This window comes from Triticum urartu, chromosome 7A, assembly GCF_056163025.1.
Source record: "Triticum urartu cultivar PI428250 chromosome 7A, HENAU_Tu73, whole genome shotgun sequence".
Classification (NCBI taxonomy): domain Eukaryota; kingdom Viridiplantae; phylum Streptophyta; class Magnoliopsida; order Poales; family Poaceae; genus Triticum; species Triticum urartu.
The window spans coordinates 133,044,896-133,116,984 of record NC_141879.1 but is presented as its reverse complement, the minus strand read 5'-3'; the positions used below and the strand labels follow the sequence as shown (position 1 = coordinate 133,116,984).

The following is a 72,089-nucleotide window of genomic DNA, read 5'->3' as shown; positions in this document are numbered from 1 at the left end:
AAGGAGGTCGTCGGAAAAACAGGGTTGTTCTACGGAGAAGGACAAATGTCGCGGGAAGACGTCCAAACATGGATAGCCTCTCAGCGTCTTGACCTGAAGCCTTTCACTAGGCTCGGGGACTATCTCCCTGACTTGGATGGATGGAACGACATGTTGGAGTGATTGTCGATATATGACAATGTGTCCGTTTAGTCCATACTTTCTGTATGACAAAACTTTGAGTTATGCGCGGTGAAACTTTATTTGTGATGTAATTAAACCGTCCTCCTCCTCGGCTAACGAAAATTACTCTAGTTAGGGCATTTTGGGGTACGATGAACTTTGTTATTTATGCTTATGATATGTTGTTTTTATTTTTGCCAAGTCTGTCTCTTTCTGTTGCTCAACTATATATGTTGCATATCATCGACTCATGTGATGATGCAGGTGCATAGATCATAGATGGCGAAGAAGTGCTATGCTAGGAGTATATATACGACAAGTGGCCGGAGTGTCAGGCCCTTCCGGTTTCTGAGCGACAGGCAGTAGTTAGTTTAGAGGTTCACGCTAATGCGAAAGAGGGATACGAACTCATGTTCTCAAAGTGATAGCTCTTCTCGCGTATATCATTGTTTAGATGGATAATGATGTATTTGCATATCATTCGAGACTTGTATCGCTATTTTCGAGATGATGACGAGAGACCACTTTGTGTTGGATGATGACATGATTTGATGAGACTAATTGTATGTATATGCTATGATTACATTTGTATGTGTATGATATGCTAAAGATTATTGTATAAAGCCTATTCAAATACAAAACAAATATGCAGGAAAAAACTAATAAATAAACTAGTAGTAGCGAGGGGGGAAATTTAGCAGTAGCACCGCATTGTCAGTAGCGCGTTCCAGTAAACAGCGCTGCAGATAATATCAGTAGCGCCCTTTCCCAAAGAGCGCTACAGCTATTCATGTATAGCAGTAGCGTGGGACAAACGGCGCTACTGCTATACGTTAGCTGTAGCGCCTTATTAGTAGTGCTGGTGCCCGCGCTACTGAGAGGCCCAAAACCCTCACTGCTGGTAGGCTTTTCCCTAGTAGTGCTGGCTTACATGATCGTACAAGATGTCATCGACCTTCCTACTTGTAACCACATAGTGGGCCCATAACCCAGAGTTCCACAGGATCGAAACCTGACTCTCCTGTACATCCCTGTTTCGAAGTTATCCCTTGCGCTTCGTTTCGTATGTAATTCGCCAGCCACCTTCCTAGTGATCAATTCTGGTATCAGACACAATACTTATTGTTGTTGCTCTGAACCCCTTTCACACTTTGTTTCAGGCAATAAACGATTGCCTATCCACTCAAAACTTCTTATTGCACCATCTTACTTGTTCTCGATGTTTTCTTAAGTCTCAATTCGAGAGTTACTTTCCGCCACCTTCCCTGGTGTTATCTACCGGCTGAGCAACCATGTAGAGGCCCGTTCTGACGAAGTTACCCCTTAGCATTATCGTAAGTACGGTGGGGTTCCTGAAGAAAGGACGACAACCTCATCATGATGCATTGATGCATAGGACTGAAGACATCAGCCCTATGGATCGACCTCTTCGAGAAGAGCAACCAAGACCGAGAAGATCCGTTAGAATTTCGTAACCAAAACTTTCCTCCTTACTCCAGCTCTTAAATCTCGGGATGAGATTTCTTGTAGTGGAGGAGATTTGTAACGCCCCAGTAGTTAAGCTACAGTAATCTCCCACTAATGATGCCACGTCACCAAGTTTACTATTGTTAGAGTCTCGTTGATTTGCAAACAATTCAAATTCAAAACTTAAAATAAAGTCAAAAATAAAACTTTTCAAATGTCAAACTAACATGTGTAAACTATGGCAAATAAATCATAAGTTTTGTTGGTGAAGAAACCAAGTTTTTATAAAAGGTTTAAGTATTCCAAAATGATTAAAACAGTAGTTAAAGCAATTAAATAAATGTCTATTAAACTTTCAAAAATACTAGACCATTTTTATTTTGGGGTAAAACTTTTATGGCAGTGGGTTATGTTGAAACATTGTTTTAGGAGCTAATGTCATATTTTAATAAACTAAAAATAATGTGTAAACTAAAATAGAACAGAAAAGAATAAGTAAAAGAAAAGAGAAAATAAACAAAAAAAGTCGAATACCCCCATCCCCCTGGGCTTCGGCCCAGCAGGCCACAGGTCGGCCCAGCTGCGGCCCACCCCGCACCCTTATCCTTTCCCCATTACCCGCTCACCGACACACCCCCACTTCCCGCACCCCCCGAAATATCTTCCCCCTCTCTCCCGATTGGATCTAGAGGAGGAGGCCGCTCAGCGCCGTCGAACGACGCCGTCGCCCCCGTAGCTACGTTGCCGCCCGAAACCCCCCGCCAGAGCCGCCCCGCTACCCGCCGTCGTCAGCGCCGTCTCCCCGACTCCGTCGCTCGTCCTCCTCCCCCTCCTCGTCGCACGCCGTCGACACACGGCGCCCCTACCCCGTCGCGGATCGCCGTCATCCTGTCCGTCGCCGGTGCCGCCTCACCGGACCTCCCAGACTCCTCCTCGAGCCCGCTTTGCTCAACTACAGGGCTCGGTGAGCCCCGTCCTCCCCTCCTCTTGCCCCCATAGGTCACCGCGCCCATCGTCCTTCCGGTAGCCGTGCTCGCCGCGCCCCGTGCCCGCGCACTCACGCGTGCACCCGTGTATGCCCTTACCGCGGCTTCGCCTGGCCTCTGCTCCCTCCGCCTCTGGCCGCTCCTGCCGCCCGCGTTGTGCCTGCTGCTGCTACGGCATCTGCGGCTGCCGTCGTCCGCCTACGTCGTTGCCGGCCATGCCCGCGGCTTCTCGGCCTCGCTCGCCTACTGCGCCGTGGCCCGCCGCTGCCGCAGTCGCCCACTGCCCCGCTGTGCGCGCCCGCCGCCTCCCGCTTCGCCCGGCGCATTCCCACCTGGCCCGCTCACGCGTGGCCGCGCGCGCCCGAGTCGCCGTTAGCTCCCCGGCGTGCTCGCCGTCGCTCGCTCCCCCTGCGACCCCTGATGCACGCTGCTGCTACCGCGCCTCGCTGCTGCATCCGCCGCGCCACCCGCTGCCGCACGCTCCGGCTCCGCCGCTGCTGCCACGCCGCCCCACTTGCTGCCTTCCTCCGCCACTCGCCTACGCCCCGACGGCCTCCGCGCTCGTCTCGCGTCGCCGTACCCGCAGCCACCAGCCGGGTTCGCCCGCCCCGCGCGCCCCTTTTGGGCTGGGCGTTAGCGCCCGCTAACCGTTCCCGTTAAGGCCCCCCAGGGGCCTATGACAAAGGGGCCTCACCCACAGAACATTTTAAAAAAAGTTATTAATAAACAAAAAAAAGTAATTAAATTAATAAAAATGAATTAATTAAATAAATAATAATTAACTTAATTAATTAACTTAATTAACACTGTTTAGTTAACTAATTAACTCTAATTAAACCTGCTAATTAAATGTTAACAAATAATTAGTCTTTAGTCTATGACATGTGGGACCCACACGTCAGTTTGACCCAGCCAACTGCTGCGTCATGCTGACATCATGGTGACGTCAGCAAGCACCGTTCTGGATAATGTTGAATTAAATTAATTAAATAAATGCTAAAATTAATTTAAATCTTTTAAAATTAATATAAAATAAACCGTAGCTCGGTTGGAAAAACTTTGTATATGAGAGTTGCTCAGAACGACGAGACGAATCCGAATATGCAACCCATTCTTCCATCACACATCCCTAGCATAGCCTGTTTATTAGTCCGTTCTTCCATCACACATCCCTAGCATAGCGAACGTGCAACAATCCCCCTCCGGTTCGTCTGTCCGAAAACATCAAACATCGGGAATACTTTCCCGGATGTCCCCCCCCCCTTAGCGAACGTGCACCTACTACTACGTTAGGTCACACCCGACCCATCATATTTCCATGTTATGCTTTGTGATGCTTTGATTGCTCTGTTATTTATTGTGTTCCCCCTCCGTTACTTCTTTCCGGTAGACCCTGAGACTGCCGGCGACCCCCAGTTCGTCTATGGTGTTGACGACCCCTCTCTCTAGCCGGAGCAACCAGGCAAGCCCCCCCCTGATCACCAGATATCGCCTACTCTTCTCTATATTTCTTGCATTAGAGTAGTGTAGCATGTTACTGCTTTTTGTTAATCCTATTCTGATGCATAGCCTGTCATTGTTGCTACTGCTGTTGATACCTTACCTGCAATCCTAAATGCTTAGTATAGGATGCTAGTTTATCATCAGTGGCCCTACATTCTTGTCTGTCTGCCATGCTATACTATCAGGCCGTGATCACGTCGGGTGTTGATCACGGGTATATACTATACTTCATACTTTACATGTTGTGACTAAAGTCGGGTCGGCTCGTTGAGTACCCGCAAGTGATTCTGATGTGGGGGCTGAAGGGGCAGGTGGCTCCATCCAAGTAGTGGTGGGCCTGAGTTCCCAACGGCCCCCGACTGTTACTTTGAGGCGGAGCGACAGGGCAGGTTGAGACCACCTAGGAGAGAGGTGGGCCTGACTCTGGTCGGTGTTCGTAGTTACTTCAAGATAACACGCTTAACGAGATCTTGGTATTTGATCTGAGTCTGGCTACTGTCCTATATGCACTAACCAACTACGCGGGAACAGTTATGGGCACTCGACGTCGTGGTATCAGCCGAAGCCTTCGTGACGTCAGCGACTGAGCGGCGCGCGCCGGGTTGGACCGCGTAACGCAACTTCCACTACTAGGGAAAAGGCTAGCAGCAGCGCGGGTTTTAGGTGTATCAGTAGCGCGCGGATCGGCGCTACAGCTAACACGTAGCAGTAGCGCGTGCTCACCAGCGCTACTGCTACACAATTGTAGCAGCAGCGCGCTTAATGGAAGCTCGCAACTGTTAATAGCTATAGCGCGCTTCTCCTGTGCGCGCTACTGCTACTACCGCGCTGCTGCTAACTTTTCTCCACTCGCTACTGCTAGGTTTAGTAGTTTTTTGTTTTTTCGGCATATTTGTTTTGTATTTGAACAGGCTTTATAGAAGAATCTTTAGCACATACAAATGTCATCATGATACACATACAAATGCCTGTGAGACCACAAATATAATCATAGCATATACAGACAAATAGTCTTATCATAATCATCATCCAACACAAAGTGGTATCTTGTCATCATCTCGAAAATAGCAATACATGCAAGTCTCGAATACTTCCAACTAAAACGTCATCCATCTAAACAAAGTTATACGCCAGAAGAGCTATCACTATGAGTGAGAGCGGAACTATGCAGTACATGAGGTGGCGGTTACAAGTCCTCTCTCGCGCTAGCGTGAACCTCAAGTAACTAGCTTCTCCTTCTTGTCTGCTTTTGAAGCCTTTATGGCTGGTGCCCGAGAACCCATTCACTTGCACCTGACACTCATGCCACTCCTTGTACATCCCCGGAACCTTCCCTTTAGACACGACATAGCACTTCCATCTCGCCATCAAGAAACTAGGTACCTGTTAGAGATGCATGTTCATGAAGAGGATGTACAATCATATATATGCAACAAAATATACTAGAGCAACACTGAAAAAGAAAGGGTTAGCAACTAGATGCAACATACAGTACGCAAATTAATAAACTAGAGGTACGCAGGTCATCGTACGCAAACTAACAAAGTAGCATTACGCAAGTTCGGCAGGGACCGTGGACATCACAAAGTTTCATCGCTACAAAAAGTATACAAGTTCAACCGACACATATCATCATCATCGGCATAAAAAATCACTATAAGTTCCATCCTTCCATATCATCGAGGATGGACCCTAGCTTCTTGAATGGCGTGAGCTCTAGAAGTTGCATGCCTATGCGAGTTCGGACGTCAGCTCGCGATATAGGGCAGTGGTGGAATATCCCCTTCTCATCGAAGACTTCTTTCATGATGATCGTCGCAATGTCGCTTTGGATGCGAAAGAAGTCATCACTAAGTGTATAATCCGCTTCTCCATGAGATTCTAGCCACTTGTGGATATGATCATCATTTCTGCTTCTCATGCGAAGCTTTTGGTGATCCGTGTTGAACTGAATCATGAGATGGACGATGTAGAATCCATCCTTCTTGATTGGTTTTAGGACATGGATGCAGGAGAACATAGTTTTATGCACGAAACCCATCTTCTTGTTCCTTTGTTTCCTGATCTGCATGTGGCCACCTCTAATGCTGAAGCCTTGGAGAGCATCATCTAGAATATTCATTATGTGGGTGTAGTCTTTTTTCTCGTAGTCTCTAGAAGGGTCAAAATACATGGCGTGGGAGACTTGCGGGTAAAGAACGATAAGGACGGCGCACCCGTTGCTGCAGGGAAAATACACCTCAAATTATTCCCCATATGAGAGAGAAGGAATGATTGAAATGTATGAAAGGGTTGTCCGGAACTGACTTACTTTGGATAATAAGGCACGAGGACAATTTCCCAGTCCTTATTCTGTACCATGAAGTTTTGGAGGTACTCCCTAGCAGTTTCATGCTCAAAGTCGTCGAGACTCAAGAAAGACTCGTGCATGTAGTACGGATCCGCCACACAAATTTGCGAGACTTCTTCACTCTTCATGATGGAGCTCATATGTAGCGCAAAAAGGCGGACGATTGTAAAATCGAGCCGCCTTGTCAGAAACATCTCAAAGATATGGTCAAACCGCAGGAAGAACACCTCCGCGGGCTGTGTCTCGACGTAGCACTTCCTCTCAGGAACATGAGCCGCATATGTCGGATATCCTGGATCCTTTGAGGCTAGTAGGCTTTTCTTAGTCGACAGCACATGGTCGTGTTGTCTTCTGAGATCCCCTGATAGTGCCTCCAGCGGTTTCAGCAGTAGCATCAGCTCGCCGTGAGATGGAGCATGGCCGCACCTTTCACGGGTACACGCTCTTCAGAATGCATCGTCTGGCTGCTTTGTGCTCTGGCTTGTTTGGAGGCAGTTATCTTCCCTGATCTCTTCCTCTCCTTTTTCTTGGGCACACCTTCAAGACCGTTCCTTAACCCCTGCCCCAGGGTTCCCGGGCTAAGCATTGTACAACCCCCGGCTAGTTGAGCCTGTGTTGAGGCGACATCTTCAGGCGTGTCCTATGAGGAATTCATGAAGAGAGACTTTCTGCAATCCTTCCAACGACCTTCCTGCCCGGGCATATCATCCATATCCTCATTAGCATGCTCATAGCCCGATTCGTCATATGGTTGACTCATCATATCTATGTCACAGTCATTCTCTTTTCTACAGGACCGATTACATCAGCCAGTACTATTGCACCCCCTTCATCATGTCATCCGCCGCTGTCACTCGGCACTACAGGAGCTGGTAATTGCGTAGGCGGGGTGGTGGTCTCCGCACATGCTTGTTGATGTGAGATTATTGGTGTGCTCTCGGCTGGCTCCAAAGGAATAAGATTCTTCGGCCATAGCAGCACCCAACCCTTGCACCTTCTAGTCCGCGGCGGGGTCTCATCGTCCTCTCCCACATGCTGTACTGGAGGAGGCAACGCCTCATGCCCCGATTTCACACTGGACAAGCTAACCCTGAAGTGCCCAGCGGGGATCGGCTGGTTGTGGAACGTGGGTTTCAAGGGGTTCAATATCATCCCCTTTCCCACGTCGACCTTCTGGCCTTTTATCAAGTAGAGTATGGTGCACGGGGTTTCTTCGCCCTGCAAACACATATGTATGTGGCGTAGAACATCCGAAAGGCAACTAAAATGGAATATTCTATATATATATATATGTGTGTGTGTGTGTTGGTGCGACATGTAATTACCGTGACGGCGTCGAGCTCAGCCAAAGACGAAGGCCCACCTAGCGCGCCAGAGACTGAGGACGGGCTGCTATGAGCGGGAGCAACCGCGAGAGGAGGCTCGGTTGCGTGAGCAAGTGATGGTGCAGTGTTGTTGTTGTTCATGGAGTTGCTCCTGACGAAACTGGGCATCGGGAAATCATGTACCGTCTTGTCTGGATTTTCCTTCATCCAGTTGATGATAGCTGGAACCAAGTTAGTAGCGAAATCATTTCTGCAGGCAGTTACAGCTGCATTGACTGCCTGCTGTAGCAACTCATTTTTCTCCTCAGCTGTTTTTTCCGCGTCCTCAGCTGCTTTTTTCTCGACGGCAAGCTTCACCTTCGCGTCGATGTCCGCCTGACTAAACTTCTTTTTGTGCTTCTTGGCCTCTGGGCCCTCGTTGTAAAACACCATCCACGTGGCGCCATCTCTAGCGCCGTGTACACGACCATATTGCGGCCGCTGGCCCAAAGGGAGTCCCTTAAGTTCGTTCAAGGCCCGGTTGAGAGGGGTGTCCCACTTGGGCCTCATCGGAGAAGTAGGGCTTTCGGCTGCAAGCTGGTGATGCTTCTCCAGCAGACTAATCAATTTCCTCGTGATTTGGTCCATGTAAAAAACCTTTTTCTCCTTGTCCCACTTGTAGCGGGCCCTGATGAAGTCACGCTCCAAGGGGTTGGTGAACTTCGCGAAGGGGTCTGGGAGACCCATGGCTTCACGTTCCGCGTCCTCCTTATCCCATATGGGCCTTTTACCGAGGTAGCCATGGCTTCCGAGGCGATGCTTCCCCGTGTTCCTTTGCTGAAGGCTCTTGAATTTCGCAGCCTTAGCCTTGGCTGCCTCGGTAGTGCAAGTGTCCTTGAACTTTTCAAACTCCTCTTCCGTAAGTGTCGGATTTTCCTCCGGAATCTTGGACAGGGGTTCCTTAGCCTCAATAGCTTGTTTCACCCTCCCTTTCCAGGACGCTAAATCATTGCTAAACATGCCCATGGTGTGATTGTTAATCTTTTTCATCTTCGGATCATCCCATGGTTGTTCTATGTTATCATCCCGGTCGGGGAACTTGAATCTCTTGTGCAACTTAGTTAGGAGCAACTGCGTCAAATGTTCTTTACTCCTTAAGTCATCGTCATCGATGCTCGCGCATTCCCGTAGGATGCATCCTGCTTGGTTCCCATAGCACTTGCGAGGTTCTTTCGGCTCTAATGGCTCAAACTTGCCAGGTGCCATCTTTGTGATCACAAGTCGTCCAATCCCTAGTTTGTTAGGTTTTCGTATCCTCTGCTTCTTATGATTCCTCTTTTCGGTAGTGGCATCAGCGCCGGTACCTTCCCCGCCGGTATCTTCCTCGCCGGTACCTTCCCCACCGGTCTCGGCGCCGCCATCGATGCCGGCACCGTCAGTGTCGATGTCGGCGTCAGTACCATCATCGAGGCCGACCTGCAAACCTTGCTTAGCAGTCAAATAGTCGAGGTGCTCTTGTTCACCCTCATAATCCATCTCGTCTGCATCTTGGTCAGAAGGCCCAGTTTCTTCGTTGTTCGACATGTTTCCTATGATTAAGTGTCCTTGTTTATTTCTAAAAGTATGAATAAATGAGAAATGACATAAAAAAGAAATCTATGTGCCAGCACTCGATATGCCAACTATGTAGCACAAATCATGCCTTTATTCATGGCAAATTTCGGCATGACCTTTGCTAAAAAAATGGACATATCGAGCACCTGAAATTCACCGGAACAGAAATGAATCAACATTCCGGCGTAACATAGGCCACTCGGATCATTTACCAGAATTGAACCAAAACATCACATGTCCAAATGACATGTTCAAAGTCCAAACATGACATGTCCAAAACATGACATATCCAAATATCACATGTCCACTTCAAATTTGCATATAAATTTAGCCTACCTAAATTTGCTTTAACAAGGGATGTTGATTTGGACAATTGCTTAAATGCTGCCTTTTCTTTTAACTACAATTGCTTAACCCTAAATTTCTTTCCTATTTTAAAACCTAGCTAAATTCATAACTAAATAGATAACCTAATTAACCTACTGCCCTAACTAAAACCTAAGTAAATTAACCGAAGAACCCTAGCTAGCAGAGAGAGGGGGGGTTTACAGAGGGTGCAGGGGCGAGCAGGCAGGCCCGACGACGGCCGAGGTTGGGAGGGGAGGAAGCAGAGGAGGGAGGCGAGGGCCGACGGGTCGGGGGCGAGCGCGCCGCGGTCGGGGGCGAGCGCCGGGGTCGGGGAGAGGGCCGGGTCGGGGGCGAGCGCTGGGGCCGGTTCGGGGGCGAGCGTCGGCCGGGGTCTGGGGCGAGCGCTGGGGCGCGGTGGTGCGATGGGGGAAGAGAGAGTGGGGATTTGGGGGGAAAAGAGGCGGGATGAAGCAGGGAGAGCGAGAATTTTGGGTTAAGTGGATGTAGCAGTAGCGCGTTTAGACAAAACGCGCTGCTACTACCTTCACTAGTTGTAGCGGTTTAGATAAAGCGCGCTGCTACTACCTTCACTAGTTGTAGCGGTTTATATAAAACGCGCTTCTACTACCTTCACTAGCTGTAGCGGTTTTATAAGGAAATCGCTGCTGCTAGCTTGACTGTAGCTGTTTTATAAGGAAAACGCTACTGCCAGTTTTCCTTTTTCTTTTCCTTTATTTTCTCCCACTTTTATTTCCCGAGAGCAGTGAACGAAGGGAAGGCGATATATATTGCATCATTTGACGGTTAAATATGTATACAAAATAGGAACATATATATTACATCATTGGACCCCATGCATAATAATGGCTAACTTTGTATACAAAATAGGAACATATATATATATATATATATATATTACATCATTTGACCGATAACATACGGTTCCTCAGCGCTGACGTTTTCGTTTTTGAGTCAGCTTCTTTCCCTTCTTGTTCGTCGAAGAATAATTGAGCCCTTCATTGTGACTTTGCCTTTTCCATGGAGTACGATTTTTCTTAGGTAATATAGTATTGATTCTTCTTTTGACGTATACTTCATCATCATCGTCATCTTCCCTCATTGGGTTGCCATACTAATCATAGTCTTCCTCGTTGGCGACTCCATCCATTCCAATGATGTTCCTTTTGCCTCTCCTCACGACAACACGACTGGGATTGCATGGGTCGGTTATGAAGAAGCATTGTGTCACGTGCTTAGCGTGTACCCATGGCTCGTTTTTGGCAATAGCGTTCATGGTAGCGCTCTTGGCGTTGGGTATAGTCATGGTAGTGAAAATCCGGTTTTCTCTTTCGACATTCTTAGCCCACCTGACACGGAACATCGCCGTGTTGTGCTATCTAGAGTAGTCAAGCTCCCAGATCTCCTCGACCCTTCCATAAAATCGTTCAGTTGCACCGTTGTCGCTGCCAGTCATGCATTCCATCGTCACCCCTGAGTTCTGATCATCACTGTCCATATCTTTGGCCTCCGTGTAGAACGTGTATCCATTGATATCATATGCCTGATAGGTTATGAGGTTGGGCGAGGGGCCATGTGCTACGGCGTATATGAGCAATCCGTCCTTAGATCCCTCCTCCGGGGGATTAGCAATAATATGCTCTTTGAACCAATGCAGAAAAGTGTTGTTGTTCTCTCTAGTAACTTCGGCGTCCGTCCTGCATACCCCCCGGTCACGATACTTCTTTGCGATAATTTCTTTGTGCAGTGCCATGAAAGGATCTACCTCGTCTAGGTGTTGTAGCACTACCAAGTTTGCTCTGTCAAAGTCGTTGCGTCGATCTGAGTATGCCACGTGCAGTTCCCTGCGACCATTGCAGTGACCTTCTCCTTCGAGCCTCCCATTGTGCTTGTTAACGGGCAAACCAACACTAACACCAGGCGGCTGGTCTGCGCCATATAGAAAATTCTCACAGAAAGAGATGCACTCTTGTGTCACATAGCCCTGGACGATGCTTCCATCCGGACGGGACATGTTACGAACGAATCCTTTGATGATCCCATTCATCCTCTCAAACGGCATCATGTTGTGCAGGAATGATGGCCCCAGGTCTACTATGTCATCCACAATATGGACACACAGATGCACCATCATGTCAAAGAACGTGGGCGGGAAGTACATCTCAAGCTCATTCAGTATCACAACGACCTCTTCCTGTAGCCTTCGGAGCTGCTTCACACTGATCGACTTTCGAGAGATGACGTCAAAAAAGTTGCAGAGACCAATAAGCGTGTAACGGACGTGCTTGTCCATTATCCCTCTAAGGGCAACTGGTAGTATCTGCATCATCATCACATGACAGTCATGAGACTTCATCCCGCTGAACCTTTTCTTGTCCGTGTCTAGATATCTGTTTATCTTGCCACAGTAACCGAAACTAACTTTGGCTCCGGTAAGGCACTTAAAGAATTGATTGATCTCAGCCTAACTTAAGGTGAAGCAAGAAGGGGGGCAATAATCCTCTTCCTTTATTTTCTTGCCCTTCTTCTCCCGTGCCTCTGTCTCCGTCTCTGTCTCATCTGACATTTTACGGGGCAGCATGTGCAGATCTTCCCTGAGTTTCAAATCTTGCAAGTCTTTTCTTGCCTTCAGCCCATCCTTGGTCTTATCCGGCATGTTCAGTGTTGCAAGCAAGCTCTCAAGGACATTCTTACAGATATGCATTTGATCAAGGCAATGAGGTGTATCGAGTTTGTGCCAGTACTCCAAGTCCCAGAACACAGACCTCGTCTTCCATACCTTCAGCAGCGGCTCCAGCGCCTTTCCCATCGTCTTTCCCGGCGTGGGGCACTCCTTCCAGTTTTTCAACAGCTCATCAATTTCGGCACCGCTTCGCTTATGTGGAGGTCCTTGATGCTTAGCGTGACCATTGAATAGATCTCCACGGTTTCTCCACGGGTCGTCCTGTTTGAGCCATCTTTGATGCCCCATGTACACGATTTTCCCAGACCCGCCATCTTTCCTTGACGTTAGCTGCTGAGACATCGTATCATCCATGCACCGTGTGCATTCGCAATATCCATGGCACACCTGGCATGCCACACATCCGTAACCGAGATAGTCCTGCACTGTCGTGATCAGCACGGCTCTCATGTTGAAATACTCACCTTTGCTGGCGTCCCATGTCTTGGCCGGTGTTTTCCATAATGTGTCTAACTCCTCTTGAAGTAGCCCCAGATACAAATTAATATTATTTCCTGGTTGTTTCGCCCCTTGAATAAGCATGCTCATGTGAATGTACTTCGATTTCATGCACAACCAGGGGGGAGGTTGTACATCCATACAAACACGGGCCATGTGCTATGGTTGGTGTTCTGGTTGCCAAACGGATTCGTGCCATCGGTACACGCACCAAGCACGATGTTCCTTGCATCACATTCAAAATACCGATAGGAGTTGTTCAATGCTCTCCACTGGCTTCCATCCTTGACGTGTCTCAGCTTCGGATCATCTCCATCGTCGGGCTTCTTCCTCTCCGCGTGCCAGCGCATTAGCTTTGTTTCCTTGGGATCTACAAAATACCTCTGGAGACGGGGAGTTATTGGTAAGTACCATACCACTTTCTGGGGACATTTATTCCCGACCTTCTTGTATCGAGAAGCATTGCACACCGGACAGCTTGTTTTTTCCGCGTGCTCCTTCCGATAAATTATGCAATCGTTGATGCATGCATGGTATCTAACGTGTGGCAGATCAAGAGGGCACACGATCTTCTTGGCCTCAGCAACACTACTAGGACATAGATTACCCGCGGTAAGAATATCCTTTAGGTACTTGAGATGCTCATCGAGGCTAGTGTCGGTCCATTTGTTTTTAGCCTTCGTCTTCAGGAGTTGGAGCATGAAACTCAAGCGGGTCACCTCAGGATTGCAACCATCATTCAATGGAGTGTTTGAGTCTACCACCAGTTGCTCCAGCTTAGCCTCCTCTCTAGAAGCAGCTCTCTCAGTACTCGTCTCCTTGCGAACCAATGCTTGAACATGAGGGTCCCGCACGACTGAACTTAGTACCGACGAACTCTGCTGCGTGGAGTCCATGTCGTTCTCTCTGCCGCCATGTTCGGCCCCTTCTCTGCCGCCATGTCCGGCCCCTTCTCCGCTGCCATGTCCGGCCTCTTCCCCGCCGCCATTATCGATCATCTCTTCGTCTTGCCCCGTGTCATCATTGCATGCCCCGTCGGCATCCTCAACATCGTCATCCTCATCTTCAATTATCCATCGAGTATAGCCATCCATGAAACCAGTCATGAGCAGGTGCGCTTCGACACGACCATCGTCATGGGGGTCGAGCCAAACTATTCCTTTGCATTTTCGACATGGACGTAAAACCTATGTCCGGTTATTTTCTTTCATGTCCTGCACCGCCGACTGCAACCACCTGTCCACCATCGTTCCACTGACCATCGTCAACTCTGCATGGTAATAATAAACAAATTGATTAGAAAAATGTGTGCATGCATCAAAGTCATACAAAAATTCGGCATGACCTTCCTTTAAAATAGGACATATATAGATCTAGAGTTTCCCCAAAATTCACCGAAACAGAAATAAATCGACATTTCGGCAAAACATACGCAACTCAAAAGCACAATTTGGCATCAACTCATGCCACACACACAATTTCCATAAACATATCACACACATAAACATATTTCCATTTTGCAAAAGCATGAAATTTTAATCACCTATATCGAGATCGAGCACACGGTGGAGATGATGATGTAGGGAGATCAAAAGTGCACAAAGCTCTTCTTGACAAAGATAGATCTAGTTAGGGGGCAAATAGGTCACTTAACTAAATGCTACATCTACCTAGCTACCTAACTTGGGAGGAGACAACTTCAACTAGTGGAGGGGGAAGGAAAAAGAGAAAGGAGATGCATTAATGGAGGTGGTGTAGTTAGGTAGGAGTAATGAAGAGAGAGAGAGAAAGGTAGGTAGAAGAGGGAGAGTAATGGGGGAGAAGTATTGAGGAAGAAGAAGAGTGAGAGTGGGAGAGGTAGGGGAAAGGGAGAGGAGGGGGTTGGGGAGGACGGGTGGGGAAAAGGTGGTGGGTGCGGATTAGCAGTAGCGCAGTACGTAAAACGCGCTGCTGCTAAGAAAGTAGCAGCAGCGCGCTTTCGGTACAAGCGCTACGGCTAACCGGGACAAAAAGTGTGTCCGATTTGAAAATTAGCAGCAGCGACCTCAGAAAAAATACGCTACTTCTACAGCTATAGCAGTAGCGTGGCTCGCGGCACCGCGCTGCTGCTAAATGCAGTTGGGTGGGCACTGTCGGTCGATATTTGTAGCAGCGCGGGTTATGCCGAGCGCGCTACTGCTAAGCACTTGTCAGTAGCGGGTTTTCCACGCCCGCGCTACTGCTAATTAGCAGCAACGCTCCTTTTTGAGCCGCGTTGCTGCTAAGATTCTGTGTATAGGGTTTTCCCTAGTAGTGTTCCTTTGTAATGGAGGTTGCTAGGTCTGCTCACTAGTCATGAACGCAACGTGCAGGTGTGCAATGGGCGATGGGCCCAGACCCTGCGCCATAGGATTTAGACCGGCATGCTGACATCTCTGTTGTGCCTTGGTAGGGCTGCGACATGTTGATCTTCCTAGGCCGGGCATGACCCAGAAAAGTGTGTCCGGACAAAGGGGATCGAGCGTGTTGGAAATGTGGTGCACCCCTGCAGGGAAGTTAATCTATTCGAATAGCCGTGATCTTTGGTAACAGGACGACTTGGAGTTGTACCTTGACCTTATGACAACTAGAACCGGATACTTAATAAAATACACCCTTCCAAGTGCCAGATACAACCAGTGATCGCTCTCTCACAGGGCGACGAGGGGAGGATCATCGGTTAGGATTATGCTATGCGATGTTACTTGGTGAACTTACCATCTAATCTCTCCTTCTGCTGCAAGATGGAGGATACCAGAAGCGTAGTCTTCGAAAGGACTAGCTATCCCCCTCTTATTCCGGCATTCTGCAATTCAGTCCACATATGATACCCCCCCTTTTCCATTTGATACCAATGCATACATATGTAGTGTAGCTCCTTGCTTGCGAGTACTTTGGATGAGTACTCACGGTTGCTTTGCTCCCCCCTTTTCCCCTTTCCTATACCCGATTGCTGCGACCAAACGTTGGAGTCCAGGAGCCAGACGCCACTGTCGATGACGACTACTACTACACTGGAGGTGCCTACTACTACATGCAGCCCGCTGACGACGACCGGGAGTAGTTTAGGAGGATCCCAGGCAGGAGGCATGCGCCTCTTTCGATCTGTATCCCAGTTTGTGCTAGCCTTCTTAAGTCAAACTTGTTTAACTTATGTCTGTACTCGGATATTGTTGCTTCCGCTGACTCGTCTATAATCGAGCTCTTATATTCGAGCCCTCGAGGCCCCTGGCTTGTAATATGATGTGTGTATGACTTATTTTATTTGTAGAGTTGTGTTGTGATATCTTCCCGTGAGTCCCTGATCTTGATCGTACACGTTTGCGTGTATGATTAGTGTACGATTGAATCGGGGGCGTCACAATCATCTTCTACCATTATTTTTGATTCATTTTCATGAGGCACAACAATAATAGGAGCAACACTATTTGGGAGAGATATCTTTTTACCTCTATTATTTATTATACTTTTCTTCTTCTTCACCATATCATGTGTGGGTTTAATTAATTTTTTCAAGCTTCTTGTTGAAGAGATTGATTGGATAATAAGCTCCTCCTCGTTACATATTTCATCATGAGAGACAATAGGAGGGAAAGTGGAAATCTTTACCCTTTATTAGTATTCCTTTTATATTCTACGGGTTTTCCCATCTTTCTATAGTTGGCAATATAAGCATTCTCATTGCAATTTACCATGCAAAACCTATAGAAATTCTTTAGTTTGGTTTCAATGTCATCCGTGAGAATGAACTATTCAAACCAACTATTTTTATGTGTCAATTCTTCACTCCCCAAAAATAGACAAAGCTCATTAAAAAGTTCAATGGTGATCAAGTTATTGCAATATTTGGACACGATTCGATCATGAAAAAGCATGCATTGGAAATTAAAATAACCAACCTTATTGCAAAGTTCACAAGTAGTAGGACAAAGAGAACATAATTTTGTAGCGAATTCGTCTATCAGATCAAAGAATTGGCTCTATCATGTTTATGCTTCTTGCAAAATCTATCTTCCCTATAAGGTACATGTTCACAAACTTTATGCACTCCACAAAAATTGACATGCTTATAAGAAACATTTTTGTCATGACTTGTGCAATCATCATTAGCATTTTGGATATCCAGAGAATTCAATCTAACAACATTGCAATCATGCTCATCATTCAAATATTTTGTGCCAAACATTTTATTGACTTCTTCTAAGAACTGAGCACAATTTTTCGATCCATCATTTTCAAGAAAGATATTATAAAGATGATCAATAATGTGATGCAACCTCAATTCCATTTTTTGTAGTTTTCTTTTATAAACCAAACTTGTGATAAAACAAGAAACTAAAAGATTCAATTGCAAGATCTAAAGATATACCTTCATGCACTCACCTCCCCGGCAACGGCGCCAGAAAAGAGCTTGATGTCTACTATGCAACTTTATTCTTCTAGACACGTGTTGAGCCTCCAAGCACAGAGTTTTGTAGGACAGTTGCAATTTGTCATCAAGTAGATGACCTAAGGTTTATCAATCCATGGGAGGTGTAGGATGAAGATGGTATCTCTCAAATAACCCTGCAACCAAATAATAAAAAGTCTCTTGTGTCCCCAACACACTGAATACAATGGTAATTTGTATAGGTGCACTAGTTCGGCAAAGAGATGGTGATACAGGTGTAATATGGATGGTAGAAATATATTTTTATGATCTGAATAAATAAAAAACAATAAGGTAGCAAATAGTAAACGGGCACAAAAATGGTATTGCAATGCTTAAAAATGAGGCCTAGGGTCTGTACTTTCACTAGTGCAATCTGTCAACAGTGCTAATATAATTGGATCATATAATCATCCCTCAACGTGCAACGAAGAATCACTCCAAAGTTCCTATCTAGCGGAGAGCATAAGAAGAAATCATTTGTAGGGTACGAAACCACCTCGCAGCTATTCTTTCCGATTAATCTACCCAAGAGTTCGTACTAAAATAACACCAAATAACTTCAGATTCATAATACTCAATCCAACACAAAGAACTTCAAAGAGTGCCCAAGATTTCTACCGGAGAAACAAAAGACGAGAACGTGCATCAACCCCTATGCGTAGATTACCCCAATGTCACTGCGGGAATCTGCGAGTTGACTGCCAATACACATATCAAGTGAATCAATATGATACCCCATTGTCGCCACGAGTATTCATATGCAAGACATATATCAAGTGTTCTCAAATCCATTAAAGTATTCAATCCGATAACAAAGAAATCTCAAAGGGAAAAACTCAATTCATCACAACAAGATAGAGAGGGAAAAACACCATATGATCCGACTATATTAACAAAGCCCGCGATAAATCAAGATCATGATATCTCAGGAACACGAGAGAGAGAGAGAGAGAGAGAGAGAGAGAGATTAAACACATAGCTACTCGTATAAACCCTCAGCCTCGAGGGTGGACAACTCCCTCCTCATCATGGTGGCCATCGGGATGATGAAGATGGCCACCAGTGATGATTTCCCCCTCCGGCAGAGTGCCTAATACGTCCATTTTGTATCATGCTTTTATATCGAGATTTATTGCATTATGGGTTGTTATTACACATTATGTCACAATACTTATGACTTTTCTCTCTTATTTTACAAGTTTTACATGAAGAGGGAGAATGCCGGCAGCTGGAATTCTGGGCTAGAAAAGGAGCAAATATTAGAGACCTATTCTGCACAACTCAAAAAGTCATGAGACTCCACGAAAGTCAGTTTTGGAATATATTAAAAATATTGGGCAAAGAAAGCACCAGAGGGGGGCCACCCACTATCCACGTGGGTTGAGGGCACGCCCCCCTGCCTCGTGGGCCACCTGGAAGCCCCCCGATGCCGATCTTCTGGTATAAGGTGTCTTTTGCCCTATAAAAAATCATAAGGAATCTTTCGGGACGAAGCGCCGCCGTCTCGAGGCGGAAACTTGGCGGAACCAATCTAAGGCTCTAGCGGAGCTGTTCTGCCGGGGAAACATCCCTCCGGGAGGGGGAAATCATCACCATCGATCCTCTCATTGGGAGGGGGTCAATCTCCATCAACATCTTCACCAGCACCATCTCCTCTCAAACCCTAGTTCATCTCTTGTATCTGATCTTTGTCTCAAAACCTCATATTGGTACCTGTGAGTTGCTAGTAGTGTTGATTACTCCGTGTAGTTCATGCTAGTTGGTTTATTTGGTGGAAGATTATATGTTCAGATCCTTTATGCACATTAATACCCCTCTGACTATGAACATGAATATGATTTGTGAGTAGTTACATTTGTTCCTGAGGACATGGGAGATGTCTTGTTATAAGTAGTCATGTTAATTTGGTATTCGTTCAATATTTTGATGAGATGTATGTTGTCTTTCCTCTAGTGGTGTCATGTGAACGTCGACTACATGAAACTTCACCATTGTTTGGGCCTAGGGGAAGGCATTGGGAAGTAATAAGTAGATAGATGATGGGTTGCTAGAGTGACAGAAGCTTAAACCCTAGTTTATGCGTTGCTTCGTAAGGGACTGATTTGGATCCATATGTTTCATGCTATGGTTAGGTTTACCTTAATTATTCTTTCGTAGTTGCGGATGCTTGCAAGGGGGGTTAATCATAAATGAGATGCTTGTCCAAGGAAGGGCAGTAACCAAGCAATGGTCCACCCACATATCAAATTATCAAAGTAACGAACGTGAATCATATGAGCATGATGAAAACTAGCTTGACAATAATTGCCATATGTTCTCGGGAGCGCTTTCCTTTATATAAGAGTTTGTCCAGGCTTGTCCTTTGCTACAAAAAGGATTGGGCCACCTTGTTGCACCTTGTTTACTTTTGTTACTTGTTACCTGTTACGAATTACCTTATCACAAAACTATTTGTTACCGATAATTTCAGTGCTTGCGGAGAATACCTTACTGAAAACTGCTTATCATTTCCTTCTGCTCCTTGTTGGGTTCGACACTCTTACTTATCGAAAGGACTACGATAGATCCACTATACTTGTGGGTCATCAGTGCCGAAACGGGGTCAAGATTGGCTTTCGGTGGCTACAGAGGCCCGCGGCAGCGGAACTTCTGATCTAGGGTTACCCCAAGGTTTTTTTTGAATATTTGGGAATTTATAGGGAAAAGAGGGGGTGGTGCGGCAGGCCACCGAGGTGGGCACAACCCACCTGGCCGCGCCTAGGCCCCCAGGCGCACCCTGGTGGGTTGTGCCCCCCTCGTGGCACCTCCCAGGTGCTGCTCTGGCCCACTGGTGGTGTTCTGGTCCATAAAAGTTTCGCGGTGTTTGGACTCCGTTTGATATTGATTTCCTGCGATGTAAAAATAAGCAAAAAACAGCAACTGGCACTGGGCAACTGGGTCAATAGGTTAGTCCCAAAAAATGATATAAAGTTGCTATAAAATGATTGTATAACATCCAAGATTGATAATATATTGGCATGAATACTTCCTAAATTATAGATACGTTGGAGACGTATCAAGGCCAAACTCGTAACTCAAATATTCGCCTCCGTGATCAGATCGTAGAAACTTTATTTTCCTGTTACGATGATTCTCAACTTCACTCTGAAATTCTTTGAACTTTTCAAATGTTTCAGACTTGTTTTTCATTAAGTAGATATACCCATATCTTCTCAAATCATCTGTGAAGGTCAGAAAATAACGATACCCACCGAGAACCTCAACACTCATCGGACCACATACATCGGTACGTATTATTTCCAATAAGTCAGTAGCGCGCTCCATTGTCCCGGAGAACGGAGTTTTAGTCATCTTGCGCATGAGGCATGGTTCGCAAGCACAAATGATTCATAATCAAGTGATTCCAAAAGCGCATCTCCATGGAGTTTCTTCATGCGCTTTACACCAATATGAACTAAACGGTAGTGCCACAAATATGGTGCACCATCATTACCAACTTTGCATCTTTTTGCATCAATATTATGAATATGTCTATCACCACAATCGAGATTCAATAAAACTAGACCACTCTTCAAGGGTGCATGACCATAAAAGATATTACTCATATAAATATAACAACAATTATTCTCTGATTTAAATGAATAACTGTCTCGCATCAAACAAGATCCAAATATAATGTTCATGCTCAATGTTGGCACCAAATAACAATTATTCAGGTCTAGAACTAATCCCAAAGGTACTTGTAGAGGTAGCGTGCCGACGGCGATCACATCGACCTTGGAACCATTCCTAACGCGCATCGTCACCTCGTCCTTAGCCAATCTTCGTTTAGTCCGTAGCCCCTGTTTCGAGTTACAAATATGAGCAACCAAACCAGTATCAAATACCCAGGCGCTACTATGAGCATTAGTAAGGTACACATCAATAACATGTATATCAAATATACCTTTGTTCACTTTGCCATCCTTCTTATCCGCCAAATACTTGGGGCAGTTCTCCTTCCAGTGACCAATCCCTTTGCAGTAGAAGCACTCAGTTTCAGGCTTGGGTCTAGACTTGGGCTTCTTCCCGGGAGTGGCAACTTGCTTGCCATTCTTCTTGAAGTTCCCCTTCTTTCCCTTGCCCTTTTTCTTAAAACTAGTGGTCTTGTTAACCATCAACAATTGATGCTCGTTCTTGATTTCTACCTCCGCAGCTTTGAGCATAGCGAAGAGCTCGGGAATTGTCTTATCCATCGCTTGCATATTATAGTTCATCACGAAGCCTTTGTAGCTTGGGGGCAGTGATTGAAGAACTCTGTCAATAACACTATCATGTGGAAGATTAACTCCCAGCTGAGTCAAATGATTATGATACCCAGAAATTTTGAGTATGTGTTCACTTACAGAACTGTTCTCCTCCATCTTGCAGCTATAGAACTTGTTGGAGACTTCATATCTCTCAACTCGGGCATTTCATTGAAATATTAGCTTCAACTCCTAGAACATCTCAAATGGTTCATGAAATTCAAAACGTCTTTGAAGTCCTGATTCTAAGCCGTAAAGCATGGCACACTGAACTATCGAGTAGTCATCAGATCGAGCTTGCCAGACGTTCATAACATTACCATCTGCTCCTGCAGCAGGAATTTCACCTAGCGGTGCATCAAGGACATAATTCTTCTATGCATGAATGAGGATAATCCTCAAGTTACGGACCCAGTGCGTGTAGTTTTTACCATGATCTTTCAACTTAGCTTTCTCTAGGAATGCATTAAAATTCAAGGGAATGGTAGCACGGGCCATTTATCTACAACATAGATATGCAAAAACTATCAGGACTAAGTTCATGATAAATTAAGTTCAATTAATCATATTACTTAAGAACTCGCACTTAGATAGACAGCCCTCGAGTCATCTAAATGATTACGTGATCCAAATCAACTAAAGCATGTCCGATCATCACGTGAGATGGAGTAGTCATCAATGGTGAACATCTCTATATTGATCATATCTACTATATGATTCACGTTCGAACTTTCGGTCTCCAGTGTTACGAGGCCATGTCTGTACATGCTAGGCTCGTCAAGTTTAACCTAAGTATTCCGCACGTGCAAAACTGTCTTGCACCCATTGTATGTGAACATAGAGCCTATCACACCTGATCATCACGTGGTGTCTCAGCATGGCGAACTGTCGCAACGGTGCATACTCAGGGAGAACACTTATACCTTGAAATTTTAGTGAGGGACCATCTTATAATGCTACCGCCGTACTAACCAAAATAAGATGCATAAAAGATAAGCATCACACGCAATCAAAATATGTGACATGATATGGCCATCATCATCTTGTGCTTTTGATCTCCATCTCCAAAGCACCGTCATGATCTCCATCGTCACTAGCTTGACACCTTTATCTCCATCGTAGCATCGTGGTCTTCTCGCCAATTATTGCTTCTACAACTATCGCTAACGCATAGTAATAAAGTAAAGCAATTACATGGCATTTGCATTTCATACAATAAAGAGACAACCATAAGGCTCATGCCGGTTGCCAGTAACTTTTATAAAACATGATCATCTCATACAATAACATATATAACATCATGTCTTGACCATATCACATCACAACATGCCCTGCAAAAACAAGTTAGACGTCCTCCACTTTGTTGTTCCAAGTTTTACGTGGCTGCTACGGGCTTCTAGCAAGAACCGTTCTTACCTACGCATCAAAACCACAATGGTGATTTATCAAGTTTGTTGTTTTAACCTTCAACAAGGACCGGCCACAGTCAAATTCGATTCAACTAAAGTTGGAGAAACAGACACCCGCCAGCCACCTTTATGAAAAACTAGTTGCATGTCTGTCGGTGGAACCAGTCTCATGAACGTGGTCATGTAAGGTTGGTCCGGGCGGCTTCATCCAACAGTACTGCCGAATCAAAATAAGACATTGGTGGTAAGCAGTATGACGATCACCGCCCACAACTCTTTGTGTTCTACTCATGCATATCATCTATGCATAGACCTGACTCGGATGCCACTATTGGGAAACATAGCATGCAATTTCAAAAAAATTCCTACGCTCACGCAAGATCTATCTAGGAGATGCATAGCAACGAGAGGGGAAGAGTGTGTCCACGTATCCTCGTAGACCGAAAGCAGAAATGTTTGATAACCCAGTTGATGTAGTCAAACTTCTTCTCATTCCGGCCGATCAAGCACCGGACGTACGGCACCTTTGAGTTCTGCACACGTTCAGCTCGATGACGTCCCTCAAACTCTTGATCCAGCAAAGTGTCGAGGGAGAGTTCCGTCAGCACGACGACGTGGTGACGGTGATGGTGAAATGATCCGCGCAGGGCTTTGCCTAAGCACTATAAAGATATGATCGGAGGCGTAAACTGTGGAGGGGGGCGCCGCACATGGCTAACAATTGTTGGTGTATGTTCTAGGCGCCCCCTCCGCACGTATATATAGGTGGGAAGGGGAGGGGAGCTGCAATGGGGCGCCCCAAGTAGGAGGGATCCTACTTGGGCCCCTAGTCCAATTTGCCCCCCTTTCCTTAATACCAGAAGGGGGAAAAGGGAAGAGAGGGGGAGGAAGGAAAGGGGGGGCCGAACCCCCTCCTCCTTCTCCTATTCGGACTCCTTCCTTAGGGGGTGCACCACCCCTTGTGGGCTGGTGTGCTCCCCTCATATGGCCCATAAGGCCCATTTATCCCCCAGGGGGTTCCCGTAACCCCCCCCCCCCCCGGTACTCCGATATGTACCCGGTACACCCCGAAACACTTCCTGTGTCCGAATATGATCGTCCTATATATGAATCTTTACCTCTCAACCATTTCGAGACTCCTCGCCATGTCCGTGATCTCATCCGGAACTCCGAACAACATTCGGTCACCATATCACATAACTCATATAATACAAAATCGTCATCGAACATTAAGCGTGCGGACCCTATGGGTTAGAGAACTATGTAGACATGACCGAGACACCTCTCCGGCCAGTAACCAATTGCGGAACCTGGATGCTCATATTGGTTCCCATGTATTCCGAAGATATTTATCGGTCGTACCGTAATGACAACATACGTTATTCCCTTTGTCATCGGTATGTTACTTGCCCGAGATTTGATCTTCGGTATCTTCATACCTAGTTCAATCTCATTATCGGCAAGTCTCTTTACTCGTTCTGTAATACATCATCCCACAACTAACTCATTAGTCACATTGCTTGCAAGGCTTCTTATGATGTGCATTACCGAGAGGGCCCAGAGAAACCCCTCCGATATTCGGAGTGACAAATCCTAGTATCGATCTATGCCAACCCAACAAACACCTTCACAGATACTTGTAGGGCATCTTTACAATCTCCCAGTTATGTTGTGACACTTGATAGCACACAATGCATTCCTCCGGTATCCGGGAGTTGCATAATCTCATAGTTGATGGAATATGTATTCGACATGAAGAAAGCAATAGCAATAAAACTGAACGATCAATATGCTAAGCTAATGGATGGGTCTTGTCCATCACATCATTCTCCTAATGATGTGATCTCGTTCATCAAATGACAACACATGTCCATTGCTAGGAAACTTAACCATCTTTGATTAACGAGCTAGTCTAGTAGAGGCTTACTAGGGACACGGTGTTCTGTCTATGTATCCACACATATATCAAGTTTCTGGTTAATACAATTCTAGCATGAATAATAAACATTTATCATGATGTAAGGAAATATAAAATAACAACTTTATTATTGCCTCTAGGGCATATTTCATTCATAATCAGCTTCGGGTTGAAGGAGAATAGGACAGGGAGAGATTTGCTCCTGTGTCTAATCACAAGTCACGCCAACCAGACGTAGTCCTTTTGCAGAAGGGCGAACTGGTCTACCAAATCCTTATGTCCCATCGAGCACCATTGGTTCATTCTACTCAACGGCAATACCTTCAGTAGTTTATCTTTAGTGCTCTGTGGTTTGATAGCTATCATGATCATCTCCTCATATCTGTACCATGTTTACTTTTGTGTGACCTATCTATTTTGTATGCATTTCTCTCATTCATACATTCATTCATCGTCTACATCTCAATATGTGATTTCATTGTTATTCATTCCCTAATTCATTCGTTAGCATTTTTGTTCGTATTTGTTATTGTTGTTTGCTCTCTCATGCTATTTTGTCTGTTAGCATACTGTGTTACCGTCATCATAGTAAAAATTGTGAGTTACTATTCTCGGACTATCATATTATCTTTCTTCAAAAGATTTGCCTAGTCCTCTCCTTACCTTATCTTTTTGTCCAGCTCTATCTTTTTATCTTCATTGTTTGATCTACTCAGTTTATTCTGCTGCAGCGTGTGGTTTTGATTCAAAGTTTTGGAAGAATTTTTGAATCTTCCATTCACCCCTCTCTGGTCGATACACTCTCTCGGCCCTAACACCTAGTTGCCACCTAGTGCTGATTTTTGATCTTGTCAGGCAATATTCACACATCCATTATATATTAAAAAAATGAAATTGCATGTTTTCATGATAGTATATGCAGATAACATGCTGTCAGCCACATAGTTGTACTAGAAAAGGGCATTTCCTTGGAAAAGCGAATAATGAGGGCGAAATGGCATGCTATACTCTCAGTCTGTTGGCATTCACAATCACCGAGCATCTTATGTTCTTGCATATACTAATGGATCTGAATATTTATGCTAGTTCTGTGCAAAATTTAGTGGCCTATATAGATAGATGAACTAAGATCATTGAGTACACAAATAGACTAGAGATGAATCGAGAGCACGTAGGAAATGGTAGACACGATTTTATTTCAAAGTTATGTGCAAATAATCCTAGAAATTATTTATTGCAGAAAACTCAAAATTTTGAACAAATTCTCATTTCTATGATTCTCAAACATACAAGTTCTTTTTCGGGATAGAAGACAGAAAGTAAGCCCACAACCAATTTAAGATGTTCCAGTGATCACTTTTGTTCATAAGAACACCGACACATTTTGTTCATATGGAAGTTGATATTGACTTGTGGATCAAAGATTTGATCTCTTCCATAATAGTTTGTAGTATTCAAGTGATCGAACAATTAGTTTCTTAGTAATTTGGCCATCATATTCTGTAACAGGCCACATCCTATATGTCTGACTTGTGTATTTCCTTAATGGTGGTAGATAACTCGAGAGAAGAAAAATAATGTTCTTCTATATATGTTGAACGAATGCATTGACCAATGGTGTCTTTTGATGAATTGAATATTATGTATCATGTACTTAACATGAATTGAATATTATGAAGTTAATTTTGTGTTAATTTGTGGTGCTTTTACATGTGTGTGCTGAAATGTAGAATCCTGATAGCAAGTGTGTCGGCAGAAGTATTGGACATCACATAATCTCGGCATAGCTCAGTGTCAGAGGAACTGTCGGCATAGCAACGGAGTAGAAATATCTGTTGGCATAGCACATTGCAAAATGAACTGCCGGAATAAAACTATGTGTAGGTGTAGACCTCACCTACCGTGGAATACTATCTGTGGTCATAGACTTATCTACCGGCAAAGACCTTTCTCGCTAGGACTACAAGTGACAGCTCTTTTCTGTCGAAAAAGGTTTTGTCGACACTAAATGTATCGCCTTACGTGATCTATGCAGATAGATTATTCGACGCTTCTTTGACTGTCGTGGTATAGTTAGTATATCTATTGTGCTCTGTATCCTGATAGATAATTGTCAGCATTTATCTACCTCTGTTCTTTATCTGTTCCATGCCTATGGTGTTCAGTATGTTTCAATTCGTTGTACTCAAGGTTATCTGTTTGTATGCACGTCTATTAATCATCTGGTGCTACTTTGTTATTTAGTTGGGCTATATCTTGATGAGCATCTCTCGATAGATTGTTTTTTTTCCGTGATGAGCCTTGCTCATATTGTTGATCTTTGTCCTGTTCCCTTCCTGTGTTACCATTGTTATTGTGAAAAATGCTTTGTCACTGTACTAGAAAAGATTATCATTACTTTCATTGAAAGTTTTGCGTAGTATTTCAAATTGAGCTTATTATCTTCGTGTGCCCGTCCTTATTTAGTTTTAGTGTTTCTGTTGTAGTATTACTTCCGCTATATTGTATCGAAAGCTTTAAAGTTTTGAAAGGAATTTTAAATCTCGCATTCACCCCTCCCCCCCTCCCCCCTGCTCTAGTCGCTACTCCCAATCCTACAAAATGCATTTAAGATGACCCTTGACGAAAGGATGTTTATATTGATGGTTGGTACGAGTTTGCTTGGAATATAATAAATAGCATAGCAAGTCATATCTCAATCTTTTAGTTTGTCAAGGTCGTGTGCTTTAGTGGTTGCCTGGAATCCTTTAACCATTGATTATTGGAAGTTTGGTATGGTTTTTCTTAATACCTACATATGAATAGTATACACAAACTTTTGGGGCCAATTAGAAAAAATGATGCTATTGTTGTTGAATTTTCAATAATGTGGGGTTTTATTTGAAAGTGTAAATTCATAATGATAGGGTTCTTATTTATATTTTTCTCATTTATAGAAAGCAGGATATGATGTTTACTTTGTCGACGCACCATACAAGGGTCATCCAACGGGAAATGTCAATGTAAGGTTTCCTCACAACAAAATTTGTATTTGAGTTTTGGGCACATACTTCGTCACATTCGAATGAACAACTCCGTTAGCAGCTGTTACGAACGGGCATCACTCATGCTTAAGCAAGATGTCGATTTTCGTACTCCAAGTTATGGTATGATCTGAATGGAACTGTATATTTCATATATTTTTCTTAGGTCCGGCTATTCAGTCTGACTTGCAAACTATGAAATTTACTCCAGAGTTATCTTAATTAAAAATTAATGTTAGGGAATAAACAAAATTAATTTAATGAAAATATCGTATTGGTTGAACTATTTTGTATTTTCGTGTGCATAATTAATTTAATGAAAATACCATATTGGTTGAACTATTTTGTATTTTCTTGTATATAATTAATTTAATGAAAATACCGTCGAACGATTCTTCTACGGTTTCAGCTCAAGAAAAATTATTATATATGTTTGTGCTACTATCTGTGTGTCATAAATGGATTTGAAAAACTCTCCATGAAAAAATTGTTGCAAAACTATTATGTAATATAAATACGATCTTTTGTTGCATAAAAAGTTGTGTATAGTTTATTTTTGGTTCAAGCCAGTAGCAACCAACGGCAGTTTTCTAGTCAATGAATAATTTGATACCTCGTTAGATTCTTCTAAAAAGAGTTATATTTTTTTGGCAGAGTGATGGCCGAATCTCCCTCGGCTCGCCACATCGCGCCTCCATCCTCGGTTGGGGGGAATGGAGTTGGAAGAAACGGGCGCCGTGGATGAAGTAGACGGCCGAAGAAGCAAGTGGAGCATGGGGTTTCACAGCGGATCTGGGAGGAGAAAAAGCTTTTCACCGACCCCGTTCGCTTCCCTGCCTGGGTGTGGCACGTTGTATCCCCCCCCCCCCTGCCTAAATGGAACTGTATATTTCATATATTTTTCTTAGGTCCGGCTATTCAGTCTGACTTGCAAACTATGAAATTTACTCCAGAGTTATCTTAATTAAAAATTAATGTTAGGGAATAAACAAAATTAATTTAATGAAAATATCGTATTGGTTGAACTATTTTGTATTTTCGTGTGCATAATTAATTTAATGAAAATACCATATTGGTTGAACTATTTTGTATTTTCTTGTATATAATTAATTTAATGAAAATACCGTCGAACGATTCTTCTACGGTTTCAGCTCAAGAAAAATTATTATATATGTTTGTGCTACTATCTGTGTGTCATAAATGGATTTGAAAAACTCTCCATGAAAAAATTGTTGCAAAACTATTATGTAATATAAATACGATCTTTTGTTGCATAAAAAGTTGTGTATAGTTTATTTTTGGTTCAAGCCAGTAGCAACCAACGGCAGTTTTCTAGTCAATGAATAATTTGATACCTCGTTAGATTCTTCTAAAAAGAGTTATATTTTTTTGGCAGAGTGATGGCCGAATCTCCCTCGGCTCGCCACATCGCGCCTCCATCCTCGGTTGGGGGGAATGGAGTTGGAAGAAACGGGCGCCGTGGATGAAGTAGACGGCCGAAGAAGCAAGTGGAGCATGGGGTTTCACAGCGGATCTGGGAGGAGAAAAAGCTTTTCACCGACCCCGTTCGCTTCCCTGCCTGGGTGTGGCACGTTGTATCCCCCCCCCCCCCTCCACACGCGTCATAGCCTCTTCCATGTATGAAAGTATATTCTAGATTATCTATAAGAGAATTGTATGTACAAACTCTTATGCGCTACTCTATAATACTTGTGTAAAACCATCTTTATGTATATTATATTCCTCCTAGGTGTTCATCTCGTTGGTTATGTGTTAATCTATTTGCGTTGGTAAAATGGCTCCTTTTGTGATACATTGTAACTTCATGATTTAGACTTTAATGAAAGCATGTAATTTGAATTTGTGGCTACCATTTGGATTGCATATTTTTATATTTTCGAAACATACATCAGAGAGGTGTTTTACGAGATACGTCTATGATAACACTAGGTATGGGTTTCAAAATAACAGTCACAACCAGGATCCGTCACACAAGCAAATAATAGTGATGTACTTTTGGTTTCCGTCACAAACATATTAGTGACGGGCTTTTGACGGGTTTTTGATTCTCCATCATCATTGCTTTTGACGGGCTTTTGACGGGTCTGAAACGCAACAGTAATGTCCGAGCATTAGTGACATTAATTTTGTAACGGGTCTAGTCACCATCTTTAATGTGAAAAAATAACGGTCACTAAAGATTCCTTCCCGGGAAGATGCCTTTGGATTGATTTCCCAAACAGAAATAAGGAATATCTTGAGACAATTATTCTGTGGACATAGATACATACTAGCAAAAAAAACCCGTGCGTTGCAACGGGAAAGAAAATAACACACATTCTTAACCCAATAACCATGACTCAAGACCTTAATAGGCCTGCGTCTTTTAGTTTCACATGGCATCACATTTGTATTTCCTCTGTACTCACACACTCGCTCAAAAAAAAAAAGCTCGTGTATTGCAACGGGAAAAAAAATAACACACACTCTTAACCCAATAACCATGACTGAAGACATTAATAGGCCCACGTCTTTTAGTTTCACATAGCATCACATTTGTGTTGCCGACAGTGACCTCTGTGCTCACACAATGAAAACACGTTTGAATGTGGTTAGACTTAATGTCTCTCCTTTTTGCACGCGCGCACGTGCGCACACTCGCTTGGAATAAGATAAAAAGTATGTTGTTTTTTCCCGCAAGGTTTTTCATAGTTGTGTATGCATGGTTCTCGATGATTTTTTCTCTCACTCTGGTTTTAATAGATGTTTATTTTCAATTCGAATCACCGACGGTACAAAAAAAACAGACCGTACACTATATTTTAAGTTTGCACCAAAAATTATATTTTAGAATTATTTAACAGCTAAAAATAACTTCATATTTAGATTCTACATATTTTTCTAATCAAGTTCCGTATATAACATGTTAAAATCTAAGTTACGGTTTAAAAAATATGAATAATCTTATTTTACATAAACTGTAGATTGATTAACCGAAACGTCAAGGGATTTTCTGTTAAAACTAAAAAAACGTTTCAGCTGACTTAAATATGGACGGCGGGTTGATTGTCTAAAACGTTAGGGGGTTTTCTGAGAAAATGAGAAAAAAACAGTTCGGTTGTAATTTAAACGTGTACTGTGGGTTGATTTACAGAAAACTGAGGGGTTTATTTGTAAAATGGCATGACGGACGACCAGAAACAGTCCGTGCTTTATTAGTAGATAAGATAAGATATAGAATCAACACCCTAGAAACACACACGCGCGCGCACACACACATCAATCAATATAAGGTCGTCATTCAGTTCCATGTGCTTATTAGCATGACAAACCATGTGATGGCTCGCTCGGCCACAGTAGCGCTCGTACACAAACCGCTAGAGCGCCGTTTGGCAGCCTCCTGGCTTACATTACATATAAGTACGTACATATAGTTTTATTCCCTAACACAAGATACATGTCTGTAATGTTTAGGACGTACATGACGGGTGAGTTATTCAATATAAGGCATTCATCTGGTATGATGATCGAGGCTCATCGAGTAGTGTACATACCGTACAGTGATGAGCTTGGAGTTCGTCCATATTAAACCCCGCTTGTTGGCTGGCTGGCTCATTTGTCCAACACTGTAACGGGCGGGCCGCTGGCGGCATCATTGCACTTACCGTCGGGATGAACAGAGTATTTGATATTGGTGTGCTCTTGGTGCTCGAACTCGCCTCGCATATGCATATGGGGGGCACAACCACGGCAGCCATAACCGTAACCGTCGCCGCCACAAGTAGAGCCGTGGTCGTCGTATCCTCCGTGCCCATGCCTGTACCCGTGCCCTCCTCCTCCGTGGTGTTTGCGCATGTGGTGCTGGTACGCTCCATAGGCGGTAGCAGCTCCGGCGGCTAGCCACCCCGCACTCATGTGCGGCTTCTGCTGCGGCGGCCCTCCGTATTCGTTGCTGACCCCATGACCGCCGCCGCCTCCTCCTCCTGAATCGACCCATCAATCAGCATAACAACTGAGTGAGTGGTATCAATGGTGTGTGTCTGAACTGCTACATGCATCATAAGTATCGATCGTACCTGCAGTCGGAGGATAGCCACAGCCGCCACCGCCGTGGTAGCTATAGCCACCAGCACCAGCTCCACCATACCCACCACGACCGCCGCCCTGATAATACGGCAGCTGTGGTGGGCGGTATCTGCCGCCGCCGTATGCCCGAGCAGGTTCATCCCAAATACCATCGGGCTCGGGGTAGCCGTACCCACCAGAACCACCTCCACCATAGCCATAGCCATAGCGATACGCCGGCGGGGGCTTTGGAGGGCCGCCGTATGCCGGTGCTGCTGGGTATGCATACACGTATTGTTCCGCATACTGATGTGTCAGCGCTGGCAGCTCCTGCTGCGGCTTGCCGCTTGACGCAGCCTGAGAACCGGAACCATTGCCACCAGTAGCAGTGCCACCATTAGCAGTGCCACCATTAGCGAATGCTGATCCGAAGCTTATATCCTTTGCCGTTGGAGGCAGCATCTCGATCTGTGGCCAAATTAGATGGAGGCAACATAATTGTGTTAATATACTCCGCGCGTGTGTGTGTATACCACATACCTAGGTGGACTACTGCTGCTCAAATCCTTATTATACGCACTGTATAAGCCCTTTTGAGATCCAATAAAGAAGCAAAATGAGTGAATCTACGCTTAAAAACGTCTATACACTACACATTTGTATGTAATTCATATTTGAATCTCTAAAAGGGTTTGTATCTAGAAATGGAGGGAGTACGTACGTCCATCCGCGCATAACTACATGCATGCAGTAGAATCAAGCAACATGATCACTAAATCAACGTGCAATAGTTGACGCGGCCTATACCTAGAGCAAGACTATTTTCTTTGCAAAAAAGACATATTTACATACATATGTGTATGCAAATATACTGTCACCATGCAGGCATGCATCATACAGTATATCTAATATGAAGGAAACAGGAAAAATAAATAAAGCCATGGAACGAGGGAATGAAGATCGAAATAAGCCTATAGCACCTTGTTGTACCGATGGAGAGAGGAGGGCTTCTTTCTTTCTTCCGGGGAAGAAGAAGCTAGCTGTTGTGCCATGGAAGACGGACTGCCCAGCTATTTATAGGCCAAGATGCGGGCAACGGGTCCGTGCAACCTGACTGACTTGTTGGGCCCAGTCTTAATGCCGTGACAGACACCTTTCTCTCTAAACAAACTCAATTAGTAGATGGACAGATACTGTGCCCATATACTCAAGTCTTATACTAAGACTATCCATAGTGGTAGTAACATAAGTTAATTGCATCTCCAATGACGACCCGCAAATTTTCTCCGGCATCCGTCCACGGACAGGCAGTCCACGGACATGGATGCGAGAGGCAGTCATCCAACCGTAGTTGCGTACATTTTAACAACAACTCAAACCAACCGGACGAAATTCAATCCAATCGGGCGAGTTTTGATATAAACATGGCGATTTCATTGAAACTGGGATAATTTGTTCATAAAACATGACGATAATAAAAAACCTATAAATAAAACCCTAAACTATCCTGTACTTGACGGAGACCTCGTAGGCCATGTCGGGCTGGCCGGCAGCTCTTCCTCCATCATCGTGGCCCGATCTGGCGTCGGAGTTGTCGGAGTAGGGCTTCGGGCGACGGAAGGTGTGTTGACGTTGCGGAAGGGCTTCCCGTCAGTTGCTGACGCTAGCGGGTGATCATCTCCGCTTCCTCTTGCGCCGTGCGCAGTGCAGCCATGGCCACCGAGAGCGTGGGCTGGGGGAGAGGGTGGCGGTCGTTGTAGGAGGCGTCATTGGCAGTGTCGATCTCAGCAAGAGACCATTCCTCGCCGTACCTGGCCATCTCCCTGTTGAGGCGGCAGAGACGGCGCTTGACCGTCTCTGACGTCATCACGGAGCGGTCCAGGGCCCAGGCGTATGAGAGTTCTAGGTCCACCGAGATGTGTGCTGGCGGGACGTCTGACTCCATGTACTTTGACCGACGCGCGGCGTTGCGCCTGTCTCGTCGGCGCTGCCCCCGTCAGCGTACTCCCGCGGCATCCTGGCGCTCCGAGACGATGAGGAGAAGCTGCCGCCAGCCCCACCGCTACCAAGGTACTACAGAATGTGACCGCGCGCCTTGGGCATGCATGGGCGGCGACCGGCGGCGGTCCTTGACGACGCGTCGGGCGGCAGCGACAACCGCTCCTCCTTAAAGCACCGTCCGAGTTGGACGCGCGGCTGCACCGTGACGTAGAGTGTGCAGGGGATGCCGACTTCGGCTTCACGGGGAGGAGTGCCCCGATGGCGGATCTGGGCCATTGACGTGGACGACAGAGCGACGAACCATCTGCTCCATCTGCTCCTCAAACTCTGCATCGGTGGCGGCGTAGACCTGGCCCGGCAGCACCGACGCGGACTGTTGTGGCGGCAACAGCTGGTCCTCCTCGTTGCCGGAGGTGATGACGATCTCCACCTTCGTCGAGGAGCCACCCACCAGTGAGGACGATGGCTCCGGAGTTCGAGGGCGCCGTCGCCACGATCCCTCTCTGGAACGGCCTGCCAGCACCGATGCCCAAGACTTTTACCCATCACTGGAGATGTGGAGGGAGATGGGAGGGAAGGGGGGAGGAGGACAAGGATGTGACGTGGACTTGCCCATCGCCGGAGCGTGGCTTATAAAGTCGCGGCCAGGCCATGCGAAGGGCCGGTCAGCCGCTACAATGTTGCGCAGCGGCCAAAGTTGTTCCTCGAGAACCTGCGTCCGCATTGAAGCGGCGGCTCCCGAGAGGTCGCATTGGTCAGCGCCAGCCTCCCTCCGGTCACATCGCGACATCAATGCTGGCCTCCGCTTGCTCTAGAACGGCATGAACGCGGCACGGTAGGCGATGCGTGGAACGGAAGGAACTGCAGGAGGGGAGGGAGGAGGTATTTTGGTGGGCCAGAGTAGTCAGAAGCGGGCATGGGATCGATCCACACTCCTGCAAGCCCCCCCTCCCCCCTCCCCCCCCCCCCCCCCCCCGGTTTGTCTCCATTTTATGGGAGAAAACACGTCCAAACCTTGTCGTGGACCGATACAGGACCGCGTTGGTTGTCTTCCACGGTCCGGACAGCGTGGTCCGGACGGTTGCAAGAGGTTTGAGGGTTAGTGTTGGAGAAGCCATAACATCACACATATCTAGGCAAAAATAGATGATGTGATAAGTAATGAATAAGAAAAGAGAGTCATGTGCTAACATAACATGTTCCTAACACTATAGGTAACATCAGATATACCAAGACAAGATAGTTCTACAATCTAATAAATAAAGTATTACATGACACCATACAAATGTTACTCGCCACTATAGAAATAGTAATATAGACTAGTAATAGTAACATATACTCCCTCCATTTCAAAATATAGTGCGTCCGTGCTTCCCGAGGTCCAACTTTGACCATAAATTTAACCAACGAGACCGACTGCGGCGGGAGATAAAATTATATAATTGAAAACTTCTTTTGAATACGAATTCACTGGTATAACTTTTGCTCCCGCCGCAGTCGGTCTCGTTGGTTAAATTTATGGTCAAAGTTGAAGCATGGGAATAGAGGAAGCATTATATTTTGGAACGGAGGGAGTACAAATTACTATCCAATACGAAAATTACTAGTCTAAGAGCATGCACAACTAGATACCGGAAGACCAGGGTCATAGATCCTGAGATTGAGGAAGCACTGCTACAGTTTAAGCAATCTAGGTGTGGGCCGCGAGTTCTGCCGATTCTAAGGCTGGTTGTAATGGGGAGTCTCATATATTAGTATCATGCATATGATACTAGTGTGTGATACTACCTCCGTAATACATAGTATCATAAGTTAGTATCTTAGATTGCCTTATTAATTGTCATGCATGACACAAACTAGCGGTACATGCTTTCTTTTTTCATTTAATTATGTGTCACATCATCCAAAACGTCTAGTTGGCATGCATGATATTATTTATGATACTCTCACTACAACCAGCCTAAAGCCTAGCCCCCTCAAATGATTGAGCCCTTAAGAACTACTAGAAGTGATAGCCATATAATCAGTGCAGGTCTAAGTTAGACACGAACCTGCAGTAACGTGGTGCTTAATACTGCAGGTTTTTGACTAGAACTGCTGTTTCCTCACCGTCGTTTTTCTAGGTTGAACTAGCGGTAATGGGTCTACACAATATGTTACTCTCCACACATATGTTTCCCCTTCCTCCAACCTGAGTCTTTTTTTTTCTATCCCTTCTCTCCATTGTTGCGGGCACTCTTCACCAAAAATCACTGTAGTTTTTTTGGATTGGACATGAAACTCCTACTGTAAGCAAGATACCTCGCTCTCAGTTTTAATTGTAGCAATATTGTTTTTCTAGATTTCTAGAGATTTAGTCCGTAAGTAAAGTACTACCATTATCACTGCTGATTTAGCGCAGAACCGGTGATAACCGTGCTTGTCCACTGCCAATTCTTAATACCAGCAATGACGCATGGTTTGGACCTAGCAATGATGGTTTATTATGGGGCGGTGAAGTAACTGCAGACATCTCGTTGACAATGGGTGCGTGGTCTATCACAGCAAGTGGAGTTTAATATCCTAGAATAAATCTAGAAATAAATAAATTACCGTACTAAGTTTGGGGGCTTGAGAGCACGGGTGGATACAAGTAACCACAAGTTGTGGTGTTTTGCCCTTCGCGGATGGATAGCCTTTGATTAATTTGCTGATCACGGCCGAACTAAGCAATAGCAGCTCAACAAGTGCCATGCCACTATGCCAGATCAACGATTGAGCTGCCATGAACCGATAGTGATGCGCTAGATAGCCTAAAGTGGCAACAACGAAAAGATAGTCATGCATCCAGGCCTTATATTACTAATGCCATATTCTTCCGTTTACTAGCCGGTTCAGGTCTTGATGCTCTATTATTCGTATTCGGTCATAGTCGTCGTTGAGATATATTCTAGTCTATCCATCCATTTTCAGGGGAATTCTTTATACTATTGTCTCGTCTGAGCTACATCAATTACATGCAAATAATAACCACCAGGTTTCAGAAAGATAGTTGAGCATCTTTGAGAGACTGTACTAGACTGGCAGATCATGCGAGTGACGAAGTCATCATAGGTGCTTACGTCGCCTACCACTGAAAGAATAGCACTGTTAAATCCTGGAATAAATCCAGCAAAATGCGAACATCTAGGTAAAGTCGTTGAGACTTGAACTCTCTGATAGACAGGTTTCACGAAAGGGTACTCCTTGTGACCTTAGAAACCGTGAGGAAGGAGAGCAAGATACGCCGCTGGGAGAAATATCAGTACTAACATACTATATATGCACTGCTAGTGCACAATGGAACTTGATTCTTTGTTGTGGTATAATAATGCGCGAGGGAATCCCGACGGACATTAGCCAGCATAGAGAGGGTATATAGATAGATACTTTCACAAACATCGAGAGAAAGGCACAAGTAAGACACCTGACTGGGAGGTATTAGGAAAGGGCCAAAGGCTACTATGCTGCTAGGACACAGTTTGGATCAACTACTGAGTTGAGTGAATTACGTTTGAATTTGACGTTCTGCCAAAGACCCAGTTCCAGTTCTCTTCACATCAGAAAAAAAAAATCCAAATCTCCTTTCAAAAAAACAAATCCAAGTTATAGGCCGGAGCAACTTCCTGCTCGACTTCTATCCAATGCCATCTTTGCCTCTATTATGAGGTTGTTGCATCACCAACATGCTTCTGACGTGCTCACTTCGACCATCATCAACCAGGAAGAGTTGTGCCGTGTGACGCAAGCACCTCATGTAGTTAACTTCTATATTGCTCTACCGTGTAGCATGCCATGATGCTCACAGCCCGGCAGACTGACACTGGGAAGATTGGCTGAGCTTAAGGATGCCTAAATAATGTCTACCATCCATTTCGTCGTTAATGTGCGCGTGGTGCATGTTACTTTCAGGGTATCTTCGTCTATAATGCTAGTTAAAGTACACCATTCGACCACATATCTGTTGTGAAACTCCCTCCGAAACCTTGACCTTTTTCACGATTCTCCATGGTTCACTGTTGTAGGTGCCCTTTTCAGGTCTGTAATTTATATAAGCCCACGGACATAAATAGTAAATGTTGAATAGGCATGAGGATTTCTATGTAATTTTATACTCAACTATCATTTACCCAAAATGTAAGGGCATCTCCAACGCGGACCAGCAAATTTGCTTCTGCATCCGTCCGCGGAAAGAGGGGCCAATAAACGGACACAGGTGCGAGAGCCGAAAATCCAATGTTTCCCGCACACATTTCAACCACTGTTTCAACTAAACGGAAAAATTCATGCAAACATGGCATATTTCATTAAAAATTTTGATATAATTTACATAAAACGGACGATATTTCAACCATTTAACTAAAAACTCTAAAAAAACTAAACCCTATACCGGACGACCATCTCGTACGCGTGGCCGCCGTGTCCCAGCACACCGCCGTCGCCGTCCGTGCCGTCATCATCATCGTCGTCCCTCCAGCAGTGGAAGGGTGCGGGAGGGTGGCAACGGACCTATTCAATGCCTACCTACCGCTCGCAGAGGATCTGCTCCGCTCCTGTTGCGTGGTGCGGAGGGCCGCCTTGCCCATTGTCGGCGGCACTAGAGAATCCCTCGCGGCGGCCTTGCCCCTGCCGGCGTCGGCGGAGCAGTCACTAAGCGACCACTCCTCACAAATCTTGGTGAGCTCGCCGTCAAGGAGGCGGCAATGCCTGGCAGCCTTCTCTGCGGTGGTGACGGAGTAGTCGAGCGTTGCCGCGGTGACGAGGTCCAGGTCATTGTGGACCCATTCCGGCACCATGTCGGTCTTGGCGAACGCGGAGCGGCGAGCGGCATTGCGCCAGTCCTACCGTGCATGCTGCCTCGCCGCGCGCTTCGCCTCAAATACAATGGACCGCTAGCCCGAGGCACCGCTGTTACTGCCTTTTCTAAGGTGGTGAAGAATGAGGCCAGGGGCCTTTGTGATCGTGGGCGGCAGCTCCTCCTTTATCGGGTAGCGGTGGCATCATAACGGCGATGAGGGCCCGTCAATTCGGGCGTACCAGCTGTGCAGCGGGGGTGATGTCGTCTCGTCCTTAACGCGGTAGAGGCGTTGGGGGACGCAGGCTTCTCATTCATGCGGCCTCCGATGTGGAGGCCGCGGTTGCGCGGTGGGGACCCGGGCTCGTCCTTCACCCGCTGGAGTGGAGATGTCGGCTCCTGCTTCACGCGGACGCGCGTCGGGGATGGTGACTTCTACTTCACCAGCGCCAGTGATGGTGGCCCCAGGCCCATCTGACAGAGCGAGCGTGCTGTCATGATCTCCACGAAGAGAGGGGCCGTTGCTGCAGCTACTGGTCCTCCCCATTGACGGAGGAGAAGACTATCTCCTCCTTTCTAGAGGAGCCTGCCGCCATCGATGCCGATGGGCCCGGAGAGAGAGGGCGGCGGCGCCAGGATCCACCTGAGGAGGAACTTTCACTGCCTATGCCTGCCGGCGCAAAGAATCCGTACTTCATTATCGTCACTACGCTTGGGGAGGAGGAAGGGGTGGTCAGCCTGCTTCAGTTTGGCGCTGCGACTAGAGTTGGTTTCTAAGGACACGGGGTCTGCATTGAAGCGGCGACGCCCAAGAGCTCACTTTCTCCAGCACCGCCCTCTCGTCCAGTCAAATCACGGGCATCAATGTCGAACGCTACATGCTCTGCGCCGGCATGAATGTGGCGCGGCAAGCGGCGCGGGCATTCGATGAAAAGCGCGAGAAAGCGGGTGGGATTTTCGGCTAGCGAGGTCAGTCAGATGTGAACGTGGCCGCGGTCCAGACGCCCCCGCCCCCTCCACACTTTGTCTTTGGTTTACGGAAAAAAGTGTGTCCGGACCACTAAACGGACCGATACATGCTCGTGTTGGATGGCTTTCGGGATTTGGACCGTGTGGTCCGGACGTATATGCGGGCGGTTTGAGTGTCGGCGTTGGAGATGCCCTAAATGCGCTCAACTTCACTGGTTGAGATTGTATAGTCATTTTCGCCACATTGGGTCGTGCAATTTCAGTTATTCTATATTTTTTAGACTCTGTTTTTAATCGGCATAATTTAATTTGAAAAATAATCATGTGCCTCAGCGTTATGATAGCTCTGCAATTTCAGTACACAGGTTAGGCACACAAAAAATATGGCTGCAGTTTGTGTTCATCATAGAGTCGATTTAGTGTGTAGTGGTACACCTAGATAAAGTTCAGATGCCAAACATATGGTTGCAGCCATGGTTATTATAACATCATAATGGAAGTGGAATCAGTACCGATCCTCGGTGTAGTGCACATTCAAGGTTCCATATGATTAGGTGGTCCTCCATTTAGAACTAATCATTTTAACAACTGTTGTACAGTGAAATTACATGTAATATGATGAAATATCTAAATACATGAAAATTCGCCATGTATCAAATGTGTTACAAGATGAAGTTTTTTTAGTCCTTGGTAATATGATGTGTCTCAAGTCTCAAAAAAATTGTCAGTTAGCTGTTTGGCATTTGCAAACTTTCCTTACTGTAGAACAAATTATTGTCAACTAAACATAAACAATAAGGAAGAACAACCTGCGGCTGATCGGACACGATGAAAATGTCTCCTAAAGCACTTGTTCCGAGATGAACACTAGATACTTACGAAAACTTGAAAGTGTTCAGAGAATTCGAATGCTTGTTTAAGCATGTTACTGAATTTGCATGGAAAATCAAAGATTTCTTCGCTCTGCAAAATAAAAATCAGTTCCATGTAAACATAAAAATTTGAAGCATTAAACTTGATTCTTTTCATGAAAATCCACATACATTTTTTCAATAAGGGGAATTACCCATGGCCTCTACATCGCGTAATGCACACAACCATCTTTATTGTATTATTTAAAAACGTCTTACAAAATAAATACATAGATCAACCCAAAGACACCTTCCTGATAAAAATTATCATCCTACCTACAATATTGATGATGTGCCCTGACCTCGCGCCATGCATACCAAGAAATCCGGCGGCCTCACCAAGCCACCCACCGGCTAGCCGAGAGCACCAACCGGGCTAGCAGAGCCTTAGAGTGCACCATATGCACACACACTGTAGAATCCATCGCCGCCTTCTTCCGCAGTCCCATTTTTAGGAGCAATCAATGCACCGATCTTGCCACACCCTTCTGTCGTCGACACCACCACAACGACAGACAACGCCAGCATCTTGCGCGTGCCCATCAAACGCTATCCAGCACGGAGACCTTGTTGCACCTTGCCGCCAAGACTCACTGGCGTCGATACTATAGATGACATGCCGCTCCACCTTGATCACCGCACTAGAACCATATGGAGACATGTGCCCAGCCACCAAGCCAACCACTTATCCGTCCAGCCAACAAACAACCCCAAAGATGATGCCCTCTCAGTGACAACCCAGGAACCTTGCCATCATCCAATCCTGAAAGCCTGAATCTGGAATTTCTCGGAAGTATACAAGGAACGTGAATTGCCCCACAACGCCTCCAACAATGGAACGACGCCCGCGGGTGCCACCTTTGACGGTTTTGGCTGAGATCGACCAAGTTTTCGCTCCCAAATTCACGCCCATCCCCACTAGATTGACCTCCTCCTTTATCCAGCACACCCTTGGGTGACGTCTGTTGCCAGAAAATCCGCACAACCGGAGCCACACTACCGCTCATAACTACTGCCCCACCTGGGTGAGCCATTGATGGCGGAGGGTCCCTCACCGCTGCGCCGTTGATGCTGGACGACGCTTAAGTCCAGGAAACCCGTGCGGATCTCCACCGCAACCGCATTCCAGAGCCGAGGTGGAGGAAGGCCCCTCCACCGCCATCATCCCCTACCTAGGCTTTACCCATGGAGCTCCGGCGACGGCAATGAGAGGGGTGGCGGTGGCTCGAAGCCCTAGTAAATGGTGGTACATGAAGAATTCATAAGTCTTAATACAACTTTGTAGTTTTTATGTGTATCAAAAGTAGGGAAAAAGGAAGAAGCTTATGGCACTGGTTGGCCTTCTGTTTGGCTATTCCACGGACAGCGCGGCACGGCGGCAGTGTCGGCCAGCGGCAGAGTCAGCCGGCGCCCATAGTTCCCGCCAGATCCAGCGAAAGAGAAAGTGGCGTCCTGCGGCGCGCGGGTGGAATCTAGGCAGGGAAAATGCGTTTCTCGCCTGACAGTGGTGGCCCATGCATCACTTTTCCTTCCGCCGGATCCCCCAAGTGCCCCCAGTGCGTTGGGTTCGGCCTGGCATCGCCGGGCCAAAAGATGGGCCGAACGGGCGGAATCCGATGTCCTGTGGGGCGACTGGGGTATTTTTTGGCGCCGGCAAAAAAATGGCATCTTGGGGACCTGTTGAGGGTGCCGCTGAATATCCTATTATTTTCTGGCTGCTGTCGCCTATCTGCGAAACGATCACGCCGTGGCCGAGGCGCCGATGCAATCCAAGCGATGGGAATCCCGTACGTTTTTTTAGACTCGCAAAGCTTTATAAAAGCGGCTGTTTCATCGTTCGATCGATCCACTTCGTGGAATTTCCTATTCGTCGCTCGCTGCGGCAAGATGTCGCGGGGTTCGCACAGGCGGTCGACCGATAGGTCGTATTGGGTCGGCCTGTTTAAGCGGTTTCAACGTTCCTGGTTTCGGTTACCTTCTAGAAGATTCCTGAACCGGATTTCTTTATGTTATATTTATCTTTTCGTTTTTCTTTTTTTCCTGTTTCTTTTTTCCTTTTTCTATTTGTTTTCTTTACTTATTTATTTTTTTGTTTCTTTTTTTCTCGCCAAATTTCTTTTCTTTTCATTTTCATTTTTCTTTCTCAGATTTCTTTCTCTTTTTTCAAAAAGTATTCACATTTTAAAAATTTTGTTCATTTTCAAAAAAAAAACGTTCGTGTTTTCAAATTTTGTTCATAAATTTCAAAATTTGTTCGCTTCATTTCAAAAAATGTTCAACTTTTTAAATTTGGTTCGCAAACCAAAAAATATTTCTTTTCCAAAAAGTTCTCATTTTTAAAAATTTGTTTGGAAATTCCAAAATGCTTCCATTATTAAATTTGGTTCATCAATTAAATAATGTATGTGAATTTCAAATAAATTTTTCTAGTTTTGAAATTTTCTTCACAAATATAAAAATGTTCTAGAAGTTCAAAAACTATTCTCTTTTTGCATATTCATTAAAAAATTCAAAACATGTTTTTTTTATTTTCAAAATTTGTTCACATATTTAAAAAAGTCATGTCTAAATTTTTGTTCAAAAATTCAAAAAAATGTTCACATGTTTCATTTTTGTTCAAAAATTCTAAAATATTTCAGAATTTCAAAATATGCTGCTGTTTTCCAAATTGGTTCACATATTCTAAAAGTACTACAGTTTTCAAATTTTGTCCACACATACTCTCAAAAAATGTTCATAAATTATTCGGAATGTTTTGGTTCAAATTTTTTACAACTTTTCAAAAACAAATCAGAATTTCAAAAAATGTTTACATTTTTAAAAAATTGTTACTCCCTCCTTCCATCTATATAGGGCCTAATGCGATTTTCGAGGCTAACTTTGACCAAGTGTTAGAGCAATAATATATGACATGCAAGCTACACAAAGTATACCGTCAAATCGGCACGTGAAAGGAGCTTCCAGTGATATAATTTTCACATTATATATCTCATGTATTATTAATCTCTACTATTAAAGGAGAATCAAACGATGGTTCGACCACCTCCTCACCTCCCTTCGTTCCACCAGCGTCCCCCTGGATTCCCATTTCCCGATCAAAAGAAAAAGGAAAACAACCTCCCTAAAAATAACACCCACGACCAGGCACCCACGTCCCCAACTCTCCTCACCAAACTACCCCATCACTACCGGACTCACGGTCTATGCCTACGGCCCAGGGCCGTCGGCATAGGTCCTTTGTCGTCGGCATAGATCTATGCCTACGGCTGCCGTCGGCATAGACCCGTCGGCGTAGATCACGTCAGCGTAGTCTTGTCACACCGTCGGCGTAGTATAGCCGTCGGCATAGGGGCCTATGCCGACGGCCTGGCTTCAGCCGTCGGCATAGTTTAGCCGTCGGCACTGTTTTTCGTCTGACGGCAACGGACGGCGCCGTCAAAAGCGCCAACGAATCATGGAATGCCACGTGGCACGAATCGTCAAAAGCGCCGATGAGCGAGAACTAGTTTGTCAGTAGTTAGGCAAATGTACTAACCGGACTATTACTGCCTAGTGCCACCCATTCATCAAATGTGGGCATGTGTGGGGGTTCTCCCGCAGGTGGTGGTGGGGGTCCCATTTGTGATGGATCCGTGCGGTTACTCCAAGACGCCAACATAGCCTGGATGTTAGTTAAACAAGCAAACTAGAAGGTCAGAAGGAATGAAAGTGCAAAAATTTAGCTTGGTTTTAAGAGGGCAAAACTAACCGCCATCATCTGACGGTTGTAATCATCATTTGCCTTCACTCGTTGCAAGTACTCTCGCACCTCGAGATTCCTATGCTCGACAAAGGCCTTATATGCCTACATAATTTAGGTTGTTTCTAAGTGAGCAATGCTGAAAATAAACTGAGAATGCTAGAGAGAAAAAGATAAAGGGGAAGTACTTACAGCATGCTGGCGGGCTAAGGGAGTCTGTGAACGCCCCGTACTCTCTAACTGGCTCGGGTTGGTAGATCGAAGCCGTGTGTACGAGATCGAAGGAGTGATCAAGCCATCGAAACACGGATACCGGCCATGTGACTTCCCCTGGATGGCCACCACCGCCGTGTCGTCGATCTGAGACTGGGCGACCTCAGGAACAGGAACATCCGGATGCAACGTCTGATAGTGCTGAGTGTAAGACTCCAGGTGCTCCTCGGTCTTGCCGTAGTACTGGCTCTCGCCCTCCTTGGGATGACTCCGCTCGCGGTCCAGCTTCCACGACTCAATGTCTGAGAGCGGCCTCTTCAACTTGTCCTCCTGCAACGTCAAACAGAAGTTAGCCATACATAAGAACATGACGGTAAAGAAGAACAAAAATGCATCATGCATATAGATATACCTTCATGGCCTTGAAGCCCAAGTGGTTCCTGTTTCCTTGGCCGTGTGTCCCTTCTTTTCCACGGTTAGCCCGGGCCTTGATGCTCTTGGCGGCAAACTCTGCATCATCGCTGAGCCACCTATCCACCAAACTCGCCCATCCGTCATGCCTTCCATAGCACCAACGAGGAACAACCTATGCAAATTTTGGAAGCATGACATGTGAGCACAAAACATATAGTTGACTGCTTGAAATAATGAAAAGTTAGTAATAGTTACCATCATGAACTGCTCCCTGTTCAAGGTAAGTCGTTGCTTCTGCGCTTGAGTTTTGGTCATCTTTTGTTGCATGTAGATGTGGTAGTACTGCGAGACGGCAACCCAGCGCACCTCGTACTACAACTGACGAGCTTTCTTCTTCGCAGCTGCAAGCAAGACTACGCCGGCTCTGGCCTTGTGCTCGTCAAGAACTCTATAGAGTTGCTGCAATCATGCATAAACTAGAAGAAAACAAGGCATGAGTTGACTGATTGAATGATAAACTCTGAACGAAACTGAAGACAAGTGATTCAGAAGAGAACTTACCCAAAATTTGGTGATCACGGCCTTAGCGGCCGTCCCGTACTCCGCGTTGCTGCAAGCCTCGTAGTGGGCCCAACTTGTGGCCAAAACCCGCAGCTGCGGGTCCCTGTCTGGCCGCGGGCAGAATAGGCCAGGCCAAAACTCCTTCAACAGGACAGTGATAAGGCCGTTCGGTTTACGACCCTTTCCACGAAGGATCCAGTTTCTGCAAAAGAATCAAAGGATTGCCATGTGTACAATAAGAAAATGTTGTCATGTGTTGAAAATATGATTGAGAGGCACTTACTCTGTCCTCGCAGGTTTAATGAGCCACTTGTGTGCCTCGATAGAAGGTCGTGTAGGTAGTCCGGCATTACCACGCAGCCACCCCTGCGGAGCACCAGGTGGCAAGTAACCCCACAACTCGGGATCAACCTCCCCTCCACCACCCTCCTCGCCCTCCTCCTCACCCTCCTCCTCGACCTCCTCCTCCTCGCCCTCCTCCTCCTCACCATCAGGAACATACTCCTCCTCCTCAGACTCAGAAGGTGCCTCTGTATAGGAGGGCATTGAAGAAGACCCTCCTATTTCGGACACTGCCCAGAGTTTTTTGCCCCGGCTGCCTCTCCCCCCACCGCCTCCTCCTCTAGGGGCTCTCCCCCCACCGCCTCCTCCTCTAGGGTCTCCTCCCCCGACCCCTCCACCTCCCTGTGAGGTGTCATCCTCGCGTAGTCGGGAGGGAACCTTGTGGGCTCGTCCACTCCGAGTAAGTCCTTTGAATTTACTGAGGAAACTACCGTCGCTGGACTTGCCCATGATTAGCAAACCTGCATTGAGAAGAGAATAAACAATTAGTAAGGATATCAAATAAACAAGCATACAGGAAAAACATTAATAACAGAAGAGCACATTAAGCATACTATTGTAATGATCATTAAAAGAACTTACATTTTCTAGAACCCATATGAATCATCACTATTGTAATCTATTTGTGGACCGATCTCATCATCACTATCACACATATCTTCTTCGTTGTCTGACGGAGGTGGAGGCTCTTCCTCATCGTCAGCGTCTTCATTTAACTTTTCAAGCATAATTATGTTTCTTTGATTCACAACTGCCTCACCATCAATCCGTGTGTCGTCGTCATTTGGGTCCAGGTCAACATAACCCAAGTCATCATCCTCGTTGTTTCCGACCACGTCATCATGTTCCTCTTGATAGAACACTCCCTCGTATGTCATGGGGTTTATGCTGTAGTAATCATCATCGTTCGGGTCCGGTAGCTTACCATGTGGCGACAGCTTGAACACAACTTCCCAACCCTTTAGGTACTCTTTCTGGCATGGGTAAGGCAGATAATATACTTGTGTGGCCCGGGTAGCGGCGATAAAAAGATCAGCTCCGGCATAGACGGTTGATGGTTTAACTTCAACTAGACCAACAGAAGGCGTATGTCTCCGACCCTTTTTGGGGTCGAACCATCGGCATTTGAACATAGTGAGACTTAGGTGTTCGCGGCCACGTTTGAATGTAAGCTCGTATATTTTTCCTACCCTTCCGTAGTAATCTACTTTATTATCTCCTTTAGTGAAGACTCCAGTATTTATGGTTTTGGGATCACGCCGACTGTTCTGGTGCTCCTCTGTATGGAAGCGATACCCATTCACATCATACTTTTGGCATGTCAAGACGGCAGGGTCAAAACCCATGGAAACCCATCTCAATTATTCATCCATTGATTCGGTCGGATCATTTCCCTACAAGTTTAATTGAAATTATAGGGTGCATGAGTTTAATTGAAATTATAGGGTGCATGAGTTTAATTGAAATAGGTAATAGTGAAGTGTGAAAAATTACTTTCTCCATGAACCACGCAACGAAATTTTTCCTTCCATCAGCACCCTTTCGGAGAAGAGCAAGTGCCTCCGCTTCAGTCGGAGGCAGCATTCCTGTCCACTCTTCTTCAACGAATCGACTACAATAAGAAAAGTGGTATAAGAACTACGCAAAGTGAACATAATGAATTGACTAAAAGAATGGTGCAAAGGTATTACCTCATCCACTCATCCTCAACTTCCTTGATGTTGTGCAAGATATAGAACATGACATCCTCCCACTCATCTCGTGGCATGAAATAAGGTGTCGAGCATCCAGCCCTGCCACCTTGCCCGATGAATAGAGGAAACTTTAGTTTATACTTGGGTTCGTCTGTATTGTATCAAGACACCTTATTGTGAAACGTGGGAACATGGTCCGGATAGTAGGCTGTCCTGAGGTCTGCCACCTCCTCTAGGATAACTGCCTCAGCCTATGGAAGCTTCAATCTTAGCTTTGTTTCCACATTTCTATCTCAGATGCTTGTTCTGTCTCTCATGGTCGTACTGCCAAAGATTCTGCACAGGGCCCCCAACAATACCTCGTTCGCGAGGTGCAAAATGAGATGTATCATCGGAGTAAAGAAGCCTGGCGGGAAGATCTTCTCTAGCTTGCATATCAACTCCGGCGCATTCTTATGCATTTATTTTATCTTCTCAGGACATACTTCTTTAGCACAAAGCGTGCGAAAGAAATGGCTTAACTCCGCAAGCACACGCCAGACACGCTCGGGAACATAGCCCCGAACCATCACCGGCATAATCCGCTCAATCCATACATGATAGTCATGACTCTTGAGCCCGGTCACTCTGCCCGTTGAAAGATTGACCCCCTTACTTATATTCGACGCATAACCATCAGTGAACTTCACGACGTGTTTCAGCCACTTGAATGCCTCCATCTTATGATCCTTTTTAAGTACGAAGTCGGCATCTGGCTTGAACCAAGATTTTCGACTGCCTATGGGAGGCTGCATGTGTAGACGTGGTCTATCACAAATATTCTGTTGATTGACTCTAGCATTAACATTATCCTTTGTCTTATCAGGAATGTTGAGGATCGTGTGAAAAAGGGACTCTGTGACATTCTTTTCGGTGTGCATCACGTCGATGTTGTATGGAAGTTTGAGGTCCTTAAAATAGGGAAGCTGCGTGAAGGGGGTAATGTGAGTCCAGTTGTGTGTCTCACCATATCCTTCAAAACATTTTTTTCCTTTACCTTTTCCTTTGCCCTCGCCCTCGTCTTCGCCTGTGGCTTTTCCTTTGCCTTTGCCTTTGCCTTTCCCTTCACTGGCAGGCTTAAGAGCTTTCAGCTGAGCAAGCACATCCGCACCACAAAAAGTTGGAATCTCATTTACTTCATGGACAACTTTGCCTTTTGTGAAGTTCTTCTTGTCTTCCCTATCAGGATGGTCTGGAGGGAGGAACTGTCGATGCAGGTTAAAGGCAACATACTTGCCACCCTTCTTCAGCCAAATGAAAATCAAGGCCTGCATGCACACTGGGCAAGGCATCTTTCCACTTGTACACCATCTGCAGAACAGGGCATAGCCGGGAAAGTCATGCATGCAATATTGTAGCCAAACTTTCATCAAGAAATTTTTCTGCAGATGTCGGTCGTATGTCAACCTCGGGAAGTACCAAGAATGGTGCAAATCATCCACCAACGGCTGCATAAACACACTCAAATTCTTCCCCGGATATTCAGGCCCCGGAATTATAAGCGACAGGAACATGGTCTTGCGTTGCATTATGGCGCCGGGAGGGAGATTGAGTGGAATAACAAATACGGGCCAGTAGCTGTATGGATTAGACGATATACCATATGGATTGAACCCATCACCTGTTATAGCAATTCTGACATTCCCAGCATCGGCTGCTTCCTCCGGGTACTCTATATCGAATGAGTTCCATGCTTCACCTTATGATGGATGTACAATTTTTTTGGATTGTACCTTTTCCCTTCCTTGTGCCACTTCATCATTTTGGCAGACTCCTCGGTGATGAAAAGGCGCTGCAGTCTTTTTACAAAATTAAGATACCGAAGAACCTTCACAGGGATTTTTAGCTGCTACTTCTGACCGTGCTTATCGACCACCTCAATATACCGAGAGGAACCGCACTTCCTACAGTACTTGTCATCCGCATACTCATGCCTAAACAAAAGGCAATTCTTTGGACAAACATGTATTTTCTCATAGTCCATGGAGAGCGCCTTCATGATTTTCTTCGTAGCATACATGGTTTTCGGCAGTTCATGGCCCTTAGGGAGGCTGTTAGCCCATACTCTCAGAAATGCTTCGAAGCAACCTCGGCTACAGCCGTACTCAGCCTTGACTGCCATCAGTTGCGAGATGGCATCCAGCACAGACAACTTGGCACCCTTATAGAGAGGTTTCTTTGATGAGGCCAAGATTTCCAGGAAGGCCTTTGCGGTTTCCTCCGGCTCCTCCGGTTCATTCGCTGAATGTGACAGAGGTGTCGGCTGTGCAGCAAAGACATCATCTAGCATGTCTCTAACCCCATCGTCCTCATAACCAACGATGCATTGTCGTATCACATCCTCTCTACCACGGTCCCGCTGGGCAAAGTTTATCGGCATATTAAAGTTGGGCATAAATCCGTGTGTGTGAAGGTGCTTAGTCATCTCACTCTTATCTCTGCGGATACATCTCTTACATTTGGCACACGGGAATTCTGGCACCATCCTCATTGGACTATGGAATATCTCTTTCAAAAACACATCAGTTTTCTCGACCCACTCTGTTGTTACTTGATTCCGACAGAAAAACCCACTATACATCCACTGATTATCTACCATCTCTGCTTTATTGGAAGCCACATAACAAAATTAAGGATTCATTTAAATTACTCACATCAATATTTTATTTTTTACAAGGTTGACGAGAAACGACATTTAATCCACCTACATGTCTAATAGGTAAAGATGGGTCCTAATCCCACCCGAGAATGTGTAGATTGAGTACGTTGTCCATGCTCTACCCCATTCCGAGACAAAATTTCGGTAGCACCTCCCCGCTGTTCTCCAAATACACGTCTCGGCAAAATGCCAAGAGAATGTGCATCCGGAGAACAACAGGGAGGCGTCGCCGAAATCCTGTCTCGGAATGGGGTAGAGCATGGAAAGCGCTGGACAATCCGAAAGAGCTGCGGTGATAAATATGCAATTGAATGAATATTTATTGATGCAACCCTTTCGGACGGGAGACCTAGGTTACGCGACTTGATGTGAAAATTTAATCTAGTGACATGGAAAAAAAAGTGGACGAGGTCATGGAATTGTTGCTCACCCTCCGATGTAGTCGATAAAAGGAGAGGGACGATCGTGGACTAACACCTCCAACGTCGATAATCACTCCAAGAAGATGGAACACCACAAATCCTGTTAATTACACCGAGTGAAAAAAAATTGGTCATCACCTCACATTAAGCACTGATACTTTTAACTATGAAAAAAAATCATGTTTCATCAAGTGTCAAATTTTGTCCTTCAATTTTTTTAGCAAGGTCATCATGATTAAATAACCACTCATCATATCATAATTTTGCAGCACATCTCACATAGCTACTTAACATTAAGCATTGACCCCCTTACTATGAAAAAAATCATATTTTTGTTGGGGATCGTAGCAGAAATACAAAAGTTTCTACGCATCACCAAGATCAATCTATGGAGTCATCTAGCAACGAGAGAGAGGGAGTGCATCTTCATACCCTTGAAGATCGCTAAGCGGAAGCGTTCAAGAGAACAGGGTTGATGGACTCGTACTCGTCGTGATCCAAATCACCGATGATCCCAGCGCCGAACGGACGACACCTCCGCGTTGAACACACGTACGAAGCGGAGACGTCTCCTCCTTCTTGATCCAGCAAGGGGGAAGGAGAAGTTCAAGGAGATCCAGCAGCACAACGGCGTGGTGGTGGAAGTAGCGGGATCCTGACAGGGCTTCGCCAAGCGCAAGCGGGGAGGAAGAGGTGTCACGGGAGGGAGGGAGGCACCAGGGCTTCAGGTGCGGCTGCCCTCCCTCCCCTCCACTATATATAGGGGCCTAGGGGCGCACCGGTCCCTTGTAGATCCCATTTAGGGAGGGGCGGCAGCCCTAGGGGTGGCTTGGCCTCCAAGCCAAGTGGAGGCGCCCCCACCCCTTAGGGTTTCCAACCCTGGGCGCATGGGAGGCCCAAGGGGGGGCGCACCAGCCCACCAGGGGCTGGGTCCCACGCCCCTTCAGCCCATGGGGCCCTCTAGGATAGGTGGCCCCACCCGGTGGACCCCCGGGACCCTTCCGGTGGTCCCGGCACAATACTGATGACCCCGAAACTCTCCCGGTTGCCGCAACAGGACTTGCTATATATAAATTTACCTCCGGACCATTCCGGAACTCCTCGTGATGTCCGGGATATCATCCGGGACTCCGAACAACTTTCGGTTAACCGCATACTAATATCTCTACAACTCTAGCATCACCGAACCTTAAGTGTGTAGACCCTACGGGTTTGGGAGACATGTAGACATGACCGAGACAACTCTCCGGTCAATAACCAACAGCGGGATCTGGATACCCATGTTGGCTCCCACATGCTCCACGATGATCTCATCGGATGTACCACGATGTCGAGGATTCAATCAATCCCGTATACAATTGCCTTTGTCTATCGGTACGATACTTGCCCGAGATTCGATCGTCGGTATCCCTATACCTCATTCAATCTCATTACCGGCAAGTCTCTTTACTCGTTCCGTAACACATCATCCCGTGATCAACTCCTTGGTCACATTGTGCACATTATGATGATGTCCTACCGAGTGGGCCCAGAGATATATACCTCTCTGTTTACACGGAGTGACAAATCCCAGTCTCGATTCGTGCCAACCCAACAGACACATTCGGAGATACCCGTAGTGCACCTTTATAGCCAACCAGTTACGTTGTGACGTTTGGTACACCCAAAGCATTCCTACAGTATCCGGGAGTTGCACAATCTCATGGTCTAAGGAAATAATACTTGACATTAGAAAAGCTTCAGCATACGAACTACATGATCTTGTGCTAGGCTTAGGATTGGGTCTTGTCCATCACATCATTCTCCTAATGATGTGATCCCGTTATCAACGACATCCAATGTCCATGGTCAGGAAACCGTAACCATCTATTGATCAACGAGCTAGTCAACTAGAGGCTTACTAGGGACATGGTGTTGTCTATGTATCCACACATGTATCTGAGTTTCCTATCAATACAATTCTAGCATGGATAATAAACGATTATCATGAACAAGGAAATATAATAATAACTAATTTATTATTGCCTCTAGGGCATATTTCCAACAGTCTCCCACTTGCACTAGAGTCAATAATCTAGTTCACATCACTATGTGATTGTAATGAATTCAACACCCATGGGGTTTGTTCATATCTTGCTTGTGAGAGAGGTTTATCAGTTAATGGGTCTGAACCTTTCAGATCCATGTGTGCTTTACAAATCTCTATGTCATCTTGTAGATGTAGCTACCACGCGCTACTTGGAGCTATTCCAAATAACTGCTCTACTATACGAATTCGGTTTACTCCTCAGAGTCATCCGGATTAGTGTCAAAGTTTGCATCGACGTAACCCTTTACGACGAACTCTTATACCACCTCCATAATCGAGAAAATTCCTTAGTCCACTTGTTACTACGGATAAGTTCGACCGTTGTCATGTGATCCATTCCTGGATCACTCTTGTACCCCTTGACTAACTCATGGCAAGGCACACTTCAGGTGTGGTACACAACATAGCATACAATAGAGCCTACGTCTAAAGCATAGGGGACAACCTTCGTCCTTTCTCTCTCTTCTGCCGTGGTCAGGTATTGAGTCTTACTCAATACTCACACCTTGTAACACAGCCAAGAACTCCTTCTTTGCTGATCTATTTTGAACTCCTTCAAAATCTTGTCACGGTATGTATTCATTTGAAAGTACTATTAAGCGTTTTTTGATCTATCCTTATAGATCTTGATGCTCAATGTTCAAGTAGCTTAATCCAGGTTTTCCATCGAAAAACACTTTTCAAATAACCTTGCATGCTTTCCAGAAATTCTACATCATTTTTGATCAACAATATGTTAACAACGTATACTCATCAAAAATTCTATAGTGCTCCCACTCACTCCTTTGGAAATACAAGTTTCTCATAAACTTTGTATAAACCCAAATTCTTTGATCATCTCATCAAAGCGTACATTCCAATTCCGAGATGCTTACTCTAGTCCTTAGAAGGATTGCTGGAGCTTTGCATACTTGTCAGCATCTTTCAGGATTGACAAAACCTTCTGGTTGTATCACATACAACATTTCCTCAAGAAAAAACGTCGAGGAAACAATGTTTTGACATCCTTTCTGCAAGATTTCATAAATAATGCAGTAACTTCTAACATAATTCCAACAGACTCTTAGCATCGCTACGAGTGAGAAAGTCTCATCGTAGTCAACTCCTTGAACTTGTCAGGAAACATCTTAACGACAAGTCAAGCTTTCTTAATGGTGACACTTACCATCATTGTCTGTCTTCCTTTTAAAATCCATCTGCACCCAACAGCCTTACGACCATCAAGTAGTTCTTTCAAAGTCTATACTTTGTTTTATACATCGATCCTCTCTTGGATTTTATGGCCTCGAGCCATTCTTTGGAATCTGGGCCTACCATCACTTCTCCATAGCTCGTAGGTTCATTGTTGTTTAGCAACATGACTTCCAAGACAGGATTACGTACCACTCTGAAGTAGTATGCATCCATGGCGACCTATGAGGTTTGGTAGTGACTTGATCCGAAGTTTCATGATCACTATCATAAGCTTCCATTTCAATTGGTGTAGGTGCCACAGGAACAACTTCCTGTGCCCTGCTACACACTAGTTGAAGTGACGGTTCAATAACCTCATGAAGTCTCCACCATCCTCCCACTCAATTCTTTCGAGAGAAACTTTTCCTCGAGAAAGGACCCGTTTCTAGATACAATCACTTTTGCTTCCGGATCTGAAATAGGAGGTATACCCAACTATTTTTGGGTATTCTATGAAGATGCATTTATCCGCTTTGGGTTCGAGCTTATCAGGCTGAAACTTTTTCACATAAGCATCGCAGCCCCAAACTTTTAAGAAACGACAGCTTAGGTTTCTCTAAACCATAGTTCATACGGTGTCGTCTCAACGAAATTGTGTGGTGCCCTATTTAAAGTGAGTGTGGTTGTCTCTAATGCCTAACCCATAAACGATAGTGGTAATTCGATAAGATACATCATGGTATGCACCATATCCAATAGGGTGCAGTCGTGATGTTCGGACACACCATCACACTATGGTGGTCCAGGCGGTATTAGTTGTGAAACAATTTCCACAATGTCTTAATTGTGTGCCAAACTCGTAACTCAGATATTCATCTCTATGATCATATCATAGACATTTTATCATCTTGTCACGACGATCTTCGACTTCACTCTGAAATTACTTAAACCTTTCAATAATTCAGACTTGTGTTTCATCAAGTAAATCTACTCAAATCATCTATGGAGTAAGAACATAACGATATCCACTGCGTGCCTCAGCACTTATTGGACTACACACATCAAAATGTATTACTTCCAACAAGTTGCTCTCTTGTTCCATCTTACTGAAAATGAGGCCTTTCAGTCATCTTGCCCATGTGGTATGATTTGCATGTCTCAGGTGATTCAAAATCAAGTGAGTCCAAACGATCCATCTGCATGGAGTTTCTTCATGCATATCTACCAATAGACATGGTTCGCATGTCTCAATCTTTTAAAAAACGAGTGAGACCAAAGATCCATCAACATGGAGCTGCTTCATGCGTTTTATACCAACATGACTCAAATGGCAGTGCCACAAGTATGTGGTACTATCATTACTATCTTATATCTTTTGGCATCAACATGTGTATCACTACGATCGAGATTCAATAAACCATTCATTTTAGGTGCAAGACCATTGAAGGTATTATTCAAATAAATAGAATAACCATTATTCTCTTTAAATGAATAACCGTATTGCGATAAACATAATCCAATCATGTCTATGCTCAACGCAAACACCAAATAACAATTATTTAGGTTTAACACCAATCTCGATGGTCGAGGGAGCATGCGATGCTTGATCACATCAACCTTGGAAACACTTCCAACACATATCGTCATCTCACCTTCAGCTAGTCTCTGTTTATTCCGTAGCCTTTTATTTCGAGTTACTAACACTTAGCAACTGAACCGGTATTTTAATACCCTGGAGCTACTAGGAGTACTAGTAAAGTATCATTAATATAACATATTTCCAAAATACTTCTGTCGACCTTGCCAGCCTTCTCATCTACCAAGTATCTAGGGTAGTTCTGCTTCAGTGACCGTTCCCTCATTACAGAAGCACTTAGTCTCGGGTTTGGTTCAACCTTGGGTTTCTTCACTAGAGCAGCAACTGATTTGCCATCTCATGAAGTATCCCTTCTTTCCCTTGCCCTTCTTGAAACTAGTGGTTTAACCATCAACAATTGATGCTCCTACTTGATTAGTACTTTCGCGGTGTCAAACATCGCGAGTTGCTCAAGGATCATCATGTCTATCCCTAATATGTTATAGTTCATCACAAAGCTCCAATAGCTTGGTGGCAGTGACTATGGAGAATCATCACTATTTCATCTGGAAGATTAACTCCCACTCGATTCAAGCGATTGTAGTACTCATACAATCTGAGCACATGTTCAACGATTGAGCTTTTCTCCCTTAGTTTGCAGGCTTAAGAAACTTGTCAGAGGTCTCATATCTCTTGACGTGGGCACTAGTCTGAAATCCCAATTTCAATCTTTGAAACATCTCATATGTTCTGCGACGTTTCAAAAAAATGTCTTTGGTACCACAATTCTAAACCGTTAGTGTTACACACTGAACTATCACGTAGTCATCAAAATGTGTATGTCAGATGTTTCCCAACATCTACAGACGACGCTCGAGGTTCAACGCACTGAGCGGTGCATTAAGGACATAGCCCTTCTGTGCAGCAACGAGGACAATCCTCAGTTCACGGACCCAGTCCGCATAATTGCTACTGTCAACTCTCAACTAAATTTTCTCTAGGAACATATCTAAAACAGTAGAACCAAAGCGTGAGCTACGACATAATTTGCAAAGACCTTTTGACTATGTTCATGATAATTAAGTTCATCTAATCAAATTATTCAATGAACTCCCACTTAGACAGACATCCCTCTAGTCATCTAAGTGATACATGATCCGAGTCAACTAGGCCGTGTCCGATCATCACGTGAGACGGACTAGTCATCATCGGTGAACATCTTCATGTTGATCATATCCACTATATGACTCATGTTCGACCTTTCGGTCTTCCGTGTTCCAAGGCCATGTCTGTACATGCTAGGCTCGTCAAGTCAACCTAAGTGTTTCGCATGTGTAAATCTGGCTTACACCCGTTGTATGCGAACGTTAGAATCTATCACACCCGATCATCACCTGGTGCTTCGAAACAACGAACCTTCGCAACGGTGCACAGTTAGGGGGAACACTTTTCTTGAAATTTCAGCGAGGGATCATCTTATTTATGCTACCGTCGTTTTAAGCAAATAAGATGTAAACATGACAAACATCACATGTAAATCATAAAGTGACATAATATGGCCAATATCACCTTGTGCCTTTTGATCTCCATCTTCGAGGCGCGGCATGATCACCTTCGTCACCGGCATGACACCATGATCTCCATCATCATGATCTCCATCATCGTGTCTTCATGAAGTTGCCTCGCCAACTATTACTTCTACTACTATGGCTAACAGTTAGCAATAAAGTAAAGTAATTACATGGCGTTTTCATTGACACGCAGGTCATAAATAAATTAAGACAACTCCTATGGCTCCTGCCGGTTGTCATACTCATCGACATGCAAGTCGTGATTCCTATTACAAGAACATGATCCGGGCCATATCACATCCTTTTGGCCATATCACATATATCATTCATCACATCCTTTTGGCCATATCACATCACATAGCATACCCTGCAAAAACATGTTAGACGTCCTCCAATTGTTGTTGCATGTTTTATGTGGCTACTATGGGTTTCTATCAAGAACGTTTCTTACCTACGCAAAACCACAATGGTGATATTCCAATTGCTATTTACCCTTCATAAGGACCCTTTTCATCGAATCCGATCCGACTAAAGTGGGAGAGACAGACACCCGCCAGCCACCTTATGCATCAAGTGCATGTCAGTCGGTGGAACCAGTCTCACGTAAGCACACGTGTAAGGTCGGTCCGGGCCGCTTCATCCCACAATGCCGCCAGATCAAAATAAGACTAGTAACGGTAAGCAAATTGAACAAATCATCGCCCACAACTGCTTTGTGTTCTACTCGTGAATAGAATCTACGCATAGACCTAGCTCATGATGCCACTGTTGGGGATCGTAGCAGAAATACAAAATTTTCTACGCATCACCAAGATGAATCTATGGAGTCATCTAGCAATGAGAGAGAGGGAGTGCATCTTCATACCCTTGAAGATCGCTAAGCGGAAGCGTTCAAGAGAACGGGGGTGATGGAGTCGTACTCGTCGTGATCCAAATCACCAATGATCCTAGCGCCGAAAGGACGGCACCTCCGCATTCAACACACCTACGGAGCGGAGACGTCTCCTCCTTCTTGATCCAGCAAGGGGGAAGGAGAATTTGAAGGAGATCCAGCAGCACCACGGCGTGGTGGTGGAAGTAGCGGGATCCCGACAGGGCTTCGCCAAGCGCAAGCGGGGAGGAAGAGGTGTCACGGGAGGGAGGGAGGCGCCAGGGCTTCAGGTGCGGCTGCCCTCCCTCCCCTCCACTATATATAGGGGACTAGGGGGCGCCAGCCCCTTATAGATCCCATTTAGGGAGGGGGGCGGCAGCCCTAGGGGTGGCTTGGCCTCCAAGCCAAGTGGAGGCGCCCCCACCCCTTAGGGTTTCCAACTCTAGGCGCATGGGAGGCCCAAGGGGGGGTGCACCAGCCCGCCAGGGGCTGGTTCCCACGCCCCTTCAGCCCATGGGGCCCTCCGGGATAGGTGGCCCCACCCGGTGGACCCCCGGGACCCTTCCGGTGGTCCTGGTACAATACCGATGACCCTGAAACTCTCCCGATGGCCGAAACTGGACTTCCTATATATAAATCTTTACCTCCTGACCATTCCGGAACTCCTCGTGATGTCCGGGACCTCATCTGGGACTCCGAACTACTTTTGGTTAACCGCATACTAATATCTCTACAACTCTAGCGTCACCGATCCTTAAGTGTGTAGACCCTACGGGTTCGCGAGACATGTAGACATGACCGAGACAACTCTCCGGTCAATAACCAATAGCGGGATCTGGATACCCATGTTGGCTCCCACATGCTCCATGATGATCTCATCGGATGAACCACGATGTCGAGGATTCAATCAATCCCGTATACAATTCCCTTTGTCTATCGGTACGATACTTGCCCAAGATTCGATCGTCGGTATCCCGATACCTCGTTCAATCTCGTTACCGGCAAGTCTCTATGATCGTTCCGTGAAACATCATCCCGTGATCAACTCCTTGGTCACATTGTGCACATTATGATGATGTCCTACCGATTGGGCCCAGAGATACCTCTCCATTTACACGGAGTGACAAATCCCAGTCTCGATTCGTGCCAACCCAACAGACACTTTCGGAGATACCCGTAGTGCACCTTTATAGCCACCCAGTTACGTTGTGACGTTTGGTACACCCAAAGCATTCCTACAGTATCCAGGAGTTGCACAATCTCATGGTCTAAGGAAATAATACTTGACATTAGGAAAGCTTCAGCATACGAACTGCACGATCTTGTGCTAGGCTTAGGATTGGGTCTTGTCCATCACATCATTCTCCTAATGATGTGAACCCCTTATCAACGACATCCAATGTCCATGGTCAGGAAACCGTAACCATCTATTGATCAACGAGCTAGTCAACTAGAGGCTTACTAGGGACATGGTGTTGTCTATGTATCCACACATGTATCTAAGTTTTCTATCAATACAATTCTAGCATGGATAATAAACGATTATCATGAACAAGGAAATATAATAATAACTAATTTATTATTGCCTCTAGGGCATATTTCCAACAATTTTGTGAAGTGTCAAATTTTGTCTGGTTCAATTTTTTCGACAGATCATCATGATATAAATAACCACTCATCTTATACCAATTTTGGAGCACATCTCAAATAACAAGATCGTCATGATAAAAATAATGCAACCTAACAACCTAACATCCTAACATCCAACATTCACCTATATATCATCCTAACAACCTAACATCTAACCTAACAATCTAACATCCAACATCCATCCATGCATTCATTCATCAATCCAACAGTAGCAAAAAATGCAAAAAAAAACGTAGCTCACCGAGATGGGCATGGCAGGGGGCGCAGCGGTCGAGGGGATGGTGAGGCAGGGGCGGTCGGGGACGGGAGGGACGCGGCCGGACGGAGCCGCGGCCGGCTGCAGGAGCTGCGCCCGGCTCAAGGAGCAGCGGCGGGGTCGGGAGAGGCCGGCGCAGCGGCGGGGTTGGGGGAGGCCGGGGCAGGGTGGGGTCGGAGGAGGCCGGGGCAGGGCGGGATCAGGGGAGGCCGGGGCGACAGCGGGTGGAGACGGCGGCGACGGCTGGTGTGGAGGCGGGGGCGGCGACGACGGGTGTGGAGGCGGGGGCGGCGACGCATGTGTGGAGGCGGGGGAGGGCGGCGGCAGGGGTGGGGTGTGCGGCGGCGGCAGGGGGCGTGGTGGAGTGGGTGGTGCGGCGGCGGCGCAGGTCGGGGTCGGGTGTTGCGGCGGCGGCGTAGGTCGGGTGGGGGAGAGAATGGGTGGACGGGGTCGCACCGCGAAGGGATAAGGCAAAGTATGCCGACGGCTAAGCCGTCGGCATAGGTGAGGACGCCACGTGGCACCTATGCCGACGGCTTAGACGTATGCATTTTTTTTAATTATCCACATCACCGATCCGCGTAGCCCCATCCGTGTAACCCCATCCGGGCTAAACCGACAGCTACATCCCCTCTGTGTAGAACCGACGCGTCCGTTTCCCCCCTCCAGGTGCCGGCGGTGGCACCGTCCGTGAGGGGGGCCACGTCCCAGAGACACGTGCCGCCTCTTCGGACATGCCACAACACCACCCCGCATGTATGAGGGGCCGGTGCGATGCTCCGGTGGCATTGCTACCCCCAGGGCCCCCGTCCCGCCTAACCCTGGAGCGGTTGACCACGAGATCTAGCCCTTTGACTTTCACGTACGGGCTTTGAACAGTGGACCTCTCCACTCGGTTGTGTCAGGTCAACTCAGAGGGACACCTGGAAGCAAAATCCGGGCCAAACCGGCAGCTACACCCCCTCCGTGTAGACCCGACGCGTCCGTTTCCCACCTCCAGGTGCCGGCGGCGGGCGGGCTTTGACTTTGAATGGACAGGCTTTGACAAGTGGACCTCTCCACCCGGTTGTGTTAGGTCATCCCATAGGAACACTTTGGAGCAACATCCGGGCCAGACCCACAGCAAGATCCCCTCCGTGTAGACCCGACGCGTCCGTTTCCCCCCTCCAGGTGCCGGCGGTGGCACCGTCCGTGAGGGAGGCCAAACTCCGGAGACGCGTGCCGCCTCTTTAGACATGCCACCACACCACCCCGCATGTATGAGGGGCCGGTGCGATGCTCTGGTGGCATTGTTACCCCCCAGGGCCCCCGTCCCGCCTAACCCTGGAGCGGTTGACCATGAGATCTAGCCCTTTGACTTTCCACGTAGGGCTTTGAACAGTGGAACTCTCCACCCGGTTGTGTCAGGTCAGCTTAGAGGGACACCTGGAAGCAACATCCAGGCCAAACCGACAGCAACATCCCCTCCGTGTAGACCCGACGCATCTGTTTCCCCCCTCCAGGTGCCGGCGGCAGGCGGGCTTTGACTTTGCACGGACGGGCTTTGACCAATGGACCTCTCCACCCGGTTGTGTTAGGTCAGCCCATAGGAACACTTTGGAGCAACATCCGGGCCAGACCCACAGCAAGATCCCCTCCGTGTAGACCCGACGCGTTCGTTTCCCCCCTCCAGGTGCTGACGGTGGTGCCGTTCGTGAGGGAGGCCAAACCACGAAGATGCGTGCTGCCTCTTCGGACATGCCACCACACCACCCCGCATTTATGAGGCGTCGATGCGATGCTCCGGTGGCATTGCTACCCCCCCCCAGGGCCCCCGTCCCGCCTAACCCTGGAGCGGTTGACCATGAGATCTAGCCCTTTGACTTTCCATGTACGGGCTTTGAACAATGGACCTCCACCCGGTTGTGTCAGGTCAGCTCAGAGGGACACCTGGAAGCAACATTCGGGCCAAACCGGCAGCTACATCCCCTCCGTGTAGACCCGACGCGTCCGTTTCCCCCTCCAGGTGTCGGCGGCGGCGCCGTCCGTGAGGGGGGCCACGTCCCAGAGACGCGTGCCGCCTCTTCGGACATGCCACAATACCACCCCGCATGTATGAGGGGCCGGTGCAACACTCCGGTGGCATTGCTACCCCCAGGGCCCCCGTCCCGCCTAACCCTGGAGTGGTTGACCACGAGATCTAGCCCTTTGACTTTCCACGTACAGGCTTTGAACAGTGGACCGCTCCACCCGGTTGTGTCAGGTCAGCTCAGAGGGACACCTGGAAGCAACATCCGGGCCAAACCGACAGCTAAATCCCCTCCGTGTAGACCCGACGCGTCCGTTTCCCCCCTCCAGGTGCCGGCGGCGGACGGGCTTTAACTTTGCACGGGCGTGCTTTGACCAGTGGACCTCTCCACCCAGTTGTGTTAGGTCAGCCCATAGGAACACTTTGGAGCAACATCCGGGCCAGATCCACAGCAAGATCCCCTCCGTGTAGACCCGACGCGTCCGTTTCCTCCCTCCAGGTGCCGGCGGTGGCGCCGTTCGTGAGGGAGGCCAAACCACGGAGACGCGTGCCACCTTTTCGGACATGCCACCACACCACCCTGCATGTATGAGGGGCCGGTGCGATGCTCCGGTGGCATTGCTACCCCTCCCCCAGGGCCCCCGTCCCGCCTAACCCTGGAGCGGTTGACCACGAGATCTAGGCCTTTGAATTTCCACATACGGGCTTTGAACAGTGGACCTCTCCACCTAGTTGTGTCAGGTCAGCTCAGAGGGACACCTAGAAGCAACATCCGGGCCAAACCGGCAGCTACATCCCCTCCGTGTAGATCCGGCGTGTCCGTTTCCCCCCTCCAGGTGACGGCGGCGGCGCCGTTCGTGAGGGGGGCCATGTCCCAGAGACGTGTGTCGCCTCTTCGGACATGCCACAACACCACCCCGAATGTATGAGGGGCTGGTGCGACGCTCCGGTGGCATTGCTACCCCCCCCCCAGGACCCCCGTCCCGCCTAACCCTGGAGCGGTTGACCATGAGATCTAGCCCTTTGACTTTCCACGTACGGGCTTTGAACAGTGGACCTCTCCACCCGGTTTTGTCAGGTGAGCTCACAGGGACACCTGGAAGCAACATCCGGGCCAAACCGACAGCTACATCCCCTCCGTGTAGACCCGACGCGTCCGTTGCCCCCCCCCCCCCCCGAGGTGCCGGCGGTGGGCGGGCTTTGACTTTGCACGGACGGGCTTTGACCAGTGGACCTCTCCACCCAGTTGTGTTAGGTCAGCCCAAAGGAACACTTTGGAGCAACATTCGGGCCAGACCCACAGCAAGATCCCCTCCGTGTAGACCCGACGCGTCCATTTCCCCCCTCCAGGTGCCGGCGGTGGCGCCGTTCGTGAGGGAGGCCAAACCCCGGAGACGCGTTCCGCCTCTTCGGACATGCCACCGCACCACCCCGCATGTATGAGGGGCCAGTGCGACGCTCCGGTGGCATTGCTACCCCCCAGGGCCCCCGTCCCGCCTAACCCTGGAGCGGTTGACCACGATATCTAGCGCTTTGACTTCCCACGGACGGGCTTTGAACAGTGGACCTCTCCACGCGGTTGTGTCAGGTCAGCACAAAGGGACACCTAGGAGCAACATATGGGCCAAACCCACAGCTACATCCCCTCCGTGTAGTCCCGATGCATCTGTTTCCCCCCTCTAGGTGCCGGCGGCGCCGCCGTCCGTGAGGGAGGCCACATCCCAGAGACGCGTGCCTCCTCTTCGGACATGCCACAACACCACCCCGCATGTATGAGGGGCCGGTGCGACGCTCCGGTGGCATTGCTGCCCCCAGGGCCCCCGTCCCGCCTAACCCTTAAGTGGTTGACCACGAGATCTAGCCCTTTGACTTTCCACGTACGGGTGTTGAACAGTGGACCTCTCCACCCGGTTGTGTCAGGTCAGCTCAGAGTGACAGCTGGAAGCAACATCCGGGCAAAACCGACAACTACATCCCCTCCGTGTAGACCCGACGCGTCCGTTTCCCCCCTCCAGGTGCCGGCGGCGAGCAAGCTTTGACTTTGCACGGACGGGCTTTGACCAGTGGACCTCTCCACCCGGTTGTGTTAGGTCTGCCCATAGGAACACTTTGGAGCAACATCCGGGCCAGACCCACAGCAAGATCCCCTTCGTGTAGACCCGACGCGTCCGTTTTCCCCCTCCAGGTTCTGGCGGTGGCGCAATTCATGAGGGTGGACAAACCCCGGAGACGTGTGCCGCCTCTTCGGACATGCCACCGCACCACCCCGCATGTATGAGGGGCCGGTGCGACGCTCCGGTGGCATTGCTACCCCCAGGGGCCCTGTCCCGCCTAACCCTGGAGCGGTTGACCACGATATCTAGCCCTTTGACTTCCCACGGACGGGCTTTGAACAGTGGACCTCTCTGCGCGGTTGTGTGAGGTCAGCACAAAGGGACACCTGGGAGCAACATAAGGGCCAAACCCACAGCTACATCCCCTCCGTCTAGACCCGACACGTCCGTTCCCCCCCTCCAGGTGCCGGCGGCGGTGCCGTCCGTGAGGGGGGCCACGTACCGGAGACGCGTGCCGCCTTTTCGGACATGCCACAACACCACCCCGCATGTATGAGGGGCCGGTGCAACGCTCCAGTGGCATTGCTACCCCCAGGGCCCCCGTCTCGCCTAACCCTGGAGCGGTTGACCATGATATCTAGCCCTTTGACTTCCCACGGACGGGCTTTGAACAGTGGACCTCTCCTCGCGGTTGTGTCAGGCCAGCACAAAGGGACACCTGGTAGCAACATATGGGCCAAACCCACAGCTACATCCCCTCCGTGTATTCCCGACGCGTCCGTTTCCCACCTCCAGGTGCCGGCGGCGGCGCCGTCCGTGAGGGCGCCACGTCCTGGAAACGCGTGCCGCCTCTTCGGACATGCCACAACACCACCCCGCATGTATGAGGGGCCGGTGCGATGCTTCGGTGGCATTGCTACCCCCCCCCCCCCCCCGGGCCCCCGTCACGCCTAACCCTAGAGCGGTTGACCACGAGATCTAGCCCTTTGACTTTCCACGTACGGGATTTGAACAGTGGACCTCTCCACCCGGTTGTGTCAGGTCAGCTCAGAGGGACACCTGGAAGCAACATCCGGGCCAAACCGACAGGTACATCCCCTCCATGTAGACCCGACGCGTCCGTTTCCCCCCTCTAGGTGCTGGCGGCGGCGCTGTCCGTGAGGGGGCCACGTCCCGGAGACCCGTGCCTTCTCTTCGGACATGCCACAACACCACCCGGTTGTGGTAGGTCATCCGATATATATATAAACACTTGGGAGCAAAGTCCCCTTCCTATAGACCGGATGCGGCTGTTCCATACTCCAGGTGCCGACCGGCGGCGCCGCCATCCGTGAGGGGTTCACACCCCTCCGTATAGAACCGAAAATAATGTATGTATGCTTATATTAACACATGCTATATGTAAGTTAGTCAAATAATAATATGTAAGAAAACATAAAGTATAGTGGTGAAAAAAAGCAATATATATACATATATATATGCCGACGGCTAGTTGCGGCCAGGGCAAATGGCCGGCGCGGTGCGGATCGATGACGTGTCATCTATGCCGACGGCAGCCGTCGGCATAGGCCTTGGTTGGTGCGCTTTGGATCGATGACGTGGCGTTCGTATCTATGCCGACGGCCGCCCGTCCTCGCCGTCGGCATAGATCTGACGTCGTTAGCCGCCTGTCACGAGCGTGGTCGTCGGGCCCGCAGCTTTGCCGACGGCCGATATATGCCGACGGCAGCTGTAGGCGTAGATTGGTCTATGCCGACGGCCGTTCGTTGCCGACGGGGGCCTCAGCGTATACTGGGATAGCCCGACGGCCGTTGTACGCCGACGGATTGGGGCCAGCTGTCGGCATAGTCTAGAATAGGCCGACGGTGGCACGGTGGCCGTCAGCATACTTTTGGCCGTCGGAATCGAGCCCTGTTCCGGTAGTGCATCGCTCCTCACATCCCATCTCTCCCGAGAAAAATCCCCCACCGCCGTAGCACACTACAAGAAATATGTCAACTTGTGACCACCACTATTGGTCACTGAAAGGTCATGGTTTTTCATTTGCGACCTTTTTGTGACCAAAAACAGAAGGTCAAAAGCTGGCGGTCATAAACTGACTATAGCGACCTTTCTTCTGGAATGGTCGAAGACGTTTATGACCAAAATACGTCTATTGTGGCATTTTGGTCACTAGCAACCTCCCCAGGCCACGTAGGCATCCAGCGTGGCAATCTGACGTGGCACAAGATTCAGCCCGGTCCAATTCGATTTTCTACATGGGCCTAGCCCAACAATTCGGCCTATTTGTGTTTTTTTCTCATATTAATTTTGGCTAGGTAGATGGGCCAAGCCCAACAATTAAGCCTTCTCATTTTTGGGCCGTGGCCTTTTCTGCTAGAAAGTTTTAGTTTTTTTGTAATATAAAAAAGGTCCACTAGTCAAATGGGTCCCAGATGTCAGGTTCAGGTACGTGGGTCCCAGCTAGCAAGTTCATATTCTTCATATTTCAATTTAACAGTAAATAAATAACCAGTATTTAAATTGGCACAAACAAAACACACACATAATACTCCAAATATTATCAGCCAGATTCAGTACAGAGCTCCTATTGTACAAATAACATATACTTTACAATCTCTACAGATAATAAGCTCATACAAGCTCTACAAGCTCTGCACGTGATACGGTGCCCTGGTGTTAACCCTGTAGCTCTACAAGTGTCTTCAATCTTCTTCAACATGGAGCTCCTTCGGTAGTGAGCACAAACTGGGCACCTGCATCATCACAGGAAGGCAATTTTAGATCATAAAAATGAATGTTCCAAGCACAGTTTAGAGAAAAGAACCAAGTAAATTTGCCCTCAATCATACAAACAAAGTTTAGAGAAAACCAAACATGAACAAGCACTTATTATGCAGTTTTTAAAGTTTTTAATACATTTATTTTCTATTAGCAAAACTGAATATGCTACTTCCTGATTCATGGCTGCATAGTTCAGCTAGCTACACCAGTTTGCTCTCATGCAAAAATTAGAAAGAAAAAAAAAAGAACAACAAATAAATCAACACTAATTTCTCTAACACATACAGTAACTTGCTGATATAACTTGTATAACTTGTATATTTGTCGACGGAAAACGGGAAGCAAAATCATGTTTCAGTCCAGATCAATCTATCATGAGAAAACATGTATAACTCCCACTAGAATTTTTTAATGCAGTTGTGAATTATCCTGAAAACTTGTGCACTTAATGATGGTTAGATCCATCTTACAGAATAGTCAGCTTCCAATATAAGTTAGGTACAGAACAGAATGTATAAGCATGAAGTAAGATAGGCCATGCATCAAACACAAAAATAATTTTACTAGGTAGCAGCATAGTAAGTTGGTTTTTACTAGGTAGCGGCATAGTAAGTTGTGACATTGAAAAAAACCAGTAAGAAAACCAGCGGCGGCTACTCCAGCCCGCTGCTCTCCTCCTGGACACCGCCGCTGTATATTTAGCTAGCAATCATCAGCAACAGGTACAGAGTAAACTGGGACTATGTTGTAGCTACAGAAACTGAAACAACACACACATCATGGAATTTCATATCATAGCCAACAAATATTTTACCAGAACACAGGGTGTTCTTCTCTGTATTTTAGAAACATGCAAACAAAGGTTTCAGTAAAAATAAACAAGTGGAGTAGACAAATTATCACCAAGAAATCAATGGCCAGATGAGCACTACCACAACAAATCGGCACTAACACTTGGTCATCGACGCGATGCCCAAGCAAAGAACCAACTCGCACACGCAAGATGATGATTGCATACATACAAATCATGTGCTAGCAGAAAAAAATCCAAGCATGAGCTCATCTTCGCTGCTCTGTTTGGTAACTAACAACATAAATAAAATAAAATAAAAACATGACTTGTTCATACAGATCCCTCTAAAATTCCTTGGGACAAGTGCATCACATATTCGTCAAGTTAGCAACAGAAGTAGTGAGCACAGGAAGAGGGGGACGGAGATGGAGGAGCTACCTGCCGCGATCGCAATGGAAGCAGAGGAGCAGACCCCTCCTGCCCCTCCCCCACAAGCAGGACAGGGTTGCCGGCTGGGCACGCCCCTACTCCTCCGCCTCCTCGAGCAGGAGACCCCCTTCCCCTACTGCTGCTTCGCACGCCGCATCACTAGTCACCTCCTCATGCAAGATGTACACAATAAATAGACAGACGGTCAGTGAGGTACATTTTCACAGCAACAGAAGCTTAGAATTAACAGAAATGCACACTCAAATGAAGTCACTAAGATACTTATGTCCACCACATGGTGTAGAATTATGTGGTATATAATTGCAACACATGAACCAAAAGAGGAATAACATCATCACCAAGAGTTTCTGATGATAAGCATAGCTCCCTACAAAAAAAGAACTAAGGTCACAGTGACTAAAGCATGGCTAAATATGAGTCCTATCCTAAGTAGGATGTGCAGTTTGTATACTTGGGAAGCATTATGTTTGTATATTTCCCAGGCGGAGGTGCTGGTATCAGCCCATCATTATGTTCTTCCCTTGGTTTTATCTTTTCTCTGATTTTATTTGGGTGAGAGATACACTTGGGAACATACAAACGGAGGAAGACACGGCCCCGAAGTGAAAATAGACTTGCAAAGGTTCAGAGAAAACAAAGACACAACCACTGTCCAACTTGCAAAGGTTCACTTCTCAACAAAAAAATAAAATAAGACTTGCCAAGGTGCAAAGGTTCATAGAAAACAAAGACCCAACCACTGTTCAAACTTGGAAAGGTTCAGAGAAAACAAAGCATCCAGTCCAAGGATACCACCCGCTACATTTAGAAATGTATAGCAATTACCCTGTTCCCTGATAAGTCAGTCAGAACACCTCGTCCCTTCAAGTCACAAATGAACTTGATAGGTAGCTCAGCGATAGAGCATCACACAACATTATATAGCTGATTCTTATCTCGGAAGCACAACACACAAACCAGCTAGTATTTTTCTCAATTCAGGTAAACCACATCCTCAACAGAGCGTGTTGAGAGCATCAGTATTCCACCACGCACACCGAGTATGGGATAAAGGATGGAGATCATTCACGCGAAATCGGCCAAATGATTAAACGATACTACTACATTTCACCACTGCAGTTGGTTAAACGATACTAGTGCATGTTCAACAGGCATAAGCGAACGATACGCAACACAGATAGATAGACATTCGGTAGGTTCCATCTCATCTCACGACCATAAACTAAACCACCACACGAGACTGATAACTTAAACTGCCACACGAGACTTGATAACTTAAACAGAGACGATAAGTTGATAAGCTGGTGGATTTAATGGCCGACGGCCGACCTCCTAGTTGCTGTTCATGCCCTCCAGCGACGGGGACGTTGATTGGCCTGGCTGACGCTGATGGTGTGGCCGCCAAGCTCCTGGCCGTCCTAATCTACACCATGGCTTGCTGACAACCCCACAAACAGGCTGCACAATAGCAGAATACACACGAACCAGATTGGAGTGTTACCTTTGTTGTGGCCATGGATGGCGTGGAGAAGAGGAGGAGGACGGCCACCGGATACCTGGAGCAGGAAGAACGAACGAACACCTATACTGCAGAATGAATTGTGATGAAATTTGTCAAGGGGGAGGGCCGGAGCGGGGAGAGAGATTCATGGACGAGATTCGGGAGTACCTCAACAGCCAAGTAGGAGCGGAGGACGACAGCAGTCCGACGTCTCTTGTACAGCAGCGGAACATGAGCGAGAGGAGGTGAGGTGGGGTGGGGTACCGTGGCGGTGTAGAAGGTCTTGTCACTGACCTCGGAGAGCATGGTCATGGCTAGCGATTTGGTGAGCCCCTGCAGCAGGAAGGAACCAAGCGAAAAAACAAGGTCAATTCAGCAACCTCCACCTGCGCCGCGCAACGAGAAAGAGAGGAGAGAGGGGGAGGGAGGGGAGCTGACCTCGAGCAGAGACGGCGACATGGCGGCCAGCGGTGGAGGGAGGCGCCGATTCCGATCTAGGGGGTGAGGAGAGGATGTGCGGGGACCTTGACGAAGAACTCGGAGATGGCGAGGACCTTGACGACGAACCCCACGGCGGGATCCCAGACCTGGTGGGCGGGGACGGCCTTGGCGCCGGTGCCGGGGCGGGAGCGGCGGGTGGAGCCGCGCCGGAGTTGGTGCGGGCGCGGGGTAGCAGGTCGCGGGTGCGGCCCCGCGGAGCGAGACCCTCCTGGCCGCGGCGGCACGGCCCTCGACGCCGCGGAAGCGGACGCCAAGAAGGGCAACCCCGCCGAGGAGGCAATGGCGAGGGCGGGTGAGGCGGAGGCCTTGAGCGCGAACGTCGACGGCGGAGGAAGGGGACGGTGGACGGGGGGGCTTGGATTGGATCTGGAGAGAATGGGTGCGGTGGCTGGCGGGGAGGAAGGGGAGGGGATCGAGAGGAGCTCCGCCGGATCTGGAAGGGGAGAGGAGGAGCAGAGAGCGAGGGAAAGAAAGGAGGCGGGGGGGTGGATGGAAAATGACCACGGGACAGAGCTAGGGTTTCGGGGACACATCCATGTTTGGTGCGGACCGTTAGATCTAGGGGATCCGACGGTGATTTACCCATGATCCGCGTGAGAGGCCCCTACACCAATCAGAACGCAGTATACACGTATGATATTTTGACTATTTAAATTGGTCATAATCGACTAAAATTATGTGCTAAATCGTGTTAGCTATTTTATTATGACCTGAAAATTTGAAAAAAAAAACGTTTTATTGTGTCAGCAAATTTGACTATTGTTTTCAGGAATAATCATAAATTGAAATAAGATAAATATTTTTTAAAGAGATATGAGAAATGAGTTCTTTTAAATTATTTTTCATTTTTTGAGTGTTCGAAATGAGCTTTTTTGTGAAGGACCTACCAAATATTTATTGCAAAATTGTACCAAACAAATTTTCTAAAATACTAGGACATATTTAATGCACAATTGACCAAATGGTTGGGTGTGAGAAGCTTTGATCCACCTCTCGTGAAAAAGACAAATTTCCGTCGATTCAGCAGGAAGCGGGTCAAATTTGAACTGTAGCTGCCTTCTAGTTTGCTCTTTATTTTTTTCCAAAAATCATTTCTAGATACATAAGTATTTATTTAATCAGAGAAACACCAATAAAATTTCAAGATTCAACCACTAGCTAGGAACGGTCATTCCCGCTGTTTTGATCGCATTTTGAAACGGGCATAAAAAATTCAAAAAAATTCAAAAAAATTGGAAAACCTTCGCATTGTGTCATTATATGTGGCCAAGTTCCCAGGAAAAATAACAAACTTGTAATACGACAATTATTTTAAAAAAGTGTTCTCAGAAACGAGCTATCACGTGTGGAGATCAATGGCTTTCAAGCCAAATGATCAATCTTATGGCCACATTCATGGCATAGTTTGTTCAAATGATCTCATATTGTGCACAAGGGTGCATATTGGAATGCAAAGAATGTTGTCTAAGGAAGTTTTCATTTTCTTTGGACGAAAAAACCATTTTCCATTTTTTGAGTGCCCAAAAGGAGGTTTTTTTGTGAAGGACCTCCCAAATAATTGTTGCAAAATTGGACCAAATCATTTTTATAAAATACTAGGCCATATTTAATGCACAATAGACAAAATGGTTGGGTGTACAAAGTTTTGATCCACCTCTCGTGAAAAAGACAAATTTCCGCCAATTTAGTAGGAAGCGGGTCAAATTTGAACTGCAGCTGCATCATGGTTTGCTATTTATTTTTTACAAAAATCATTTCTAGGTACATAAGTACCTATTTAATCAGAGAAATACAAAAAAAATTCCAAGATTCAACCACTAGCTAGGAACGGTCATTCCCGCCGTTTTGACCGCATTTTGAAACGGGCATAAAAAATTCAAAAAAAATCAAAAAATTGGGAAACCTTTGCATTGTGTCATTATATTTGGCCAAGTTCCCAAGAAAAATAATA

At 46.7% G+C, this 72,089-nt stretch overlaps 2 protein-coding genes and 1 pseudogene across 2 annotated transcripts; all 3 read right to left on the bottom strand.

Annotated features, from left to right (window-relative positions):
• Positions 1-13,040: 13,040 nt before the first annotated feature.
• Positions 13,041-14,195, bottom strand: LOC147958531 (uncharacterized; annotated as a pseudogene).
• Positions 14,196-31,298: 17,103 nt separating this feature from the next.
• LOC125520878 (uncharacterized) lies at positions 31,299-33,128 on the bottom strand. The gene is made up of 3 exons (XM_048685922.2): positions 33,065-33,128; positions 32,096-32,552; positions 31,299-32,002 (listed from the first exon to the last, which is right to left on the bottom strand). The coding sequence occupies exons 2-3, from the start codon at positions 32,544-32,546 to the stop codon at positions 31,632-31,634; spliced, it is 822 nt and encodes a 273-aa protein (XP_048541879.2). The 5' UTR covers positions 32,547-32,552; positions 33,065-33,128; the 3' UTR covers positions 31,299-31,631.
• An 11,368-nt stretch (positions 33,129-44,496) lies between these two features.
• On the bottom strand, positions 44,497-45,459 carry LOC147958530 (uncharacterized). Its single transcript, XM_087532181.1, has 4 exons — positions 45,400-45,459; positions 45,143-45,316; positions 44,710-45,060; positions 44,497-44,622 (listed from the first exon to the last, which is right to left on the bottom strand). The coding sequence occupies exons 1-4, from the start codon at positions 45,457-45,459 to the stop codon at positions 44,497-44,499; spliced, it is 711 nt and encodes a 236-aa protein (XP_087388307.1).
• Between the last annotated feature and the right edge of the window lie 26,630 nt (positions 45,460-72,089).

Coding starts and splice junctions, on each gene's coding strand:
- LOC125520878 (XM_048685922.2), bottom strand. CDS start 32,546: ATGCTGCCTCCAACGGCAAAGGATATAAGCTTCGGATCAGCATTCGCT. Junction 32,003..32,095: donor TGGCTATCCTCCGACTGCAG/GTACGATCGATA, acceptor GGGTCGATTCAG/GAGGAGGAGGCGGCGGCGGT.
- LOC147958530 (XM_087532181.1), bottom strand. CDS start 45,459: ATGACCAAAACTCAAGCGCAGAAGCAACGACTTACCTTGAACAGGGAG. Junction 45,317..45,399: donor ACAGGGAGCAGTTCATGATG/GTAACTATTACT, acceptor AAATTTGCATAG/GTTGTTCCTCGTTGGTGCTA. Junction 45,061..45,142: donor TGGGCTTCAAGGCCATGAAG/GTATATCTATAT, acceptor TTGACGTTGCAG/GAGGACAAGTTGAAGAGGCC.